Source organism: Rutidosis leptorrhynchoides, chromosome 1 (assembly GCF_046630445.1).
Source record: "Rutidosis leptorrhynchoides isolate AG116_Rl617_1_P2 chromosome 1, CSIRO_AGI_Rlap_v1, whole genome shotgun sequence".
Lineage (NCBI taxonomy): Eukaryota > Viridiplantae > Streptophyta > Magnoliopsida > Asterales > Asteraceae > Rutidosis > Rutidosis leptorrhynchoides.
Window position 1 is genome coordinate 618,464,948 of NC_092333.1, and position 72,089 is coordinate 618,537,036.

Genomic DNA, 72,089 nt, shown 5'->3' on the forward strand with positions numbered 1-72,089 from the left:
AACAAAACACCACCCATTTAACCATCTCCATTTATCTATCTCTCTATCTTATGAGATGCTAGAAAATGTCGCCACCACTCATGATCACGACAACCAAAACTTACTTGATTATCACCATCTCCTTCACCCTTCTCCCTCTCCTCCTCTCTCTCATATATCTTTCTCATTGAACTCAATACAAAACACCATTTATTTGTGCTGCCATTCTCTGAACTTATCACCATCGAGAACCACCCAAATTACCATAAACCCCGGTTCATCAACCCTACACAAACTATACAGTTACTATGGCATCTATTTTCCTTTCCTGTTTCACAACGAACACCACGGCTGCAGCTTGAATCTCCCTGTTGCAAACTATCGTGATAACCCCCAAAACTGACTGCTGTATGAGCTATTAATATCAGTTTCTTTTTATTTGGCAATCACAACTACAAATCATTTTTTCTCTCTCGTTGTTTCTATTACTTTGAGAACCTCTAAAACAACACAGCTGCTATATATTCGAAATTTGCAATCATCCAACAACTTTATCACTCAATGATGTTACGTCATGTTTTCTTTATTTTAACCGACAAATGCAAACCCCACTTGAAAGAAATGAGTTGGTGATCTCTTTCAATTAATTTATCCATCTTCACTAAATTCTTTAGTGCTCCCCATTTGTGCAAATTGTCGATTATATTTATTGTTATAAAGCAAATTCCACTTGCAAATAAACAAAAAGAGGTTGACTAATATGAGTTATAAATTGGTACCTTTGTGGTTATGGTAGGGTATTAGCACTAGTATTGAGCTATACGTGGATGGTGAGTGATGATTGGAATCACTCGGTAATTTTTTTTTTTCACTTTCTTTGGTCGACGTTCACAAACAAATCCCACCTCCCACTAAACCTTGTCCCATTTAAATTAAACAGGAGGCAAATGATTAAAAATATGGAAGTGGGACAGTGTTATGTTATTAATAAGATTCGTAATTCACGGTTATGTTTATTAACTGCATAATGATGATGAAGTGTATGCATGATGATAACGAAGTCACGAGGAAGATGGAAAGTGATAATGACATCGAGCTAGGATGTGTAACGATGACAATAGGGTTATTGTGAGCTGGAAAAAGATCTTTATATACTACGTATTGATTAAACTGCGTGTCTAAAACAACTATCATTTGGGCCGTATTTTGTTTTGGGTGGAGATCCATTCCAATCTCCTGTTGGGCCGAGATCAATCTTAAAAATGCAGTTGGGCCGAAAGTTAGATTAAGGCTGTTGTTGGGCCGGAAAAGTGTGGATATAGGATTTTATATCGGGGTTAAAACAGAAAGACTTAAGCAGAGTAAATGGTTTAGGTGTATGTTGGGGTAGCGGGAGGTCGTGGGTTCGAGTCCCGGCTTGGGCGATTTGTTATCTTTTTTGAGCCTTTAAGGTAGTAATCATTATTATTATTATTATTATTATTATTATTATTATTATTATTATTATTATTATTATTATTATTATTATTATTATTATTATTATTATTATTACTATTATTATTATTATTATCATTATTATTATTATTATTCTTATTATTATTATAATTATTATTATTATTATTATTATTATTATTATTATTATTATTAACATAATTTTAAGACTATTATTATTAATATTATTATTAACATTAGTAATAGTATTATAATTAAGAATATTATTAGTAGTATCATTTTTATTAAAACTATCACTTTTATTAAAACCATCATTTTATATAAAAATTATCACTTATAGTATTATTAATATTATAAATATCATTCTTATTAAGTAATATCATTTTTATCATATTTAGGTAAAGTATCATTATTATTAGAATTCTCATAATTATTAAAATTACCATTTTTATTAACATTATTTTATTATCATTATTATTATTTTTAACATTATTATTATTACTATTATTATTATTATTATTATTATTATAAGATAACACAACTTTTTATTTATTATTATTAATATTATTGTATCAAATAACAATTAGTTACGTAAAACTATAATTAATACATATAACATACTAAAATAACAAGTATATTACTAATATTAATATATAAACTTATTTGATTATTATTATATGTTTTAATATATATGAATAATATAGGTTCGTGAATCCGAGGCCAACCCTATACTTGTTCAGTGTCGTCATATGTATTTTTACTACAAGATACATTAGGTGAGTTCGTTTGCTCCCTTTTACTCTTTACATTTTTGGGACTGAGAATACATGCGCTATTTTTACAACTGCTTTATTAAATGCTTTTGAAATATGTTTTGAACTGCAAATACATGAAATGATTTTATAAATGTTTGACGAGATAGACACAAGCAAAACATTCCTCGAATGAATTATTATGCAGATAGAAGTTCTGCGAATTATTATTGAATTATGTGGACATGATAATTGCCACCATTGAATTATGTGGACATGACAATTGCCACCATTGAATTATGTGGACATGATAATTACCACCAGTTGATCTGAATGTTATATATCGAGAGAATGATTTTATACACAGGTTATGTGTATGTTATTTTTGTGCACAAGATATGTGTAAGGTTACTATGATTTATGAAAATGGTTTCGTACACGAGAAAGATGTACTGTATTTAAAAGATATAGCATGCACATTACAGGTGAGTATAGGATTCGGGCCCATTTGTACCATGCAGCATTTAAATTTTGTGGTCTATCAAAATAATGAATTTTATTGTTTTATGATAAACTTATGAACTCACTAACATTTTGGTTGACACTTGAAAGCATGTTTATTCTCAGGTATAAAAGAAACATTCCGCTGTGCATTTGCTCATTTTAAAGACAGTATTTGGAGTCGATCATCGCAATGGAACCAGTTGTTGGTGACTTCGTCCAGATGGATTAGGACGGGTCATTTCACTATGATCAGTACCAAAATTTCAACTCAAAAGTAAAGCGTATTCCAATATTGCCAGTTCAGCTGGAGTGCCTAAAAATAGAAGTTTTACCGTTTGTATCTTTAACTACCTCGAAACCTGTACATTCAAATATACACTGTAATAGAATGTTTGATAAGTTTTCGGGTAAATTCAGAGATTTGGTGTTTTTCGCTTTACCAGACACCCATATTTTGTCCACCATATGATTGATTGTTAACGTCCCGGTTTTATCAGTGCATATGCAAGTTGAAGAACCCATCGTTTCAGAAGCGGATAGATGTCGTACAAGTGCGTTATCGTCGATTAATTTTTCATCGCAAAAGCAAGACTTAATGTGACAGCTAACGGTAGTCCTTCAGGCACTGCAACAACGATAATCGTTATCGCAGTCGCAAAAAAGTCTAACATGCTCAATGCATCAACAGAGCTCCACTTCAAAAGCTCATGTCTCGTACCTTTTTAAACGAGAAACCGAATAGTCAACACAAGAAAAGTCAACACAGCAAAAACTAACCCGATTTTACCAATTATAGTATGGACTGTTTACTTTCACTTGCAATGGCGTCTCGTTTTCTCCTTCACTTAATGTTTCCTTTAATTTTTCCCATTTGGTTCTCATACCAACCGCTGCAAAAAGCATTTTATTCGGCGCGTCTCGCACTTTACGTCCACCGAGAAGAAACGGTTTTTCTTCGTTTATATGCACAACTTTTGGTTCACCTGTTAAGCTAGATTCATCGATTAACAAACTGTATAACGATATAAATATCCTGTCAGCAGGAACTTGATCACCGATTGATAAATGTACAGGGTCTCCTACAACTAATTAATAAACCGAGACCATTTTTCGAGACTCGTCTCTTGTTACATGGCAAAATCTTTTTCTTCTCTTTGTCTAAATCTTTAAGTTGTAAAATAGTTTGTAGACACATCTTCTAATACATCCCTACTTTGTATGAACGTAACACACCTGAAACATACACGAAAAGAAATGGGTTTGGGATGGATAAATTTTGACATACCAACACGACCCAACCCAAATTGTCACACTTTTTTATACGTGATTTAAAATACCTTTCGTGGTTTTCAATTTTTGTCATGTAACATACCTTAGAAGCAACGGGGCTTAAGAGATGCAAAAGTAATCCCATTTAGCCAGAAATCCATTAGAATAGCTTATGTCACCGATATGAAATATTACATCTTTGCTTCCATTCAGTACTTCTTTTGCAATCAACTCCATGACATAGAGAGATCCATGCTACAATAATAACCAGTAAAAAAATTATTATCAAATCACGATGACATAAAAAATGTAGCTACAATATATATAGGTAGACTACCTGTATATAGTTCTCCTTGAAAGCATCATGAGGAGCCTTTCCCATGTCACCATATGTAGGTGGAGTTTGGAGGTTAGTTCTATCGCTCCATCCAAACGAATCACTAAAAATATGGGGAAAACGATGAAAAAAGATTGAAGAAAGATTGCTTTAAAGACAAAAAGGTGTGTGAGTGTGTGACGTTCCAAATATGTATGGATATTGTGTAGTAGGATGGAGCCCTATCATAACTGATGAATAAATGTAGCCTGGATCATGCCAACCCAAAACTTTTGCTGGACTTGGTAAATTTGTACCTTGTGTTTCAAATAAATATTTCAGTGCTATTAGTTTATATTGAAATTGGTTTCACTATGAATTGGAAATTAAAAACGTTGATCAATGGGAAGGAATAGACTATAAACATACCCGGATGAATTCAATAGGAACACCTTGATATCAAGTCTTTCATTCTCTTGTCCCACTAGAAACATAATGTCCTGTTAAGTTTTAAATAGAAGTATTACTGTTAGTTAATTTTGGTACCATTAATGCATTAATATAATATGTATGCAACTGATATTAAGTTGTATAGTCACAATCTTACCACATCTTTTTTTGGATTATCCAGATTAATATTCGGATGTACCTAACATGTTCCCAACGTCTGCATAACAAACCAAAACCACAATCATATGTAAATTTGTTAAAAGTTGCAAGGACAAACTGATTATTCATTACCTATAGTTGCAATGGCTTCAACTGCACTAGCAGCTCCCATAAGATGACCTATCATAGATTTTGTAAAGTTAATCCTCAACTACAGCAAAAAAAATTAAAAAGAAAAACAAAGATTACAAAACCAAATGATTATTGCAAGTAAGTGTATTGTTCACGTCACCATCTCCTCCTGATTCTGGTCAAAATGACGAACAATAGTGTAACACCCGCGTTTTGGGCCTAGTTGAAATAGACTATTTTGCCCTTAAGTGTTATTAAAAGTGATTTTTATAATTGTATGTTTTTTAAGTATCTGATTGTTTGGTTAAGACCAGTTTGTGGCAAGGGTCACAGAACATGTTCGTTTATTGAATTTGGACTCCGTTAGGGCCTCCTAACGAGGTACGAAAGAATTCAGATAACTGATAAATACCCGTGTGTGATGGGGTATTGTGTATTAACTTAAATATATAAGCTTGAGACCTGCCTTTTCTCTCATTTTCTTGAACCTTCCAAACAAACACCCCGTACCTAATTTCTCACTACTTGAAACCCTAATTTAATCTAAGCTAGAATTGGATCAAGAAGCATTAAGGAGTGATTATTATCATCCTTGTGATCAATAATCCAGGTTAGCTTGCTTGAATTGTTGCTTGAATTCTTGATTAAATGGGTTTTTGTATTCTTGAGCAAAAGTGAGTTTTGATGCTTGAATCTTGATGAATTGTGTTTGTTAGTGTTAATTGTTATTAGATATATGTTTTATAGTTGTTATATGATGTTTTTGAAGTGGTTTCATGATCAGATTGAGCAAAAATCATGTTTTGGGGTCAAAAAACGCGAAAACAGTGAGCTGTAGGTGTTCATCAGCACCCACACTTTTAATAGGTCACTCGTACGAGTGACCACACTTTTGAGGGTCAACCACACGTGTGAGGACTCACTCGCACGAGTGAGGCCTCATTCACACGTGTGAGCACAGGGTCAGATTTGTGGAAACTTGTTTTGGTCATAACTTTCAAACCGTAACTCCATTTTTGATGAATCAAGTATCATTGGAATCGTAATGAAAAATCCTTTCCAATGGTAAACTATTTAGAAGCTATATCAAAATGTATTTGGGTCATAAATAGAGGTATTAGCGTGTGTGTCTAGTGTGCATGCATTAATATGTTATTATGGGTTGAATTCTTGATATAGGCTTATGAATGAATGAATATATGATGAATATAGGTTGGAAAATATATTTACATGTTGCTAATGATGTTCCTTATCACTCGCACAAGTGAGCCTTCACTCGCACGAGTGAGCTTTCACTCGTACGATTGAGGCGGTCAACCGCATGGTGAACTACACGAGTGAGTGGTTACTTGAACTGTTATATTTGCTAATTGGATCGTATGGTTGTGAGTCATATGTCACTCGTGTGGTCAACCGTATGGATCTACTGTTGTGTAATTAGATATTTGGCCAAGGACCAAACGTACGAGTGAGGTGTCAACCGCACGGTTTGTGACGACCCGAGAATTTCCGACCAAATTTAAACTCAATCTTTATATGATTCCGACACGATAAGCAAAGTCTATAATGTTGAGTCTCGAAAAATTTTGGAACTATGTTCATATATTCAAATAACTTTTGACCATTCCCGACGATTCACGAACCAATATGTAAATAATTATGTATATATATATATATATATATATATATATATATATATATATATATATATATATATACATATAAAAGATTTCTATTAATAACTAATATATTGTAATGTATATAAAATGTATAAATATTAAATATTCAGTTATGATATTATACAATATAAATAGTACATAATTAACAATATAGTAGATTCAATCATATAAATAGTTATTGTAATAAAATCATTATTACTTACAATATTGATATTAATATTAGTGTTACTAATAATCTATAGATGTAAATTTGTTATATATAAATGGTAGTTGTATTATTATTACTGATAATATAAACATTAATAATATTAGCATTATTATGATTAGTATTATCATTATTATTATCAATAATAATGTTATTGTCATTGTCATTGTCATTGTCATTGTCATTGTCATTGTCATTGTCATTGTCATTATTATTATTATTATTATTATTATATCATTATTAAAAATTATTATTCATAATTATCAATATACTTGATATTAATATTAGTATTATTATTTTTAGTATTATTATTATTAGATATTAATATTAAGAATTATTATTATTATAAATTATTATTATTATCATTATTATAGTTATCATAAAATAATACAATTTATTAAAATCATTTTTTATGATAATATTAGTATTATTATTAATTCTATTATTAAAATTATTAGAAATTTAATTATTAATTATTAATATATATGACCTCATATGAATCAAATAAGAATCTGAATTAGTTTCACTTACCTATCATACTGTAGATGATTGATTCCTATTTCTAAATCCAGTACCAATCACGAATTAAATCACCATAACATCCAAGAATTCAGTTGAGAGTACCTATCTATTTTATTTTTTTTATTTCATCTAATACACAGTGCTAGTACTTCTTGTCTGATTTGATTACGCAACCTAATCCAGCTAATGCAAACAAATTAGGAACAATTATAATTAGTACAATCCACTAAATGACTTAGAGTAATTCATTTATCACTGTAAATTCAAAAATTAAACAGAAAAACCACACAAACTTCCAACACCCTTAAAACAATACGGCTACAATGGATTATGTATAACCACCATCTACTTCATCTCTCCTCTACTTAGACTGAGAACAATCACCACCAAAGAATCACCTTAAACCTCCAATGTTTTTATGTTACTATACCGGCTGTTTCCTGTTTCTAACTGACACCTTTAAACCACCACTACAGCCTGCACCCAAGTCTACATTTAGTTCGGTTAAACTCACGCAAGAACACCATGTCCTTGTTCGTTACTGCAGCTATATGAAAAACATCATCATAGTTGCTGTTTGTTCAAATCCAGACCACCACCAATTCACTTCTATGATCACCAAACCACCACCCAAACCCTCGTTTATATTACTGCTGCAACTACGTATCTTTTCTTCTTTCCTTCTCCTGTTCCAATTCCAATTACAGTATCAAATACATGAGATGATGCCATGTACTGTGATATTATAATGATGATACAACAATGATGATTAACAATCGATGATATTAATTGATGAGAATTTGAAATCAATATTTATGATGATAATGGATGCAACAATCGGTTCTTTTTGTTTCTCTTTTTATTCCACACCAAACACCATTATTTATTTAGCTGCTGGTCGATGGGATCCAGCTGGATACAAGCAACTAGATTTTCTTTTTGGTTGTTTTATTCCTAGCCGAACCCTACCACACCTCCATTCATCGTTCAAGTTAAACATATTTTTGGGCCGACATCCACTTGATAGAATAACTACTCCACTTATACAAAAAAAAAAAAAGGATCGATCAGGTAACTAGCTGGAAAGTTATTTTTTTTCTTTCTCGGGCCATATAGGAATACACTTGATGGGCCAAACGAGTACCCCTTGGGCCGTAAATGTATTTAAATATTGGGCAGTTTGTTTAAGCTGCTCTCCTTCTATCTGCTCGAGTTGAGTGCTGCTATTGCAGCTAGCTTTGCTTCAATGGTGTATCGTGACCAGGGATGTAGGATACGATGATGAACCGTAGGAAATGACAATGACAATAATTAATTTATGATGATATAGATGATGATTTACGGTTACGATTATTATGAAGATGACGATAGGTATTATGATATGAGGTAAATCGATGATGATTCGTTATAATGATGATTATGAGTTGGAAAGTGACGATGGTGTTATGATGTATAATGATACGGGTTGATGACGAAACAGGAATGAATGATCATGGTGATGTTAAAATAATAATGATGATGATATGTGTACAATCATGGTAAAGGTTATGATGTCGAAATGATACGGTTATGATGATGATTATGGGAAGATGAGATGATGATCCGAGATTGATGATAGTTAGATGGTGATGAATAGATTAGTTTAAGAGAGGAAGAAGATGATGAATATGGGAGAACATAACACGGGTTATATATATTTCGGGGATAAATTTAATCAGAAAAACGAAATTGGCAGAATGGTTTAGGAGGTTAGTGGGTGAGCGAGAGGTCTCGGGTTCGAGTCCCGTCCCAGGCAGTTTATCTCTTTTTAGTGTTTCTAAGGTATAATCTGTTGCTGCTGCTGCTGCTGTTGTTAGGTTAATATAAATATGATGAGTAACATTATTATTAGGTTAATATAAATATGATGAGTAACATTATTATCATTCTTGTTATTAAGTAATATCATTAGGTATTATTAGTGTTATTATTATTATTATTAACATTGATATGAGTAGAATTATTATTATTATTGTTAATATGAAAATAATACAAACTATTATAATTAATAATAGTATTAGTATCATTTTTGAATTAGTATTATTATTAACAAAAGTATTCTTAGTAAGATTACCACTAGTAATAACATATATATATTATTAATATAAAAAGGATATGACTAATAAATTTATACATATATGTTTGTTCGATTACAACTATGTATATTAATAAATATACAAATGTATCATCAACATCTTGGCATGATGATATCCTTGGTTTCACTTAGGTGGGGCCAGGGCAAGGGGGAGAGTAGACTCAAGTTCGAGTCCCACTCTTTAAAAATACCCGTGGTAGGCTTACTTACCATAAGTCGGGTTGCCCCGTGGGAAGGTTTTACCGACCTATTCAGGACCCAGATCCGACCCGCCTGCCCCTCGGGATGGTTTAAAGTTCAGATCCTTGTAATATAGTTCGGGTTTCCTGCCCGAACGCGTGTGTGTGTGCAAATGATGAGTGTCGTTGAAATAAATGATACGCTGATGCAAGCTTGCCGTTAAAAAAAAAATAAAAATAAATATACAAATGTTATAGGTTTGTGAATCCGAGGCCAACCCTATATTTGTTCAATGACGTCATATGTATTTTTAACCACAAAATACAGTATGATGAGTTTCATTTACCTTTTTACCCTTTATATTTTTGGGCTGAGAATACATGCGAAATTTTTATATAAATGTTTTACGAAATAGACACAAGTAATCGAAACTATATTATATGGTTGAATGATCGAAGCCGAATATGCCCCTTTTGCTTGGTAACCTAAGAATTAGGGAACATCACTAATTTTGAGAATTAGTGCACCCCTAATTGACGCGAATCCTAAAGATAGATCTATTGGGTCTAACGAACCCCATCCAAAGTACCAGATGCTTTAGTACTTCGAATTCGTTTTTATCATGTCCGAAGGATTTCCCGGAATGATAGGGGATATTCTTATATGCATCTTGTTAATGTCGATTACCAGGTGTTCAATCCATATGAATGATTTTTGTCTCTATGCATGTGACGTATATTTATGAGAAATGGAAATGAAAATCTTGTGGTCTATTAAAATGATGAAATGATCGATTATGATAAACTAATGAACTCACCAACCTTTTAGTTGACACTTTAAAGCATGTTTATTCTCAGGTGTTAAAGAAATCTTCCGCTGTGCATTTGCTCAATTTAAAGATATTACTTGGAGTCATTCATGGAATATTTCAAAAGACGTTGCATTCAAATCATTGAGTACAAGATTATTATTAAGTCATTTATAGGTTGGGACATATTATGAAATGGTATGCATGCCTGTCAACTTTGAATGTAATGAAAGTTTATCTTTTAAAAACGAATGAAATGTTTGTAAAATGTATCATATAGAGGTCAGTACCTCGCGATGTAACCATATGTTATTGTATTCGTCCTTATGGATTAGGACGGGTCGCTTCACGGTTGAGGTTTCTCAGACGTGCGGATGAGTGTCACTTGTACGGTTGACAGGTCAGATTGATTAAGTGTTGGTATCGGTGTTGTTGTTTTGTTGTCGGGTTGTTATCAAGACATGATTACTGACTGTGTTATGTCTATTCTCAGGTGATAAAGACGAAGAAAAGGCTCAGTAAGATTAGAATTCTGAGTTCCTTCTGTTGCTGGTAATCGGTTAGTGAGATTATCTCCGGGTGTAGTATAGAGTAGCAAGTTGTGCTACTATGTTATACTGTTATAGTTGCTATGCTTAGTAGATATGTTGTAATAATGATCACTGTAGAGTTGCCATGCTAGTCATAGTGACATTTGTCCGTAGTGATAGTTGCTTAACAGTTGTGTGCACAAGTTGTAGTTGCCAGTTGGAACCTATAGTTGTTAGGTTCAGCTCAGAGAGGTCAACCTAGCTGTGGTTGGGTTTAGTTGGCTACTGTTTGTTGAGTATAGTGCTGAACGACGCATCACCTGCGTGTGGATGACTATACTGGGGATTCAGTAGTAAAGACTATCGGTAGACGCTAGACTGATCAGCTAGTGGTCATGTGCCCGTACAAGCCGTCTGTCCTCTAGTTGGAGCATAGTTGCTAGTTGCTAGATGCCAGTTGCCAGTTGATAGTTGCTAGTTGTTAGTTGCCAGATGATTAGTTGTTAGTTGCCGGTTGCCTGTTATTGATTGTTGTAGCTGCTGTAGTTGTACAAGTTGGTACTGTATGCTAGATCTGTTAGATGATTCCATTCACTTAGCCTTGTGCTAACCCCCTCACCTCCTCCCTTGCAGGTTTTGGATGTTAGCGGGTTTCGGGATAGAAGTGGTTGTTTGAAGATATGTTTGACAAGACGAACTCTGATGTCTTAACTTTTATAAATATGTAACTAGTCGTTTGATGTAACACCAGTGGTTTGTAAAGAAGTAATTAACTAAGGGTATTTATGTAAATTAAGTCTTCCGCTGTGATATTTAAAAAAAAATCAGGGTGTTAAAAATAGCTGCGTAATACTTGATGTCTTCTGTTGTTGCATGAGCGTTTAAGTAGTTTAGTTCACATCTTCCTCGCTACCCCGAATGCGATAACGCCTTTTCCATGCATAATATGATACCAAGACCTAATAATTGTACATACATATGACTCGTTTGATAAATGGTCAACTACATTTAAGTAATAATTATAGTTAAAGATATTTGTTTCTTCTACCTTCAGGATGAGGCTTTGTCATATGATAAGCATCAGAACTAAAGCTTCCACCTAAGACTTCTGCGTAAATATTAGCACCCCATTTCTAGTCACCAAGTCGAAAATGGAAAATGATTCGCAAAAAACCATGGCTTCATATATTAAGTAAGTAGTACACTGGTACTTCTATCAGAATTATTAAAGTATCAATAACATACTTTATCATGACAAAACTCAATCCCCTTCTCCCATAACAAATTCGTCACGCCCCTGTTCAATATGAGATTATGAGATGAACAGTAAAAAGAATGATATGTAAGTGAAGTTCACTAACTTAAAGGCTCAGACATTCACTCCACACAGTTACACAAATGAACATATAATTCCATGACTTCATGTTTCTACTAACATTAAATTCAAAATGATTAGCATAATAGTATGCATCAACTCTATTGAATTCAATAACCACAAAAGCTTATCAAGTTCCCTCTGACTTCATATCATATAAAAGAAATACTGTATCATATATCATACCTCAATATTTAACATAAGCAAAAGAGGAGTTCCCATTCTTGTATTCCTGTTAAAGAGTAAAAGAAATTCATATTTTTTCAAAATCAATTTACAGCTGCAAAAAAATATTTATGTAAAGTATAATACGTTGAACCGAATAAATAACTCGAATTTGACTCCTACCCCTGATACACAAATAAAAACCTAATACGATTAAACATCAAATTGAGTCCATAAAACGAATTACAACCATAATGAACGATTTGAAACATACAAAATTTGGTATCATAACGAATAAAAAGTAACCTAAAATTGAGATTCTTAGAAACTGATTAAAGCAAAACAAAGTAATCAATTAACATGATTTATGCAAACCCAGCTAATACCTAAACTAACTTATATTATAAAAATTATAACTTAAAAATTACATAAGTAACTAACATAAAAAGGATTCTTGATCATTCAGAGAAGGAAAAAAAAAAAAAGTGACGCAAATTTCACCTATCAATTAATTTAATTGATGAAAACCCACTTCAAATCTGAATTGATTCTATAATAAAAATCGAATATTTAATAACAAAATCAGAAAATTTACCAAACAACTAACCTGGAATTGGATTCGTGAACAATGATGGGTTGATTTTCTGGATTAGGGGAACAGATCAAATTAGGGTCAAAACAATTGCACGAAGTACGCTCAAATTGATGTATGATGAAATTAATACGAGAAATAGATCTTCATACCTTATCAGTCGAAAGACTCTAGTATTGGTGGGCACAGAATCAGACAAATGACTACTCGATTCCACGAACGGAAATTGTCAAAATCCAGAACCAACAACAGGAGAAGTTTGAAAATTTTCACATTCATAAGTAAGTGAACTAATAACATTGTGCGAATTACCTACATATTCAAACACATACACACATATAAAACAAACAATAAACCGAACAATCATATAACTTACCAGTCTCATGTGGAACAGGGGAGTTACTTACACAGCGAGTAGCTGTGGATGGGTGCCACTAACAAAAAAGAGAAATTTAGGATTTTGTTTTCTGCGAGTTCAGGGAAAACCCTAAGTTGCCGCCAGATCTTGATGCGATTCTAACACGATTCAAAGAAAAAGAGATGAGTTGTGTTGCTTTTCGATGATGATGTTGATAAGTGTCGATGATTTGGAGAGAATTTAGGTTTTTGTTTTCTCCGAGTATCATGAATGAATTTAACTTCCATAACCCACCCTTTGTTAATCCTGTTCCGTGTATTTTATTTTATAATTAAAAGGGCATTTTAGACAGTTTAAATAATCAAAAGTGATTTATTAGCTAATATAAATATAAATAGGGGGTCATTTTGAACCATCAGATCAAGGGGTATGTGAGAGTCTTTTTTTGATCTAAGGGTTAGAAAGGGGTTTTTAGAAATGATTATTAGCTAATAAAAACCCTCTTTTAAGGTACAGAATAATAATAATAATAATAATAATAATAATTATTATTATTATTATTATTATTATTATTATTATTATTATTATTATTATTATTATATTATAAACTTAAAAGTTTTAAAACTTACAAAAAATTAGTGGGAAGCCTAGAGACAATCTGAGCCCCACACCTCTAGCGATAGCAAAACCTATCCTAGTAAAAATATGAGCAGCAGCACCGGCACCAATATCTTGCGCCATCGAACTCTTCTGAACCCGCTTTAGCAAAGAAACAGCCTCCTTCTCTAATTCCCCAAGGGAAGAAAATGAGAAAGGAATGAAACCATAACCAATCGCCTGACAGCTAGATTCGTACTTGACCCGCTTCCGACGAGCCGCATCAACCACAGCACGTCCAGGGACAAAGTCAGAAAGCCCAGGCTGTGTCAAAGGAGAAGACCCTGTCAAGTCAACACAAACATCGCGACCACGCTCCCAGGAATAAATTAACACATCTGCAGGTCTGAGGGCCCTGTCGTTCCCTCCAGACAACCCAATGTCAACCTCCTTTCTCGCTGAAATCTCAGATCGATAACAAACATCAACAAGGGAATCCCGAACAACATTATGTCGATGCTTAATACCCACCAAACCAGCACAAGACACCGCGTGATCCCCGAAAATATCCCCAGTAAAAACCCTAGAACAGGCAGAGCATGCCGTCGAGATAGAGAATAATGGAACACCCAACCGGTAGCACAACACACATCGGTAAGTCTTTGCGTTCATCGTCTGACCCAACCCCAAAAAAGGGACTGCCCTTAGCCAAGCAGAGGTGTGATCACCCTGCTATGATTTTCATAAGGCCGATTGTCGGGGAGATAACGAAAAAGTGGATTCTGCAGAAGCGGTAACCTTTGTGAAATAAACAACTGCCAATTTCTTCATGAGTATTGGGGCAGCGACCTCACTCGGATTACCTAAAATATCAAACCCAACTGTTTTATTAAACAGACCCAATGCATCTTCAAAAGCACGACCAAGACCAACAATACCCGCATGACGTAGGAGCTTGGTCTGCAACCCAGCAGACTGTAATCGAGAAGCCACAAAAGCCACGAACATCTCCCGCAGAGCCGGTCCTAAGTTTTCCAGTGCCCCGAGCGAGGTGGTAAAAAAAGGCCCCTATGAATACAGATCAATGAAAATTAACGATGCCATGTATAACGTATTGAAAGTCCTTTAGATTCTAAAATTCCTTTTACTATTACCATTTTGCTAGATCAATTTAATATTTTATTACTTTATGGTTCAGTTGAATTAAAATTGTAGGGATATAGGTTATAATATAGTTTATGAGTAACATTTAATGAATTGGATATTAATTCTTAACAAGACTCTAGTTTTATACTCCTATTAATGAACTTAGGATAGCTTTACATGGAGAGAGTATACTTAAGAATTTGTGATACTTTAGATTTACACCTACGATGATACTTACCTACAGTTCGTATTGCATAAACATTTCCATTATCAGCATCCTTGTACCATTAGAACTTTTTGATGTAATTTACAATCAATCATGTTGCAGTTCTCAAAATATTTTGAAGGTTTTTATCAACCCACATCGGTAGTGAATGGAAAGTAGATACGCTTTAAATACAAATTGCCTGGGTTAATATTAAAAAAAATAACATGTTGGTCCTAATTTCATTCAGCCTTGTTTCTCTTCTCTCTCACTTTGTGTTTATGAACCGGCCTGGTTTTGCAAGTAGTTTTGGGCCCCTAAAATACATGGGCCCTGTACAAATGTACACATTGTACTACCCATTGGGCCGGCTCTGATCTCCCGCAGAATAAACACTAAGCCCTCCAAATGCAAATGGCAAGGTAGCAAGCTGCCACTGCCAATCACCAAACCCAGGCCCGGAAGCAGTAACAATACGCTTCAAGGAAGATCGAAGGGCTCCATCGAAAGCGCGTTGAGCCGCCTCAAATATACTAGGAGGACAAATACGCAAGGAAAAGTAGAGTTTAGAAACTCCCATACATGCCCTAAGCAACAACAACTCACACTGAGGATCATCAAGCTTAGCAACCTTATCCATAAGCGCAATGGACTTGGTCACCCTTTGCATCACCAGTGCAATATTAGGAGGAAAGACGCCTACTGCGAGGGTCCTCCGTAGGCCAGAAAATATTATTATTATTATTATTATTATACGGAGTAATATTTAATTTAATAATTATTCAATAAATATGTGTCGTTATTAAGCTAGTACTATCGCTAAATCGATCCCTGGAGTATTTAAGATTTGCGTGTAACACCCTGATTGAATAATAAGTTGGTGTACAGAAATGACATTCATACATGCTCATATTTACCGAGGCATAATGATGAAGCTTCCCTCACATGCAATACATGTGTCAAAATTTGATATACGGAGTAATTTTTTTTAACAATCGTTAGTGAAATATATCAACACCCTAATTAGTGAAAACTACATGAACCATCAAGCTAAAATAAAGTTAATGACATGTATATAATATGATGCATACTTTTTTTTTGAACGGCTATTTCGACATCAAATACTTTCTTTTGTCACCCACACACGTGTTAGGAGAAAACTGGTGTGCTTTGGATTAAACCCCGAGTAACTTAGGGCATACACATTTATTCATCACAAAAGAATTCTGGAGAAAACCTCCACTGCGTCAACTAGGACTAAAATTTAATCCATAACTTATACCACTCAGTCATGGGCGGACCTATGTAGGGGCAGAGGGGGGCGTTCACCCCAGTGAATTTGCAATTTTTAGTGCAAATTTTTTTAGTTTTTCGATTTTGTCTCCGGTGGAAATTTTTTTTTTGCCCCAAATGCTTCATATTTTGCTCAAAAACCTTCGTATTTTGCCCAAAAATCTTCAAATTTTGCTCAAAAAACTCTAGATTTTACCCCAAAACCTCCATGTTTTGCAAATCCAACCAAGAACATACTCAAATATTTATAGAGTTAAGTTATTGTCAATCGTCATCATACAAATAAACTTGAAGCTAGTGATGATTATGCATTTATAAATTTTAAACGGACTATATCTTATTGCATACAGGTACAACTTTTCATCAGTCACTAACTACCGATATTTTAAAAAATATTAAAAAGTAATATTCGTTACAACACGGTCAAGTCGTGAGAAGGAAAATACTCGTTCCATTTATTATCTAAGAAAAGGAGGATAGAAAAGTGAAATATGGTCTTCCAAAAGGGAAGAATTGAAGGTCAAAACTGGCTTGAAGTCAATGATGAAAGTCAAACGATAGTTCTCAGTTTCCACCTTCCAGGGAAAAAATGTAAACACATCATTTCGTTAGAATTATTCTTTAATTCTTAAATGTGGTGCATCGAGTTGCATGTCAATTGTACAACACTTTTTTTTTTTTTTTTTTTGGTAACGGTGGAACCCCAACTACGAAACAGGCACATTGGCCCCAACGCAGCGAGTAAACCACCGGGTAAACTACAAGCCGACCCTCACGGTTACCAGGTAAAGCAACCTCAGGTGAGCTCCCTTTTTGAACGAGATGGCAGTGCCAAGAATCGAACCCGGGTGGCTCCCTTCATTGGAAGTGTCGGTGGCCATCCAGGCTATGCCTGGATGGTTTACAACACTTTTTATTAGAAAAGTATACAATAAAACCTTAATTTTATGCTAGTTTTATACAGTATTTTATACTTTATTTTATACTAGCGTAGATGTAGATTAAAATATTTAATACCTCTACAAAAGTTGCAACCTGCAAGTCTTCATTTAGCTTAAACCTTTAAGGTTTGTGGTGAACTGGGTATTTTAATTGTCAAAAACTTTTGTCAATTACATTTATTTATTTATGGATGTATGTATAATTGTATATTCTTATTGAATCTGAATGAGTAACAATTTCACAACTTTCCAGCGAGTTATTTCTTCTCTTAATAATTACGGAACATAATATAAATAACACCACTAGCCGCCGAACCCATACGGCCATACCCCATTCTAGTGGGTCCCTTTGGTGAGCGTCTTCAATAGCAGCAGCCCCTTTTACCATTTCTCCAAACAAATCATTGATCACTTAAAAGTGTACAATATTTGAAAGTCACAACATAGAACCTCAACATGTTACAAATCTTTCTCGGTTATCCTCTTAGAAATGGCACGTAATAGAATTCTTAGAAAAGAAAACAATGTGGTGTTGTTTGTTTTTTCTATGATGTTTTATGTCTGAAGTCACATCTCCAAAAGAAGACGTGGCTCGAGGTTCTCAAACTAAAAATATAAGACTACTTGTTTTTAATATCTTCAGTTTTACTACACAAATCGTAATTCTCATCCTTTCAAACCTTTTGTTTGCATCTACAGTATTATTTTAGTAAATATTATGTGTCCTTTTGTTGCATCAAATTCAGCCTTTTCAATAATGATACACATTCCTAATGTACGATTGGTAAGCAGCTACCATGGGTGACCTACTACATGCTCTATGCTTATGTTCAGCATTTTTGACTTTGGCCCATGGTCTTACGGTATTACCAGACAGTTACCACTTGATCAAGCATGTTTCTTACAATCATTATCAGATCTTAGGATTGCTATTGGTAAAAGGACTTACATTTGTATGGCTTCGTAGTAATCCATATGGTGGATCAAACTAAGGACTAGCCACAGTGCTTTACTATAATCTTTGTTTTAGATTTTAGAAGTCTGGTCCCTTTTGATTTATCTGTGTGAAGGAAGGATCATAACTTGCTATCAAGATAGGTATTACATGGTCTGTAGATAGCAATTTCAACAATTCAACCCATTTACATACGAATGGGTTGATTTAGGTTAAACGGGTCATATCTAAAATTTACTAAAAGAAACAGTTAGAGAAGAAACATGCCCATACAGGTCTGTTCGTTCTAAACACACAGTGAACGACTACATTGAATACAGAGTGGGCACTTTAGGAATACAATTCAAATGACAAACAAACGCAAAACCTAAATCAGCAGAGTTTCAACAAAACGCGAACCGCAAACCCTCCAAAACCCACCCAACCCCACCACAAAACCTAAATCCGACCAAAGTACCAGTAGAGTTCCGATGGAACTCGCCGCCTACAACTACCCAAGAATAATAAAGGTGGTGCGATGGAACGGTCAAAGTGAGATCAGCAGCACACCCCGTCAACACTATCGAACTGAACCCTAAACCAACCCCCAAAACTCAAACAGATCCCGGATCCCGAGCATCTAGGGCACGGAATCGCCGCCTGGTTGCCGTTAGAGCGACCAGAGAAAACATCGGGCCGATCGACGCCGGAGAAACAAGGGCATGAGCCATTGAACCTTATTACGGCGGAAAGAAAGTATATCCGAACCACCAGCGAGATGCCGGTGGTTGGAGAGGATAGCAACAAAAGATCTACAAATCATCGACGGTTGTAGCAAGAAGGAAATAAGATGGCGGCTCAAAGAGAGAAAAGTGGTAACAAAAGAGTTGCTACTTGCAAATGAATAAGAAGAAAATAAATGTTAGAAGAGATCAGAAAGATACCGGACGGAGGAATTCAAAAGAATGAAAGATTGGCACGAGTTTCTAAGTCAGAGCTTTTGTTTACTTTTCTCATGAAGTAGCTTCTGTTAATCTTACGTGAGGGTAAACATGTGAGAGACTTGCATTACTATTTTAATTTTGCTATTCTCTTTCTCATTTAACTACCCTAACATTTTCAAATCCGTAGGGCTTGTTTGTTTTTCTCACGGCTGCATTACACCATGTGATCTCCACAACGCCCGGAGTTAAGTGAATCCATCGCACGGATTAACACAATCATACTATGTGGTCTCCACAACGCCCGGAATTAAATGTATCCAACGCACGGATAACACTAACCACATCACCAACAACTTATATACACACATATATAATCATTCCAATCACCTTGGAACGTGCGCACGTGTCATGTAAGCACGATCTCCGTAATCGCATTCGAGCTAGTAATCACCTATATAACACATAGGCATACAAAACACATAAAAACCCATTCTCTACAAGAGAATCCGACACACTCATCACTTAGCTTAGGGATTTCACATTACTCACCAAATACCCGCCCAGTTGGACACTTAAATAAGCACACCCAATTACCACTTCGAGAGGTAATTCTAACCCACACTAATAAGTACAATCTTACACATATTGTACTTAACCCACAATAGACCAAATCTAGGTCCCGACCCATACTTGTTAACTAGATAGTGATTATTCACTAACCACCTCTGAACACCAATTCATACAAGTGCAATTTGACCCAAATTGCACTTCCCAAAACAAGTCAAGTCTAGTCCATAATCACCATTAACTAGTGAGTATAGTTAAAGAAACCAATTAACACAAGTCTAAGTACCTAAGTACTTTAATTACCAAAAACAAGTCACAATACCCAAATTGACCCTTTGAAAGCCAATATCCAAATTTTGACTCAAAGCATGTTCTTATGAACATCTTACACATCAACACACAAGTTTACAAGTGAATAACAGCTAAAATTCAAGACCAATTTTTCCAAATTCGTCATCAAACCCTAACCCATAACATTAGGGTTTACATACCCAGACTTGTACCAAAACCCCAAATTTCAAAGAAAATGGGGTTTATAATACACCACCAACCCAAACCATAGCCCTAAATCAAAATCAAACATTAAAGACTCGAATTAGAGATTACCTTAGGTGCTAAAACCAAACTTAACCTACACAAGAAATAGGCTCCGATTTGGGCAAGAATCAGCATCTTCTTTCTCCTCTAGAGCTTCCACTCTCTAGAATCTCTCACTAAAACCTTGAGGTGTTTGTTGAAGAATGAAGATGAAAACTAAAGTTCCAGATCTGTTTTGAGGATTAAAACCCGTCCATGCATATTTACACTATACACCCACAAGTTACAACATTTACAAAACAACCCAAAATCATGTTACTATAAACTTCTTTTATGGTATTTTAAAAGTGTTACATGTTATAGTGTGAGACTAAGCTTAGGGTTGTTTGAGAGTTTATTTTGTGATACATTCACTAATGTTTCTATATTTGAGTGTTCTTCGAGACTTTCAGATATGTCAAGGCTAGAGTCACAGTTGTGTGCAAAAGACAGGAAAATAGCAACTATATATATATATATATATATATATATATATATATATGGAAGTTCATTTTAGGCTTCATAAAAGCTCAAAATTCTAGACCTCTAGAAGATTAAATGAATGGTCGAGATTAGCTCTCATGTGAATGGAATTCCATATATTTAATCACACCTCGTTTAAAACGTATTCACAAATGGTCTCAAGTTTGCTAGTGTTCTCAAATGAACCCAACCCTATATATATTTGCTTATGTCTTTGATGAAATACCACTTTTGATGGATATTCCTTGCATTATGTTTTGATTAGGAAGCAAAAGCGAAAGGGCACAAACTGAGAAGTTACAACAAGAAATAGACGAGTTTCAAAAGATGGTCATGGGAAATCAGGTGTCATATACTCGTCAAATTACTCTTCTTATTTTGTCTTTGATAACGTGTAATTTTGTAAACAATTATAAGAAGTATGAATGTCGCCATGATTGTTGCTTAAAGCCTAAATTGAACTTCGGGCAGATTTAAAACCCATGAAAATTTAATTCTACCATTTTCATGGCGTCTCACACTTTTTTTAACCTACTTATTGACTGGAGGTCCATTCAGAAGCAATCTCTCTATCAGTAGAACATAGAGAGGAAGGACTTTCTCTACTCTTGAGGTGTATCACTCTGGGTGGAGAAATGTCTTACACCTCAAGAGTAGAGAAAGTCTTCTCTTTATTCTAGGATAGGCCAAGAATAGTCTACATCTTACCTCCCCCATATCCCACACATGTGGGATTGATTTTTGTTGTTGTTGTGCTCACTGTTGCAAAACACCCCGTCTCGAGCCGTTGCGACGCCCGTTGGGACGGTTTGGTCACTAGCCCGTCCCGTCTCGAAGAAAACCGTCTAATATGATAGTCAGGGGTCAAAATTCGGGTCAAAGTTGAAAAAAATCAGGTCAAAGGCTCTCAAAATTCGGAAAAGCCAGAAAGTCAGTAAAATCAGTCAAATTTGTCGTATTTTAGTTTAAGTTTTTTGTATTATATTAACGGTGATAGCGAATAAGGGTACAAATTAGTCAATTAAAGTTTTTAGCTTTAAAATATATACACACATATATACATTTATATTTAAAAGTCAACTTTGGTCAACGTCCGTCTCGACCTTTTTAGGACCCGACCGTCTCGACCCCGTCTCACGTCTTTTGCAACCTTGGACTTGTACTTATAATGTTGACATGTTGTGTCACGAAAGCAAGTGAGAACACAACATATACATGAGATGATGAAAAAAGAAAAGTACATTAAATAGCAAGTACGAATATGATTCACCTTTTCTGAAAAAGGCATTCTTCTTTCTTTACTTGGTTGCTTCTTATGATATGGACTATAATGTAGATCATGCGTGTATTAATGATTGTTTCAGGAGAGGCTAAATCAATTTACGAATGGAAATCATGAACTTACTTAAGGTAATTGATAAATATTTTTGACAGTTGCAAAGACGTATAGAAATCAAGTAGTCTTTTTCTTACATGCATTCTTCCTGCCAATAGAAAGACAGACGGCAACGCCAGACCTGGAACGGAAAAACGACTGACAAGGTTATTCATAAAAAAATTGTACATTGTAATTATTTATAATAATTTAATTCAGCTCAGATATAACCAATCATAAACTATTCTAGGTGGATGCATAAGAAGCAAAAAATCAAGAATAGGTAAATGAAGAATCTGGTTGGAAACGTGTTCATGGGGATGTTTTCCGCCCATCTCGCAATATTGTCTTGCTATTCGCACTTATTGGTATTGGTGCCTAATTGACGATATTCATACTTCTTGTCATCTTGCTTGGAAACATTGCAAATCCATTTCTTTGGTGAGTGATATGAATCGTTTAAGAAAGAAGTGAGATCCTTAAATCATCTTCATATACTACATACTATTTGTTGCAACTAAGTAATCCTTTCCATTAACGGCGGCATAACCCATTTACTTGATGGGTTGGCTTGCAATATATATTTTACTCCACCTGTTTGAATGCATTAAGTATAGTTTACTCTAATTGAAACATGGTATATCAGTTAATCGTTATGGGTTATGACTAAGTTGACTAATTTTGTCAAAGAGACCATTCATACAGTTTTGCGTGTAGGTGGAGTATACTTTTGTTTCAGGAAACCTCCGAAGTATTTATCGTTACAACGTTTGTAGTTCCTTATGCTCTCATCTCTTTTGTGTCTGGATATGTGAATGGTCGAATGTATTCACGTAATGGTGATAGGAGCTTTTTTTATATACTTATCTGTTTATCATTCTATTTATATTTTGCTAATTTTTTTCAATATATCATGCGGAACAGTTGGATAAAGACAATGATCCTATGCTGAACAGTTGGATAAAGACAATGATCCTAATAGCTTCATTTTTCCTATTTTTATGTTGCTTTAGGATTCCGTTTCTTTGGCAACCGTATTCAAAACACCGTAAAAATGGGAAAAGTGAAGTTGTTAGGATCATTGTCATTATCCAACTGTTCCTAATATATATAACAAATTCTAGCAAAACATAAATACAATGTTAAACAAATAAGTATAAAAAAAGCAACTACCACCATTACGTGAACACATTCGTCCATTCACATATTCGAAAACAAAAGAGGTGCGAGCGTAAGAAACTACAAACATTGTAACAATGAATACTTCGGATGCTCCCTAAAACAAAAGTATACTCCACTTATACAAAAAAACTGTTTGAATGAACTCTCTAACAAAATTATTCAACTTCTAATCATAATAATTAACTGGCGTATCCTGTTTCAATTAAAGTAAACAATATCTAATGCATTTGGTGGAGTAAAAATATATAGTGCAAACCACCCATCAAGTAATTGGGTTATGCCACCGTAATAGAAAGGATTACTTAATTGAAACAAATAGTATGTGGTATACGAAGACTGTTTAAGGATCTTACTTTCCTGAAACGATTCTTATCACTCTACAAAGAAACCGAATTCTAGTGTATCCACGCAAGATAACAAGAAGTATGAATATCGCCAATTGGGCAACAGTACCAATAAGTGCGGATAGCAAGACCATATTGCTAGGTGGGCGGAAAACATCCCGTGAACACGTTTCCAACCACATTCTTCACTTACCAATTCTTGATTTTTTTGCTTTGTATGCATCCACCTAGAATAGTTTATGGTTGGTTATATCTATTTTGAATCAAATTATTATAAATAAATACAACATACAATTTTTATTTTATAAAAATCCTTGTCAGTCATTTTTCCGTTCCAAGTCCCACGTTGTCGTCCTTCTTTCTGTTGGCAGGAAGAATACAAGTAAGAAACAGACAACTTAATTTCTATATGTCTTTGCACATGTCAAAAATAGTCATCAATTACCTTAAGTTCATGATTTTCGCTTAAAGCCTAAATTAAATTTCAGGCATGATCTGAAACCCACAGAAATTTGATTCTACCATTTTCATGACGTCTCTTTTTATTTTGTTGTTGATTTGTTATTTTATATGCGTGTGTATATATATTACTTTTTGGTCGAAGGTCCTTTTGGAAACAATCTTTTTATCCGTCGAACAGAGAAAGGGAGGACCTTCTTTACTCTTGGAGTGTTTCACTAGGGATGGAGAATTGACTTCTCTTTATTCTAGGATAGAGGAAGGATTGTCTACGTCGCACCTCCCCAATACACTACTCATCTGGGATTGGGTTTGCTGTTGTTGTTGATCTCGATTCTTTCTTTTTTTTTTTCACCGTAACTTGGTTTAGCCTCTCCTGAAATAACATTAATACTTTGCATGATCTACACTATCATACAGTCATTATAAGAAGCAACCGCGTAAAGAAAAGAAGAATGGCCCGCTCAGAAAAAGTGTATCATATTCATACCTGAAACTTAATGTACTCCTTTTCTTTTTTCTTCATCTCATGTGTATAAACTTAATGTACTCCTTTTCTTTTTTCTTCATCTCATGTGTATGTTAGATTCACACTTGCTATAGTGACACATGTCAACATTTAAGTGTTTACAAATAAACATTATCAAAGACAAAAATAGAGTAACTACTAACTACAAAGCAGATGACAAGAATATGACACCTGATTTCCTATGACCATCTTTTGAAACTCGTCTCTTTCTTGTTGTAACTTATCCATTTGAGCCTTCAAACCTGCTTTCGCTTTTGTTTCTTAATCAGAACATAATGCAAGAAACTTCCATCAAAAGTGATTTTTCATCAAAGACATAAGCAAAGATATATATATATATATATATATATATATATATATATATATATATATATATATATATATATATATATATATATATATATATATATATATATATATATATGTATATATATGTATATATATGTATATATATATATATATATATATATATAGGGATTGTTTGATTTGTTAATAATTACACCAGGTTATCGACTGCGCGTAATCCAAGGTTTTAATACTTTGTTAACAATTACACCAATTATCAATGTATGTAATCCACCTCTGTTTTAATGAGATATGAATATTAATTTACCCACTTGATCAGAATGAATAATCAATTACCCAACCCGAATAATTAATTAAATGATCGTAAAAGATGTCGCATAAACGTCACTAAATAGGACATACATAATCATTTTAATAATTATTAGATTAACTAATTTGAAGATAGGTTCGACAGGTTCCAATGAGTTGTCGCTCAATTAGACAATACCCCTTATCTATTAATAGTCATAGTCCAATGTCCACAAATGTCGATCTTTTGTCCAAACCTTAATTATGGTACAAAATCTAATAACCCCGTCTTAATATTTTAGTCTAACATCACGATTACTTCGGCTCAAATAAGCATAATAATAACTTAGTTACGAGACATTAATTTAAAAAGGAAAAACATAGCTTACAGTGATTATTTATCGCGTAGCGTTACCCGGACAGAGTTCCGACTTAAAACCCGTAAAACATTTCTTACAATAACCCAATTATTATTAAACTTAAATTAAAATTAAAATTATAAATATATATATTTATGTTACAGAGTAAGAAAGAAAATATATGGTCTCTAAAACTCTCGAGCAAACTGCCTTTTTATAGAATGTTGGCCTGCTACAGTAATCCATGCGATCGCATGGGTTTTATGCCTATTTCCCATGCGATCGCATGGCTACCAGATCCAGCTCACATATTTTTGTCTTTTAATTTGCCGACGGTTTTAATAAATATATATAATATATATAATTTTAAGAATTATTTATATATTATATTATATTTATGTGCATAGTTGACTTGTAATTTTAGGTCCGTTGCGTCGCGCGTTTCTTCTTGGCTCAGGTCCCGGTTCCGGATTTTCGAACGTCCTTTCGTACGATTTAATATCGCGTACTTTGCGTTTTGTAACTTGTACTCTTGTCATTTTTAGACGTTTCTCATCAATAAATTGAATCACTTGGATTGTACTTTGTACTTTTTAGCTTTTTGGTCATTTACGTCTTCAAATCGTCGAATCTGCCTTTTGTCTTCACCTTTTATTATTTAAACGAATATCACTTGTAAATAGAACAATTGCAACTAAAATCTTGTCTTTCTTGAGGGATAATGCTATGAAATATGTGTTCGTTTTTAGCATTATCAATATTCCCACACTTGAGCGTTGCTTGTCCTCAAGCAATATAGTTTTGAAATAAAAACATACTTGAATCACTTCTTTATTCTTCACACTTTGTACATCAGTGATTTCAATACAGCGGTTATGAACAATGATAGTAACGATGTGGTTTACAGTCTCACATGACTATAAAAATTTAGATCCGTTAGGAAATTGGATCTTTATGAAAACATTTGATCTTTTGAAAATTCAATCTAGTTTTTATCCTAGAAAATTTTTCCGGAATAACCCTTCACCGGTGTTGCAAAATGTTTTTGTGGGTTTTGTGGGTTTCATATTTGAAAATTTTAGCTCAAAACTTGCGGTTTTGTGTCACCCACTTGCTAACCTTGTATTGGGAAAGCAACACGTCCAGTATACTTGCTCCGTATATTACCTTTCGGTAAACTACCGTCCGGTTGTAAAGGAAAGCGTTGAACAGGCAACTGTTAAGGCAATGTCTAATGACATGCATTTGATTATGGTCCAAAAACGTGTCAGATGCTATTACTATCCTTTGTAGGAGCAATAGTAAAGATCACCCTATAATTTTTTGGTCTGGCACAAGGTCCTGTCTTCGACCATGCTATGCAACCACCGTTCTTACGGTTGACACCCGATTTGGTTCAGGTGACCTAATGAATTCCAGGTGAATTCCTAGGATTTTACGTTCAATGGTAATGAACGCATTAAAAATAGGTTTTCAGAAAACAAATCGGTTTGTATTTTGATCAAAATATTTTCTAGTTCAAGCTCGAGTTTAGATATCATTGAATTCCATGAGTTTGTAATTCTCAATCTTTAAGGTCAATCTCAAGGATTGAGTAATATCAGGCTTAAAAGCTGATTTTTAATCTTTTAGGAGATTATCCTTTCTGAGGGTCTGATTCATTAGTCTTATCAAGCTAATTTGCACGGCGCCCTCCCTATTTTACGAGACAGATCCTCTCATGGTTAGGATAAGTCTGACCACTTGGCGACCCTGTTTGATGCTGAGGTCCGTGGATTTCCTGCTGATTTTAGAGATGACTTTTCTAGATTTTTCGTCAACCTACAGCTGGTCTGGACGACAACTTCTTGACCTAAATCAAGAAGCGCGTGTCTTTTTCGGAAGACTTTACTTCCTTTTAATTATGGAATTGATTCATCGTGTAGATCCAAGTAACATCACCATCAGCCCGTAGTATGATATTGTCCGCTTTGGACACAAGCCGATCACCGACGGGCTACCCGCACACGAGTACAACCCCGGATCGCACTTCTACCTCACGGATTTGCTTCTTGGGTAAACACCCTCAAAACGCGTCATACCAGAAGAGGTATCCACACCCTTATAAGGAGTGCTTTGTTTTCCTCTCCCACCGATGTGGGACGAGTCTGTTACAACTCTCCCCCCTTCGGGACACTGCGTCCCCGCAGTACACATCGATGCGGGCCCCAGCTCTGATACCATAAGTAACATCACCATCAGCCCGTAGTATGATATTGTCCGCTTTGGACACAAGCCGATCACCGACGGGCTACCCGCACACGAGTACAACCCCGGATCGCACTTCTACCTCACGGATTTGCTTCTCGAGTAAACACCCTCAAAACGCGTCATACCAGAAGAGGTATCCACACCCTTATAAGGAGTGCTTTGTTTTCCTCTCCCACCGATGTGGGACGAGTCTGTTACAATCCATCTATTCTTTCAAAAGTATTACAATAAATCGGGTAAAACTGATTAGTATCGTCCAAAGCAAAAGTACCTGCAATAATCTTGTAAAAAATATGTGATAAATGTTTTAAAGAACTTGGTGAATTCTTCCCACACTTAGCTTTTATTTATTTTTCTTTGCCTTTTTATTCTCCTTTATTCCATTTTAAATGAATTCTAACATTTTGGGTTTTTTCTCCATTTATGTCATTTCCGAGGTAACAATAATTTCGGTATTATCACCTAGTTTTATTGTTCATAAATATGTATAAACATAATTTTGAATTCATTTAGTTGAAACTTTTTCAAATTTTCACAAAATTTGGCAATTAAACTAAGTGTAAATCCGAGAGAATTTATAACTCTTCCCCACACTTGAGATCTTGCAATGCCCTCATTTGCATGAAATCAGACTATTATAAATTCATGAGGGTGATTAGTGTAGAAAAGTGATTAAAAATACCGAGTTTGCAATTACTAAGGTCGTCGAATGATAGATGGTGCGCCTTACCGTTCTTCCTTTTGTTGTAATTTCACATATGTTTTGCGTCTTATCGTCAAAATTAGTAGCTTTTGCTGAACTTTAATGTCAGTCTTTGAAAATGCGCTGTTTTACCATGTTTTGTACATAAGATAAACTACAAACATATATATATATATATATATATATATATATATATATATATATATATATATATATATTTATTAAAATCTTTATTTATTAAAACAATTTAAATGAATAATTTTTTAAAATTTTGTTTCCTTTTACTTTAGGTAGTTTCGGTATGTTTACCTATTCCGTCCCTCAACAAAATTTAAAATTTGTTGTTTTGAAGCGATTGTTTTTAAAAACAAAGATTTTTGGTTTTTTTTTTTTTTTTTGACATACTTTAAATTAATAAGATTAAAAATAATGATAACAAAATTTCTCGTCCCGCCCTCGGGTAAAGTAATTTCGGTTCAACGACCTAACCTTCAACTCACGACGAACTTTAGAAATCATTTTTTTAAACTTAATGAAATAAAGTAAATTTTGTTTTTAAATTCACACAAAACTAAAAATTAAAAAGCATATTAATTTAATATAAAACCTAAAAAACGAAGAAAAAAAAATCAGAATGGGGGGGGAGAAAACTAGTTCTTTAGTGTCTGCTAGCGGAAAAGACCAATCGGATTCTATTCTCGAAACTACACGAGAACAGAACAACTAACTCTAGACAGCATTTGTTTTTCTTAGCACATTTGAATCTCCCCACACTTAGGTAGCCGTGGTGTTGAAATTGTGATTAACTTCATCGTCAATTTCTCTTGGACCATAATCAACTTGCATATCTGTGACTTTTTCTTTAAGCCAGTGACCAGCTTCTTCCGTAATATCCACAAATTCAACTAGTTTCGCCTTTTCTTTAGGCGACAGATTGGATACTAACCGGTTACATAACTTAAAGTTCCCCTTACTTCTAGCATCATAAACCCATTTAAAAAGTTTCTTCATTGAACTGTTAATAACGGGGTCATTTAATTTCGTATCAACTATGGGGTTCTTTGTTATCAGGTCATCATTAGGTGTTGCTTCATTTTCCCCACACTTAGGCGTTTTATTATTATTAAGCACTACCATTGGAGTTGGTAAAACAACATGGTTCTTACCAATCGTTTTTGCTGGTTCAACAGTTTTGGTTGGTGGAGATTTAGACTTTCGAATCATAGAGGTGATCGATTTTTCATCATTACTAAGTGTCATTCTACCCTTTCTTACATCAAATAACGCCCCGGTGGACGCTAAGAATGGTCAACCTAAAATTAGAGGAATGTTTGGGTCCTCTTCTATGTCAATGACAATGAATTCGACTAGAAAGGTTAAATTACCTACTTGAATGGATAGGTTGTCAGCAATTACAACTGGGTGCTTAATGGTTTGATCAAGGAGTCGAACACTCATATCCGTTGGAGTTAACTTACCTACTCCTAATCTCTTATATAATGAAAGAGGCATAACACTCACACTCGCACCTAAATCTGCTAGTGCATCATACATGACACAATCGCTAAGTAGACAAGGAACAATAAATTCACCCGGATCACCTACCCTAGGTGGAGGTTTTGGTGGAACTGTCTTCACCGAGTTTATTTTTACTATTTTTATTTCTTGTACTTTCTTATTCTTCTTCTTCTTTCCAGAGGTATAACAAACTTTATTACCTATCACTTGCTCATACTCAACTCCTTTTCTTGGAAACAGGATGGGTGGTTTTTATGGTGCCACCACTGGCTTTACATACTCGGGTGGTGGTGGTGTTGTAACTTCTTCATTGTTACTCACATCTAAAACCTTTCCATCTTCTGGAGCTTGTTTTTCAGAATTTGTTGACACCATATTAACATTTTCATTCCGAGGATTTACTTCAGTATTACTCGGTAGCTTTTCTTGTTCCCTTTCACTCATCAATCTAACAAGAGTACCTACTTGTTTTTCTAGATTCAAAATGGAAGCTTGTTGAGTTCTAAATGATTGATCAAACCTCTCATTCATTTGGGTTTGAGTTTCAATAAATTGTGTTTGAGATTCAACTAGCTTAAATACCACTTCTTCCAGATTTGACTTTTTCTCTTCGGTTTGTTGTGGTGGTTTATACAAACCAGGTCTTTGTTGATTGAAAGTGTTGTTTTGAGTTGGTTGGTTATTCGGACCTTGTTGGTTGTATGAGTTATTATTGGGTCCATTTGGATTGTAAAGAATGTTTTGATTTCGATTAAAGTTTGACCTTGGCGGTTGATAATTATTTTGATAATTATTTCCCGGCCTTTGGTTTATGTAGGAAACATTTTCTCGTTGTTCCATCGTTTGTTCAATGTGATAATCTTTCGTTAAGTGTGGTCCACCGCATTGATCACAACTGATTTGTATTGCGTGAATATCTTTAGTCATTTTTTCCATTCGTCTCTCGAAAGCATCTATTTTTGTGGAAACAGAATCAAAGTTATGGCTAGAATCGGCTCTAGCCGCTTTAGATGAATGAAAAATGTCTTTTTCCTGATGCCACTCATGAGAGTGGGATGCTGTATTATCAATTATCTTGTGAGCTTCAGTTGCGGTTTTCTTCATAATGGAACCACCAGCTGCTGTGTCGATGTCTTTTCGTGTGGCGATGTCGACGCCTTTATAGAAGATTTGCACTATTTGAAAAGTATCTAAACCGTGTTTAGGACATCCTCTCAACATCCTTCTGAATCTTGTCCATGCCTCATATAGCGTTTCATTTGGCTTTTGCATGAACGTGGCAATTTCTCCTTGAAGTGTCACGGCTTTAGATGCTGGAAAGAATCTTTGAAGAAATTTCTCAACTAAAATATCCCATGTGTCAATCGTTCCTTCAGGTAACGATTCTAACCAATCTTTGGCTTCTCCTTTTAAAGTCCAGGGGAACAACATAAGATAAATAGTTTCATCCTCAACTTCTCGGATTTTAAATAGATTACAAATCCTATTAAAAGTTCGAAGATGTTCGTTCGGATCTTCTTTTGTTGTACCACCTAATTGGCATTGATTGGTAATCATGTGTAGGATTTTTCCTTTGATTTCAAAATCTGATGCTCTAACATCTGGTTGATTAATCGCGTGACCTTGGCCCGTGCGTATGGCTCTCATTCGGTCTTCCATGCTTTGAGGTTCCGTTATTTCCATTTTTGAATTTGTTGAATCTGAATCACTAGAGGATTCTGACTTAATGGTTTCTTCTTCGACAATCTCTGGATGAGTGATTTGTGGTTCAGGAGGAATGATTAGTGTTTCAGGATCTTGGAATTGTCCTTGAATATCCTCCGGGTTCTCAATTGTGAGGTCTGGTTCAAAAAATGGATTATCGGATATTTGAATTGGAGTACTTGGTCGACTTGATGATGATTCTAAAGAAAAATCAACGGCGACAATATTGGCTAGATGTCTTGATCGAGTTACAGGTGGTGAACGTATGAAAGGTGGTGAACGTTTTGCTCGGTGCATTCACTGAATATCTTATTAGTTATAAAAATAAAAATTATATAAGTTATCAAAATAATAGACTTTTCTGCTTTTGTCCACGTTTCGAATAGCCAATAGATGTAGCAGGGAGCCAGAACCCTTTAAATCGGAAGCTCACAACTCAGCCACTAACAAATCCAACTATTACTACGAAGCAGAAAATTTGGATGTCTATCAATTTAACCGCTTAAAATAATTTTCCGTTTTGAAATTTTAGAGAAGAAATAGAAAATTCTATGTCCTAAAAACTAGAGCGTCGAGAATTAAGAAAGAAAAAGAGCGCGTCGAAAAACGTCGAAAAATAAAAGGTTGAAAAATAATAAAAAAAAACGTAGCGCGTCGAAAATTAAAAGTCTAAAACTAAGAATTAAAAGTTACGTCTAAAGGTATTAAAGCTTAAAAGAAATACTATATCCCAAACGGCAATAACTTAAAAAGGTACTAAAATCTTAAAGCGGCGTCGCAAAATTCTAAAACACCTAAATCTTAGTCTAAAGAAAAAGCACTTAAGGGATTTTACGGCAAAGCCTAAAAATCTAGAAATAAAAAATAACTAAGGCAAAAACTATAACTTAGAACTAAATACGAGCGAAAAAAATACAAAAATTACGCTAAAACAAATAAAAAGATACAAAATATAAAATAAGCTTAAAGTTATAAAAATACAATTTTATAAAAATATTATTTTTGTATTATTTATTTTATAAAAGTATCAATTTATAATTAATAAAACTAAATTAAACTAAATATTACAAATTAAATACAACTAAAACTAAATATTATTAAATTAAAAACCCTAATTGTAATTAATTAATAATTATTATTATTTAAACGTAACCCTAATTCGTACAACTAAGGTTTCAGACCTGTCAGACAGGCTTATGCGATCGCATGGGGATATAGTTATGATATCATGCGGTCGCATGAACAAGGAGTCCAACAATATTTTGGGATTTTAATCGGCTCGGCCCAAATTTCTATTTATTAATTATTTGATTTCAGTTTTCTCTCTCTCTTTTTTTTTTTGAAATATGAAATAATATATTTTTACAAAAATAATATATTTTTACTAAAATATAGTTTTACTAAAATATAGCGTAAATATATAGCGTTTCGCCGAGTCCCCGGCAGCGGTGCCAAAAACTTGATGATGTAGCGTGGGGTACGAAATACTATTATATTTTACTACAAAATACGACGAAATATTACACAAGTTTTATTAATTTAACGGATGGGTATACCTAAACCCTGCTACAACACTATAGGCAGTGTACCTAATCGTAGAGTAGTGTAGTTTTTAGTAAGTCCGGTTCGTTCCACAGGGAGCTGGTGATTACGTACTATATTTTTAAGCGACTATATTTATATAAAATATATAATTATATATAGTAATATTATTATTATAAAAAGGGGGGTTTTATCGTTTAGTGACTGGTTTGTCGATTTTATATTTTAAACGTAAAGATAAATGACGATAATTAAAGTGCGTAAAATAAATAACAATATTTAAATGACGTTAAATAAAATTGCGAGTAAATAAAATGACAGTAAATAAAATAACAGTAAATAAAAATACGATGAGATATAAAATAGAACAATTATGCTTATTTAAACTTCCGTAACCATGATGTTTGACGTTTTGATTTTAATTTATTACTTTGGGTTAATTGTCCTTTGTCCTGGATTTATTTGAAACCTATCTGGTTTTCGTCCATAATAGTTCATCGGTCATAATTATAAAATGCTCGTCAAATTAACCTTATTCCCGAAGTCAAATATTCCAACTAATTAGGGATTCGAACTGTAACAAGGTTTTAATACTTTGTTAATAATTACACCAGGTTATCGACTGCGCATAATCCAAGGTTTTAATACTTTGTTAACAATTACACCAATTATCCTTGTATGTAATCCACCCCTGTTTTAATGAGATATGAATATTAATTTACCCACTTGATCAGAATGAATAATCAATTACCCAACCCGAATAATTAATTAAATGATCGTAAAAGATGTCGCATAAACGTCACTAAATATGACATACATAATCATTTTAATAATTATTAGATTAACTAATTTGAAGATAGGTTCGACAGGTTCCAATGAGTTGTCGCTCAATTAGACAATACCCCTTATCTATTAATAGTCATAGTCCAATGTCCACAAGTGTCGATCTTTTGTCCAAACCTTAATTATGGTACAAAATCTAATAACCCCATCTTAATATTTTAGTCTAACATCACGATTACTTCGGCTCAAATAAGCATAATAATAACTTAGTTACGAGACATTAATTTAAAAAGGAAAAACATAGCTTACAGTGATTATTTATCGCGTAGCGTTACTCGGACAGAGTTCCGACTTAAAACACGTAAAACATTTCTTACAATAACCCAATTATTATTAAACTTAAATTAAAATTAAAATTATAAATATATATATTTATGTTACAGAGTAAGAAAGAAAATATATGGTCTCTAAAACTCTCGAGCAAACTGCCTTTTTATAGAATGTTGGCCTGCTACAGTAATCCATGCGATCGCATGGATTTTATGCCTATTTGCCATGCGATCCCATGGCCGCCAGATCCAGCTCACACATTTTTGTCTTTTAATTTGCCGACGGTTTTAATAAATATATATAATATATATATAATTTTAAGAATTATTTATATATTATATTATATTTATGTGCATAGTTGACTTGTAATTTTAGGTCCGTTGCGTCGCGCGTTTCTTCTTGGCTCAGGTCCCGGTTCCGGATTTTCGAACGTAATTTCGTACGATTTAATATCGCGTACTTTGCGTTTTGTAACTTGTACTCTTGTCATTTTTAGACGTTTCTCATCAATAAATTGAACCACTTGGATTGTACTTTGTACTTTTTAGCTTTTTGGTCGTTTGCGTCTTCAAATTGTCGAATCTGCCTTTTGTCTTCACCTTTTATTATTTAAACGAATATCAATTGTAAATAGAACAATTGCAACTAAAATCTTGTCTTTCTTGAGGGATAATGCTATGAAATATGTGTTCGTTTTTAGCATTATCAATATTCCCACACTTGAGCGTTGCTTGTCCTCAAGCAATATAGTTTTGAAAAAAAAAAACATACTTGAATCATTTCTTTATTCTTCACACTTTGTACATCAGTGATTTCAATACGGCAGTTATGAACAATGATAGTAACGATGTGGTTTACAGTCTCACATGACTATAAAAATTTAGATCCGTTAGGAAATTGGATCTTTATGAAAACATTTGATCTTTTGAAAATTCAATCTAGTTTTTATCCTAGAAAAGTTTTCCGGAATAACCCTTCACCGGTGTTGCAAAATGTTTTTGTGGGTTTCATATTTGAAAATTTTAGCTCAAAACTTGCGGTTTTGTGTCACCCACTTACTAACCTTGTATTAGGAAAGCACCACGTCCAGTATACTTGCTCCGTATATTACCTTTCGGTAAACTACCGTCCGGTTGTAAAGGAAAGCGTTGAACAGGCAACTGTTAAGGCAATGTCTAATGACATGCATTTGATTATGGTCCAAAAACGTGTCAGATGCTATTACTATCATTTGTAGGAGTAATATTAAAGATCATCCTATAATTTTTCGGTCTGGCACAAGGTCCTATCTTCGACCATGCTATGCAACCACCGTTCTTACGGTTGACACCCGATTTGGTTCAGGTGACCTAATGAATTCCAGGTGAATTCCTAGGATTTTACGTTCAATGGTAATGAACGCATTAAAAATAGGTTTTAAGAAAATAAATCGGTTTGTATTTTGATCAAAATATTTTCTCGTTCAAGCTCGAGTTTAGATATCATTGAATTCCATGACTTTGTAATTCTCAATCTTTAAGGTCAATCTCAAGGATTGAGTAATATCAGGCTTAAAAGCTGATTTTTAATCTTTTAGGAGATTATCCTTTCTGAGGGTCTGATTCATTAGTCTTATCAAGTTAATTTTGTAACAACCCGACTTCATAAACCCAAAAACGCGTACCAAAATTTTTTTTTAAGGCAGTGCATCTGGACGGCGTCCAGAATCCTGGACGGCGTCCAGCTCAGAAGGGTGGGACGGCGTCCAGAGTTTTGGGACGGCGTCCAGCTCAACCAACTGGGACGGCGTCCAAGGAATTGGGACGGCGTCCCAATGGCCTTCCAGCCACTGATCACGGGTCCAACTCACACGAGCGGAAAACCCGCTTCCCGACACTTTCAAACGAAAACCTTTTTACCACAAGTCAATATAAATGAAACTAAGAGATTTTCATCATCAAATCAAGTTTTACATCAACGGGCCCACATCGCCCGTTTTACGAGTTTCGTTCAAAAATAAAAGTTTCGACCAAACATAAGTCTAAGTTCCAAACGACACTAGAGCATGGTGTTTGGGGTTAAACTACCCAATCTCGGTCGAACTCCAAAAGCTAACACCCAAAAGCATCCCCTAACAAAACAAGCGGGAGATCACTAATCCAATTGAACGCTCTTACCCTTGTCAACGCCCGAGCCTATAAAAAAAGTAAACAACGAGAGGGTAAGCAAAGCTTAGTGAATGCAATAATTATACATACATATATATAACCCATCTATTTGCAATCACAATTACCGAATACCTTGTACGAACTTGAAACTCAAATTAGCATAACATCATACCCGAAATACTTAACAAGTCGCACATTATCACAAAACCGCATTAGCATATACTCAACACAATATATTTAAACAATATGCCAAACAATCAACAATCTTAATATGGTTAACCATAACGCTATGGTGCTACCGGCTCGTGGTTCACACCATACGCAATTGAGTCATACTCTTTTATAGTGCTACCGGCTAGTGGTTCACACTCGATGCTACCGGCTCGTGGTTCACATCTTAGTTTATAGTGCTACCGGCTCGTGGTTCACACTCGATCACACACATGTTATGGCACTACTGGATCGATGGTTCATACCATAACAACCACAAATAAATACGTCATATACACATACGTATAATTACTCCACTCACCTTAGAGTCTTCGTGAAAGATAACCGAACTTGCCACTTCAATGTAACGTACCTATTACATTTTAGCACATAATCAATTCACAACTCAAGTCGGTCAAGCAACTCACTCAAAAATCTAGAGTCTTTTGTCCCAAAGTGTAATCCCGACCCATTTTGCACCCTTAACCCTAATAATGGGTTAACTTCACCAAAAACCCTAACTTTAGCCAAATAAGGTCTTAACACACTTTTAACCACAAAGTTAACTCGTTTTCATACATGCAAGACAACCTAGGTCATCAAAGACCCATTCGACCCATTTCTAGGTCAACACACCCATTTGGGTCACCCACAACCCAAATCACACCCACTAACATTAACTATAAGTGTATTAGTATTTACTTAGGTCTTTAAGACCCATTTACACCATTTACCCTTTCAAAACCCTAGGTTAGTCACCATTTGGGTCTTCATGACCCAAACTTACCCAAAACCCCCAAATCACTCATACATGGGTTTTATGTACAACATTAACCCAAACCCTAACCCTTAAACATATTAAACTAAGGTAATCAAGTTTAGGGCTTACCACAACAATCAAAACGAAGCTAACGAGGAGATGAACAACTTTAACTCCCGAGTTCTAACCCGAAATGAGCTTCTTCTTCCCCGATTTAAGCTTTCTCACACTTAACCACCCTCTCTCAACCACCCTCTCTCTCTCTAGAATGAATGGATGATGTTTGGTGGTTGAGAAATGAAGTAATGAGCTCACCAAACTGATCCTAAGGCCTTTAATTCGTCCACCAAGTGAAATTACCAATTTACCCATCTAAAATATTTAAAAGCAAAAAGACCTGTCTGCCAGCCATTCTGGACGGCGTCCAAAATGTTGGACGGCGTCCAGGTCTTCAAACTGGGACGGCGTCCCAAAGTGTTGGACGGCGTCCAGGTATTCAAACTAGGACGGCGTCCCAAAGTGTTGGACGGCGTCCAAACCCAAAAGAAAACAGGATCTTACAACTCTCCCCCACTTGAACCGGATTGCGACCTCGCAATCCACGCCGCATGACAAGCAGGAAGATAAACCAAGACAAACTCTTCGGGCTCCCAAGTAAACTCGGAACCTTTACTTCGCCGCCATTGAACCTTGAAAGTTCTCACCTCTTTATTCCTCAACATTTTCACCTTCTCGTCAAGGATAGCAATCGGTTCCTCGACATATTCTAACTTGTTGTTTAGCTCGATCTCGTCTAAAGGCATCCATGAGGAATCATCCGCAAGACACTTACGGAGGTGGGAAACATGAAATGTATTATGGATCCCCGCAAGCTCTTCGGGTAATTCCAATCGATATGCAACTTCACCAACACGAGCTGAAACCTTGAACGGCCCAATAAACCGAGGAGCTAACTTTCCCCGTTTTCGAAATCGAATAATACCCTTCCATGGCGAAACCTTAAGCATCACTATATCGCCTTCTTGGAACTCAATCAATCGCCTACGTCTATCGGCATACGACTTTTGCCTATCTTGAGCCTTCTTCAAATGTTCCCGAATCAAATCGATCTTGCTATTTGTCTCTAAAACCAAATCGGTACTCCCGATCTCTCTTTGACCCACTTCTCCCCAACAAACGGGAGTTCGACACCTACGCCCATAAAGCATTTCGTAAGGTGGCATCCCGATACTAGTATGATAACTATTATTGTACGAGAATTCCACCAAAGGCAAATGCTCATCCCAACTACCACCAAAGTCAATGATGCACGCCTGTAACATATCTTCCAAAGTTTGATTCGTACGTTCGATTTGACCGTCCGTTTGAGGATGATACGCCGTGCTCAACTTCAATTGTGTACCCATATCTTCATGAAACTTTTCCCAAAACCGAGATGTAAAACGGGTATCTCGATCCGAAATAATAGATATAGGAACCCCATGTCGCGAGACCACTTCCTTGATAAACAACTTAGCCAAGGTCTCCGACGATATCGCTTCTTTAATGGGAAGAAACAAAGCGCTCTTTGTCAATCGGTCAACTATAACCCAAATCGAATCGAATTGGGTTCTCGCCGTTTTAGGTAACTTTGTAATGAAATCCATGGTAATTTGCTCCCATTTCAATTTCGGGATTTCTAACGGTTGCAACTTACCATACGGCTTTTGGTGTTCGGATTTTACTTGCAAACACGTGACGCGTTGCTCAACATACTTCACAACATCATGCTTCATGCCCGGCCACCAATAATCTTTCTTCAAGTCAAGATACATTTTCGTTGCGCCCGGATGAATGGAATATTTTGACTTATGTGCTTCATCAAGTAGCACTCGTCGGTAATCACCCATCTTAGGCACCCACACCCTTCCTTGAAAAGACAACAAACCACGCGAACCCATAGTAATAAACTCCGATTGGCCCACGATTCGCTCCGTATGCTTGTTGTGAACATAAGCCTCTATTTGAATCTCACCAAGCTTTTCAAGAAAATCGTTGGAAATAATCAAACGTAACGACCCCACTTTTATCGACGGATGTTGACTCTTTCGACTCAACGCATCCGCGACCACATTTGCCTTACCCGGATGATAAAGTATTTCACAATCGTAGTCTTTCACCACATCCACCCACCTACGTTGGCTTAATTCAAATCTCGTTGATTAAAGAGATGTTTCAAACTCTTATGATCCGAATAAATCGTACACTTGACACCATACAAGTAATGGCGCCAAATTTTCAACGCATGCACTACCGCCGCCAACTCAAGATCATGAGTCGGATACCTCGTTTCATGTTCCTTTAATTGTCGAGAGGCATAAGCGATGACTTTACCTCTTTGCATTAGAACACACCCGAGACCATTTAAGGAAGCATCACAATAAACCACCATGTCTTCAACACCTTCCGGTAACACTAACACCGGAGCTTGACACAATTTCTCTTTTAACAATTGAAAAGCAATTTCTTGCTCGTTCTCCCAACCAAACCTCACATTCTTCCTTGTCAATTTCGTCAACGAAGAAGCGATCTTAGAAAAATCTTGGATAAACCGACGATAATAACCGGCCAATCCGAGAAAACTTCGGATTTCCGTAGGCGTAGTCGGTCGTCCCCAACTCTTCACCGTTTCGATCTTCCCCGGATCTACTTGAATACCGTTTTCGTTCACGATATGACCAAGGAATTGAACTTCCCTTAGCCAAAATTCACATTTGGAGAACTTTGCATACAACTTCTCCTTTCGTAGCGTCTTCAATACTTCACGCAAATGATGTTCATGTTCGTTCATACTTTTCGAGTAGACTAGTATGTCGTCAATGAACACTATTACCGACTTGTCCAACATAGGTTGGCACACTCGGTTCATAAGATCCATGAATGCCACCGGTGCATTCGTAAGACCAAAGGGCATAACTACAAACTCATAATGCCCGTAACGCGTTCGAAAAGCCGTTTTCTCTATGTCTTCCTCACGGACCCGCATTTGGTGATAGCCGGACCGTAGGTCGATCTTAGAGAAATACGTTGCACCTTGAAGTTGATCAAACAAATCGTCAATCCTAGGTAATGGATAACGATTCTTGATCGTCACTTTATTCAACTCACGGTAATCAATGCACATACGCATACTACCATCTTTCTTCTTCACAAATAACACCGGAGCGCCCCATGGCGAAGCACTCGGTCGAATAAAACCCTTCTCGAGCAACTCTTGGTTTGATTTAACAACTCTTGCATTTCCGTTGGTGCTAAACGATAAGGAGTTTTAGCAATGGGAGTAGCTCCCGGAACCAACTCAATACGAAACTCAACTTGTCTTTCCGCCGAAACACCCGGTAATTCGTCCGAAAAAACGTCTTCGAATTCACTAACAACCGGAATTTCACGAATAGGTGGTGGCTCATTGCGAGTATCAACAACGTGAGCAAGGAAAGCCATGCCACCGGTAACAACAAAACGACGTGCCCGTGCAAAAGTGCATATCGGCACCGATCTCCTTCGCTTATCACCCTGAATAATTAACTCTCCCCCACTTAGGGTCTTCACACGAATAAACTTATCATGGCATGCAATATCGGCTCTATATCGGTCGAGCCAATCCATACCAACGACAATATCAAAGTCGCCCAAGGTCATTGGAATAAGATCAATTTTAAAGGTTTCGGCACCAAAAACAACATCACAATTTTCACACACATCAACCACTAGCACCGTCTTGCCGTCCGCTATTTCGACTTCTATCGGACGACTTAACTTAGCTAACGGTCTATTAAGTTTAGACACAAATTTAGGAGACACAAACGACAAATTTGCACCGCTATCGAAAAGAATCCTTGCCGGATTAGAATTAACCATGTAAGTACCTGAGACAACTTCGTGCGATTGTTTGGCTTCATCATTGGTCATCAAATAGTTGCGACCCCTAGCCGTGCCCGCCGCTTTCTCTAACCGTTTAACATTATCATTATTCAAATCGGGACATTCCGGCCTCTTATGCCCCGCTTTACCACAATTAAAGCAAGTGATTTTGGTCGACGCCTTGGTGCAATCACGGGCCATGTGTCCTCTTTGATTACAATTATAACACGTGGGCCCGAAACCCCCGGAAGCACCCTTCTTCACACTATTAAAGCTTTCGGAGCCTTTCTTGGACTTCTTATTTGAAAAGTTCGAATGACTTGAACCCTCAAACTTCCTCTTTGAAAAAGTAAAATCGCTCTTTCTTGGCACCTCCGGCTCAAAACCCCGAGCAAATTCAAATAACTCGTCAAAAGACTTAGCCATACCCCGACTAATCTTACCCTTGTACTCATCATTTAAAGTGCGGTAGAAATCCTTCATTAGCTTGTGATCATCACCAACATACTCCGGGCAAAAACGAGTCTTTGCCAAGAAGGTAGACTTAAGAGTAACTAAGTCCATTGAACCTTGTTACAAATGGTGCAACTCGTCCCGGATTCTATCGAGATCGGAAGAAGTTCGGTATTCCTTGAAAAACTCCTTCTTAAATTCTTCCCACGTCAAGTCCATACATTGTTCCTCACCATACAAGTTGATTTTATCATCCCACCATAACTTAGCCTCTTCTCGTAGCATGCTAGAGCCATACCTCGCCTTCTTCTCGGGAGGACATTCCGAGGTACGGAAAGCTCCCTCAATATCGGAGATCCAACATGTACTTTTTAAAGGATCCCGCACCCCATTAAACATCAGGGGTTGAGCATCCTTGAAATTCTCGTAGTGGAAGTCCCGCCTTCCTTCACCTCCTTCACCGCGAGGGTAGACATTCCTAGCATCGAGGGCCTCTTCGATAGTGGCCTTCATTCGTTCATTTATCAAATCGGTCACCTGCCTATCGACCGAATCTTGAAAGACCTTTCGGACGGCCGTAAGAAAATCCGCTTTTAACTTTTTAAAGGCGGCCTCAACCTTGGCCGAAAACTCGGCGTCCTCGCTTGTACTTCCGTTATCATGATCGGGACCGTTTCTCGTCTTCATTCTATAAAACGAAATAGGTTAAACCACAAAAACGAAAGGACAATTTACATATGTATATACATATATGCCACACTACTCCATCTCGCTCAACAATCGTCGTACATTGCTTGTTTAACACGACTTGCGCCCGTAATAATGGTAGCTAGTCATTACTACGCGAGCACGTCGCATTAACTCGCTAGTACAACGCCTATCTCGCTTGATGCTTGCTAAACACAACATAAACAATTAGCACAAGGTTAATTCTCATAAACCAAAGCACTAACAATTCCCGATTAGACCCAAAGTCCTACAAGTCCCGCATAAACGCGCACATAAAAAGTCTAAGTCTAGGCGCCTATCTCAAGTCACCTAAATCCCTTAGACCATGCTCTGATACCACTTGTAACAACCCGACTTCATAAACCCAAAAACGCGTACCAAAAAAAAAATTTAAGGCAGTGCATCTGGACGGCGTCCAGAATCCTGGACGGCGTCCAGCACAGAAGGGTGGGACTGCGTCCAGAGTTTTGGGACGGCGTCCAGCTCAACCAACTGGGACGGCGTCCAAGGAATTGGGACGGCGTCCCAATGGCCTTCCAGCCACTGATCACGGGTCCAACTCACACGAGCGAAAAACCCGCTTCCCGACACTTTCAAACGAAAACCTTTTTACCACAAGTCAATATAAATGAAACTAAGAGATTTTCATCATCAAATCAAGTTTTACATCAACGGGCCCACATCGCCCGTTTTACGAGTTTCGTTCAAAAATAAAAGTTTCGACCAAACATAAGTTTAAGTTCCAAACGACACTAGAGCATGGTGTTTGGAGTTAAACTACCCAATCTCGGTCGAACTCCAAAAGCTAACACCCAAAAGCATCCCCTAACAAAACAAGCGGGAGATCACTAATCCAATTGAACGCTCTTACCCTTGTCAACACCCGAGCCTATAAAAAAAGTAAACAACGAGAGGGTAAGCAAAGCTTAGTGAATGCAATAATTATACATACATATATATATAACCCATCTATTTGCAATCACAATTACCGAATACCTTGTACGAACTTGAAACTCAAATTAGCATAACATCATACCCGAAATACTTAACAAGTCGCACATTATCACAAAACCGCATTAGCATATACTCAACACAATATATTTAAACAATATGCCAAACAATCAACAATCTCAATATGGTTAACCATAACGCTATGGTGCTACCGGCTCGTGGTTCACACCATACGCAATTGAGTCATACTCTTTTATAGTGCTACCGGCTCGTGGTTCACACTCGATGCTACCGGCTCGTGGTTCACATCTTAGTTTATAGTGCTACCGGCTCGTGGTTCACACTCGATCACATACATGTTATGGCACTACCGGCTCGATGGTTCATACCATAACACCCACAAATAAATACGTCATATACACATACGTATAATTACTCCACTCACCTTAGAGTCTTCGTGAAAGATAACCGAACTTGCCACTTCAATGTAACGTACCTATTACATTTTAGCACATAATCAATTCACAACTCAAGTCGGTCAAGCAACTCACTCAAAAATCTAGAGTCTTTTGTCCCAAAGTGTAATCCCGACCCATTTTGCACCCTTAACCCTAATAATGGGTTAACTTCACCAAAAACCCTAACTTTAGCCAAATAAGGTCTTAACACACTTTTAACCACAAAGTTAACTCGTTTTCATACATGCAAGAAAACCTAGGTCATCAAAGACCCATTCGACCCATTTCTAGGTCAACACGCCCATTTGGGTAACCCACAACCCAAATCACACCCACTAACATTAACTATAAGTGTATTAGTATTTACTTAGGTCTTTAAGACCCATTTACACCATTTACCCTTTCAAAACCCTAGGTTAGTCACCATTTGGGTCTTCATGACCCAAACTTACCCAAAACCCCCAAATCACTCATACATGGGTTTTATGTACAACATTAACCCAAACCCTAACCCTTAAACATATTAAACTAAGGTAATCAAGTTTAGGGCTTACCACAACAATCAAAACGAAGCTAACGAGGAGATGAACAACTTTAACTCCCGAGTTCTAACCCGAAATGAGCTTCTTCTTCCCCGATTTAAGCTTTCTCACACTTAACCACCCCCTCTCTCTCTAGAATGAATGGATGATGTTTGGTGGTTGAGAAATGAAGTAATGACCTCACCAAAATGATCCTAAGGCCTTTAATTCGTCCACCAAGTGAAATTACCAATTTACCCATCTAAAATATTTAAAAGCAAAAAGACCTGTCTGCCAGCCATTCTGGACGGCTTCCAAAATGTTGGACGGCGTCCAGGTCTTCAAACTGGGACGGCGTCCCAAAGTGTTGGACGGCGTCCAGGTATTCAAACTAGGACGGCGTCCCAAAGTGTTGGACGGCGTCCAAACCCAAAAGAAAACAGGATCTTACAACTTTGCACGGCGCCCTCCCTATTTTACGAGACAGATCCTCTCATGGTTAGGATAAGTCTGACCACTATTATATTTTACTATTATATTGATGATGTAGCGTGGGGTACGAAATACTATTATATTTTACTACAAAATACGACGAAATATTACACAAGTTTTATAAATTTAACGGATGGGTATACCTAAACCTTGCTACAACACTATAGGCAGTGCACCTAATCGTAGAGTAGTGTAGTTTTTAGTAAGTCCGGTTCGTTCCACAGGAAGCTGGTGATTACGTACTATATTTTTAAGCGACTATATTTATATAAAATATATAATTATATATAGTAATATTATTATTATAAAAAGGGGGGTTTTATCGTTTAATGACTGGTTTGTCGATTTTATATTTTAAACGTAAAGATAAATGACGATAATTAAAGTGCGTAAAATAAATAACAATATTTAAATGACGTTAAATAAAATTGCGAGTAAATAAAATGACAGTAAATAAAATAACAGTAAATAAAAATACGATGAGATATAAAATAGAACAATTATGCTTATTTAAACTTCCGTAACCATGATGTTTGACGTTTTGATTTTAATTTATTACTTTGGGTTAATTGTCCTTTGTCCTGGATTTATTTGAAACCTATATGGTTTTCGTCCATAATAGTTCATTGGTCATAATTATAAAATGCTCGTCAAATTAACCTTATTCCCGAAGTCAAATATTCCAACTAATTAGGGATTCGAACTGTAACAAGGTTTTAATACTTTGTTAATAATTACACCAGGTTATCTGCTGCGCGTAATCCAAGGTTTTAATACTTTGTTAACAATTACACCAATTATCCTTGTATGTAATCCACCCCTGTTTTAATGAGATATGAATATTAATTTACCCACTTGATCAGAATGAATAATCAATTACCCAACCCGAATAATTAATTAAATGATCGTAAAAGATATCGCATAAACGTCACTAAATAGGACATACATAATCATTTTAATAATTATTAGATTAACTAATTTGAAGATAGGTTCGACAGGTTCCACTGAGTTATCGCTCAATTAGACAATACCCCTTATCTATTAATAGTCATAGTCCAATGTCCACAAGTGTCGATCTTTTGTCCAAACCTTAATTATGGTACAAAATCTAATAACCCCATCTTAATATTTTAGTCTAACATCACGATTACTTCGGCTCAAATAAGCATAATAATAACTTAGTTACGAGACATTAATTTAAAAAGGAAAAACATAGCTTACAGTGATTATTTATCGCGTAGCGTTACCCGGACAGAGTTCCGACTTAAAACCCGTAAAACATTTCTTACAATAACCCAATTATTATTAAACTTAAATTAAAATTAAAATTATAAATATATATATTTATGTTACAGAGTAAGAAAGAAAATATATGGTCTCTAAAACTCTCGAGCAAACTGCCTTTTTATAGAATGTTGGCCTGCTACAGTAACCCATGCGATCGCATGGGTTTTATGCCTATTTCTCATGCGATCGCATGGCCGCCTGATCCAGCTCACATATTTTTGTCTTTTAATTTGCCGACGGTTTTAATAAATATATATAATTTTAAGAATTATTTATATATTATATTATATTTATGTGCATAGTTGACTTGTAATTTTAGGTCCGTTGCGTCGCGCGTTTCTTCTTGGCTCAGGTCCCGGTTCCGGATTTTCGAACGTAATTTCGTACGATTTAATATCGCGTACTTTGCGTTTTGTAACTTGTACTCTTGTCATTTTTAGACGTTTCTCATCAATAAATTGAACCACTTGGATTGTACTTTGTACTTTTTAGCTTTTTGGTCGTTTGCGTCTTCAAATCGTCGAATCTGCCTTTTGTCTTCACCTTTTATTATTTAAACGAATATCACTTGTAAATAGAACAATTGCAACTAAAATCTTGTCTTTCTTGAGGGATAATGATATAAAATATGTGTTCGTTTTTAGCATTATCAGCCGTTCGAAGCCGGAAGGCTCCACACGTATCTACAATACAACGTGATACGTTTGTACGTCAGTTTGGCCTTTCCGACCATTCGTTCCCACACAGCTTCAGATTGAAATTCCTTGAACAAATTTGTGACCTCGTCAAAGTAAGAAACGGCGGCCGCTTCGCAATCTACCCTATCGCGTATAAAGTTTACAACGTGTTCTACATCGAAGCCGGTAACATCTAGAGCTTCGAACGATTGAGTGTACTGATGTGGTAGCGTGGGGGTACGTGATAGTACTATATTTTACTACGAAATACGTTACAAATTAAACAAGTTTTAATTATTTATTTACAAATGGGATATACCTAAACCTTGCTACAACACTATAGGCAGTGTACCTAATCGTAGAGTAGTATAGTTTTTAGTAAGTCCGGTTCGTTCCACAGGGAGCGGGCTTATTGCACACTATATTTTTAAACAACTATATTTGTACAAAATATATACAATTATATATAATAATATATAAAAGGGGGTTTACCGTTTAATGACCGGTTTGTCGATTTATATTTTAAGCGAAGCGTATAGTAAATGACGATATTTAAATAACAATATAAAATAAATAACAATAATTAAAATGACAATAAATAAAAGTACGAGGAAAAATGAAATAAAATATATTATGCTTATTTAAACTTCCGTAACCATGATGTTTGACGTGTTGATTTTAATTTATTTTCCTGGGTTAATTGTCCTTTGTCCTGGATGTATTTGAAACCTATCTGGTTTTTGTCCACAATAGTTCATCGATCATAATTATAAAATGCTCGGCAAATTTAACCTTATGCCCGAAGTCAAATATTTCAACTAACTGGGGATTCGACCTGTAACAAGGTCTTAATACTTTGCTTAATGAATACACCAGGTTATCGACTGCGTGTAACCCAAGGTTTTAATACTTTGTTATCAATTATGCCAAGTGTCCTTGTACATAATTTCACCCCAGTTTTAATAATTCCATAGACTATTAATCCATTCCCGTGTCCGGTTAAATGAACGATTATTCGTACATATAAATATCCCGCTCATCGTGTCCGATCGAGTGTATATGGTTATTTATAGGTACGTTCAATTGTAAATCTTTATATTAAAATTAACAAACTATCATTTAGTTAAACAAATATAAAGCCCATTAATAGCCCATAGTCTAATTTCCACAAGTGTCGTTCTTTTGTCCAAACCCCAATTATGGTACAAAGCCCAATTACCCCGTCTTTAATATTTAGTCCAACATCATGATTACTTTGGCTCAAATAAGCATAATAATAACTTAAGTACGAGACATTAATTTAAAAAGGAGAACATAACTTACATTGAGTATTTATCGCGTAGTGTTACACGGACAGAATTTCGACTTCAAAACCCGTAAAATAACCTTTACATTAACCCAAACTAATCTAATATAAAACTAACCTATACTATATATATATATATATATATATATATATATATATATATATATATATATATATATATATATATTATATATTTATTTATTATTTATTACAGAGTATTATTATTATTATTTATTATTATTATTATGTTATTAAACTCGGCAGAATTCGCGACCTTTTATAGGGATTCTGAAATTTCTGTGCTCCGCGAGTCGCGGCACTTTGTGCCTGAGAACTCCGCGAGTCGCGGGGAAATGGAATACAGCTCACACCCCTTTGGATCTTCTTTGCCGACGTTTTATATATATAAATATAAAATATAAATAATTAATATAATTATTTATATATTATATTATATTCTTGTGCATAGTAGACTTGTAATTTTTAGTCCATTGCGTCGGGCGTTGATAGTTGACTCATGTCCTGGTTCCGGATTTTTGAACGTCCTTGCGTACAATTTAATATCTTGTACTTTGCGTTTTGTAACTTGTACTCTTATCTTTTTTTAGACGTTCTTCATCAATAATTTGAACCACTTGGATTGTATCTTGTACATTTGAGCTTTTTGGTCATTTGCGTCTTCAAATCGTCGTTTTCGCCTTTTGTCTTCGCACTTATTTAATATAAACGATTACAACTTAAAATAGGACAATTACAAGTAAATAATTTACATATTGGGAGGATATTGCTACTAAATATATGTTCATTTGGAGCACTATCAAATATCCCCACACTTGAACGTTGCTTGTCCTCAAGCAATACATAACTTGAAATTATAATACATCACACGAATCACTTCTTTATTCTTCACACTTTGTACATCAGTGATTTTGATATGGCGGTATAAATAATGATAGTAACGATAGAACCATGGTTAAAGGTGGGTGTGTCATCCACAGTTGCCTCGGGTTTAGGTCAACGACACTTGCAATCAAATAGCCGATTTACTTTCGGTTTCCAAAGCAAAGTGCACATTTGAAAGGCGGTTTACAGTCCCACATGACTATGAAAATTTAGATCCGTTAGAAAATTGGATCTTTATGAAAACATTTGATCTTTTGAAAATTCAATCTAGCTTTTACCCTAGACAAGTTTTCCGGAATAACCCTTCACCGGTGTTTGCAAAATATTTTTATGGGTTGTGTGGGTTTCAGATTTGAAAATTTTAGCTCAACACTTGTGGTTTTGTGTTACCCACTTGCTAACCTTGTATTAGGAAAGCAACACATCCAGTTCACTTGTCCCGTATATTACCTTTCGGCAAACTACCGTCCTGGTTGTAAAGGAAAGCGATGAACAAGAAACTGTTAAGGCAATGTCTAATGACATGCATTTAATTATGGTCTATAACGTGTCGGACGCAATTACTATCCTTTGTAAGAGCAATAGTAAAGATCATCCTATAATTTTTTTTCGGTCTGGCACAAGGTCCTGTCTTCGACCATGCTATGCAACCACCGTTCTTACGGTTGACACCCGATTTGGTTCAGGTGACCTAATGAATTCCAGGTGAATTCCTAGGATTTTACGTTCAATGGTAATGAACGCATTGAAAATGTGTTTTCAGAAAACAAATCGGTTTATAATTTGATCAAAATATTTTCTCGTTCAAGCTCGAGTTTAGATATCATTGAATTCCATGAGTTTGAATTCTCAATCTTTAAGGTCAATCTCAAGGATTGAGTAATATCAGGCTTAAAAGCTGATTTTTGATCTTTTAAGGAGATTATCCTTTCTGGAGATCTGATTCATTAGTCTTATCAAGCTAATTTGCACGGCGCCCTCCCCATTTTACAAGACAGATCCTCTCATGGTTAGGATAAGTCTGACCACTTGGCGACCCTGTTTGATGCTGAGGTCCGTGGATTTCCTGCTGATTTTAGAGATGACTTTTCTAGATTTTTCGTCAACCTACAGCTGGTCTGGACGACAACTTCTTGACCTAAATCAAGAAGCGCGTTTCTTTTTCGGAAGACTTTACTTCCTTTAAATGATGGAATTGATTCATCGTGTAGATCCATCTTTCATTACAGTAAATCGGGTAAAACAGTTAATTTAGTCCAAAACAAAAGCACCTGCAATAAACTTTACAGAAACATGTGATAGATAGTTTTTAATTGAATAACTTGGTACATTCTCCCCACACTTAGTTTCTTTCTTTGCCTTTTTATTCTCCTTTATTCCATTTTAAATTAATTCAAGCGTTTTAGGGTGTTTCTTAATTTATGTCCTTTCCGAGGTAACGATAATTTCGGTATTAACACCTAGTTTTCATCGTTCATAAATATGTATAAACATGATTTTGACTTCATTTATTTGAAAATTTTTCAAATTTTCACAAAATTTGGCAAATAAACTAAGTGCAAACCCGAGAGAATTTATAACCCTTCCCCACACTTGAGATCATGCAATGCCCTCATTTGTATGAAATCAGACTATAATTATAAATTCATGAGGGTGATTAGTGTAGAAAAGTAATTAAAAATACTCAGTTTGTAATTACAAAGCTCGTCGAATGATAGATGGCGCGCCTCATCGTTCATTCCTTCTTGTTTTATCACACATATTTTTCTTCAAAAACGGTTGCTTTTCTGAACTGTTTGCTAATCTTTAAAAATGCGTCTTTTACCCTAATTTATTATGCATGTTTATTAACGAGTTATGCACTAATCCGAACCCCTAATTTAACGTTAAGTGGGGTTAGACTTCCCCACACTTAGCTGACGACATGTGAAGTCGGTAGAATAAGTTCCACGAATTAAAATAGTGAGCCAGTTATTTACATCTCGGGTGGTGTATAATATATCAATGGGTTTAAAGTTTAGACTCACCCGATCGTCACTACTTAATTCTTTTTTAAGTGTAGCTTTTAGTAAATGGATATGTCTCTTTTCTGGTTCTTGGTCAAATGGATCGATATTCACCGACATACTTATTTCTATAGGGTGGACAATTCCTAATATTTCCTTCCTTTTATTCTCAGGTTCAAAGTTTTCACCTCTATTACCCAATTGGATGAAATTCGAGGTGTCATTATCAATTACAGCTCGTAGTTCATTTCCGGTGGATGACTCATCTATTGAGAATATTGGGTTGGAAGGTTGTGGAATGGTGAAGTTCGGTTTGGCCTCGGGGGTAAAATTTTCAACGTTATCGTATTCCCAAGAGTACCAATTTGTCACCCTTACTTCTTCTTTATCCATTGATGGATCGATGATTTCGTCGGTAGAGGCTATTGTGTCGATATGTTGTGAAATTGGTAAGACTGAATAAAAAGTATCATCGGGATAGTTGGTGATTTCGGAGCTCTCGAATTCATCAAAATTCGATGATATGAGATTTTCTTGCACACGACTCCTCAGATCAACAGGTGTGTAGTCTGATAGAGTTTCAGCTTGCCGGTTTACAAACTCTCTCATTTGTTCATTTTGAGCATTGAGTTCTTCGAGTTTGATTTTCATATTGTCTAATAAATTTTCAGACACGTAATTTTCCTCGTCTACTGGTTGTTGAGTTTGGAAATATTCTTGGGAATAATCCCAATTTGAATTGTATTCTTCATAATCATTCCATTCAGGTTCCGTGGGTGCGTAATTTTTCATAGGAACGTAATAATAACATTCTGATGTTGAGTGATAATCTCCACAGATTTCACAACCAGTTATTGTTTCGTCATTCGTGATCCAAGATTGACCGAACGAATTATCATCAACACCCGTTTGAGAGTATTGATTTAATTGATTTTGGATACCAAAAAGAGTTTCCATAGCCTTGTTTTCAAAATTTTCCATTTTATTGCGATGGTCAAATTTTAGCTACAATGTGGTGCATTTACTAATTATCCTATTAGTTATAAAAAATAGAAAAACTTATATAAGTTGTCCAATTAATAGACTTTTCTGCTTTTGCCCACGTTTCGAATAGCCAAAAGATGCAGCAGGGAGCCAGAACCCTTTAAATCGGAAGTTCACAACTCAGCCACTAACAAATCCAACTATTACTACGAAGCAGAAAATTGTCAACGTCCATTAATTTAACCACTTAAATAATTTTTCTTTCCGTTTGAGATATTAGATAAGAAATAGAGAAAATTTCTAAGTCCTAAAAACTAAAGCGTCGAGAAATAAGAAAGAAAAAGAATGCGCGTCGAAAAATGTCGAAAAATAAAAATAAAAATAAGAAAATAGCGCTTCGTAACTTAAAAGTCTAAAAATTATATCTAAAAAGTTGCGCCTAAAGGTCTAAAGGTAAATGCAATTTTATTCAGAAAACAGCAATTACTTAAAGGCACTAAAATCTATTTAAAACTAAAGCGAAAAATGACGTCGCAAAATTCTAAAGCACCTAAATCTTAGTCTAAAGAAAAAGCACTTAAGGGATTTTACGGCAAAGCCTAAAAATCTAAAAATAAAAATAAGCTACGGCAAAAACTATGTCTTAAAACTAAATACGAGCGAAAAACATACAAATATTACGCTAAAAACAAATAAAAAGGGACAAAATATAAAAATATACAAAAAGTTGTAAAAAAATATAATTTTTATAAAAATATTATTTTTTTATAATAGTATTAATTTTTATATATAAATAAAACTAATTAAAACTTAATATTATAAATTAATTAAAAACTTAAACTAAATAATATTATATATAAAACCTAATTAGGTTTAATAATAATAATAATAAATAATTAAAACCTAAATCGTATTAATTGCTGGACCAGGTTCGTGTCAGACGGCTCCGCGAGTCGCGGTTCCCGAAGCTGCAAACCCCGCGAGTCGCGGGGTTCCAAAATTCAACTCTGGTACAGTTTGAAATTCGACATTTTTTTTTTTTTATTTTTTTTTTAGGATTTTCTGTTTTATATCAAAATATTTGTATAATAAAAACTTATATTTAAAAACTTAAATAAAAATAGAACTACTTTATAATTTTAAAAATATCTTAAAAATAGATTTATATATATTAAAATTTTTTTTTTTTTTAGGATTTTATATTGTTTTTCTAAAAATAATATATATTTATACAATAATGAATTAAAAATATAGAGTTTTGCCGATTCCCCGGCAGCGGCGCCAAAAACTTGATGTGGTAGCGTGGGGGTACGTGATAGTACTATATTTTACTACGAAATACGTTACAAATTAAACAAGTTTTAATTATTTATTTACAAATGGGATATACCTAAACTTTGCTACAACACTATAGGCAGTGTACCTAATCGTAGAGTAGTATAGTTTTTAGTAAGTCTGGTTCGTTCCACAGGGAGCGGGCTTATTGCACACTATATTTTTAAACAACTATATTTGTACAAAATATATACAATTATATATAATAATATATAAAAGGGGGTTTACCGTTTAATGACCGGTTTGTCGATTTATATTTTAAGCGAAGCGTATAGTAAATGACGATATTTAAATAACAATATAAAATAAATAACAATAATTAAAATTACAATAAATAAAAGTACGAGGAAAAATGAAATAAAATATATTATGCTTATTTAAACTTCCGTAACCATGATGTTTGACGTGTTGATTTTAATTTATTTTCCTGGGTTAATTGTCCTTTGTCCTGGATGTATTTGAAACCTATCTGGTTTTTGTCCACAATAGTTCATCGATCATAATTATAAAATGCTCGGCAAATTTAACCTTATGCCCGAAGTCAAATATTTCAACTAACTGGGGATTCGAACTGTAACAAGGTCTTAATACTTTGCTTAATGAATACACCAGGTTATCGACTGCGTGTAACCCAAGGTTTTAATACTTTGTTATCAATTATGCCAAGTGTCCTTGTACATAATTTCACTCCTGTTTTAATAATTCCATAGACTATTAATCCATTCCCGTGTCCGGTTAAATGAACGATTATTCGTACATATAAATATCCCGCTCATCGTGTCCGATCGAGTGTATATGGTTATTTATAGGTACGTTCAATTGTAAATCTTTATATTAAAATTAACAAACTATCATTTAGTTAAACAAATATAAAGCCCATTAATAGCCCATAGTCTAATTTCCACAAGTGTCGTTCTTTTGTCCAAACCCCAATTATGGTACAAAGCCCAATTACCCCGTCTTTAATATTTAGTACAACATCATGATTACTTTGGCTCAAATAAGCATAATAATAACTTAAGTACGAGACATTAATTTAAAAAGGAGAACATAACTTACATTGAGTATTTATCGCGTAGTGTTACACGGACAGAATTTCGACTTCAAAACCCGTAAAATAACCTTTACATTAACCCAAACTAATCTAATATAAAACTAACCTATACTATATATATATATATATATATATATATTATATTTATTTATTATTTATTACAGAGTATTATTATTATTATTTATTATTATTATTATGTTATTAAACTCGGCAGAATTCGCGACCTTTTATAGGGATTCTGAAATTTCTGTGCTCCGCGAGTCGCGGCACTTTGTGCCTGAGAACTCCGCGAGTCGCGGGGAAATGGAATACAGCTCACACCCCTTTGGATCTTCTTTGCCGACGTTTTATATATATAAATATAAAATATAAATAATTAATATAATTATTTATATATTATATTATATTCTTGTGCATAGTAGACTTGTAATTTTTAGTCCATTGCGTCGGGCGTTGATAGTTGACTCATGTCCTGGTTCCGGATTTTCGAACGTCCTTGCGTACAATTTAATATCTTGTACTTTGCGTTTTGTAACTTGTACTCTTATCTTTTTTTAGACGTTCTTCATCAATAATTTGAACCACTTGGATTGTATCTTGTACATTTGAGCTTTTTGGTCATTTGCGTCTTCAAATCGTCGTTTTCGCCTTTTGTCTTCGCACTTATTTAATATAAACGATTACAACTTAAAATAGGACAATTACAACTAAATAATTTACATATTGGGAGGATATTGCTACTAAATATATGTTCATTTGGAGCACTATCATGTACCCGTCGTACCAATATTGGCGGTTATCGGAAAACTCACCGTTGTGATGGACGTCGAGGTTGATCAAGCAACGATTGGCCATATTTTTTTTAGTTGTGAGGTGTGTAAAATAATGAAGAAAAGAGAGAAATGTGTGTGTAAAATATGAGTTTGTAGGTGTTTTTATATAGGGATAGAGAAATGTCTTTTAAAAAAAAAAAGGTCTCAAACGTTCAAAAATTTGAAAAACGGGTCCCACACATCCCCTTCACCCAACGTCGAGCAGACGACGTCGGGACCTCTGACGTCGGACCGACGCCGGGTCGGTGTCGTCCGACCGTCGTCTACAAAAAAGGTGGTGGCGACGCCGGTTTAATCCTTCCCACACCTCATGCTCTTAACATCGAAGCGTGTTGGGTGGAGGCACGGGAAGAAAAGAGGCTTGTGTCGACGTGGAGGATGGTGAATAAGCCAGGTTTTTGAATTCATGTACTGTATTTGATTGAAACAGATATAAATTGCAACGGTTCTTTTTATTTTTCAGTATATATACACACATATTTTCATCAACAAATGCAAACAAAACATTCATATACATTTTACACACATACATTTATCAAACACAAAGCATGAATTCCAACAAAGTTTCCATGGAAGTACACTAACGGGGTAGAGCTGCGCATGACTGGAAGTCATACGTTGAAGGAGAAAAAAAATCATTTGAAGATGTTGACGTTTCTGATGTTTCTGATTGGACAAAGTTGACAAAGTTTATCCAAAAAGTAACACCATACGTATTTACGCAAATTGTGTATTTCGACGAAGAGTATCAAAAGTTGGCATTTCCGTTTACGGATGAGCAATGAGATGCGCAAAAAGAGCGAGCCATGACACGTCCATGTCGAATTGAGTTGTATCTTGTAAACATGGGCATTTCCCCGATTAATCGGGCACCATCCATTTCGAGTAGCCTTGAATCAGGTTACGTGAGTCATGATTTGTTCGAGTAGCTTATTTGTTTTTAATTTAATGTATTTTTCATTTTTAGGAATTATTTAGGACTATGTAATCGTATTTTTTTAATTTGAATTTTAGTGTGTTTTATTAAATTTATTTGTTTTTTTATAATTTACAAAATAATAATATAAGTAATTAAAATCAATAACAAATGAAAGAAAAATGAAAAAGAAATAAAAAATACTCCCTCCCTACCCAGCAACACGCCACTCAGCAAGCCACTCATTATTCAACAGTTTGTCAGCACGCCCATCAAGCACTCCACCCCCACCCAGCAACACGCCAACACGCCCGTCATTGTTAAAAATGGTCTAAGGAGTACTATTGTTGAAGAATCGCGAATTTACAGAACTTTTTAAGAACTAGTAAATGAGCCCCCGCGCTTCGCAGCGGAAGGCCTGAACGGACACTAAGGGAAAACATAATATATAAAAAAACAATGTGTATGAATAATAATCCGAGATATTTAGCATCTTTTGAAAAGCGTCCATTTTGCGTATAGGTAGTTGCGTTGTGTTCGTAAAGTTATTTCGAGTTGAATTGTGATTTCGAAAAAAATTTGGCGAGCGAGAATATGTGGTCCGTTGAAGATTTGAGTGAGTTTTTTTTTAATTTTTTTTATTTAGAAATATGTAAGTTTCACTTTAGCCCTTGAAGTTTAGGGTGTTTGACATTTGTTAGTAAATGGTACTAGTAGGTACGACGATTTAAGCGGAACGTATAACTCCTCTAAGTATGGAAGTGGGCTACTATTCATCAATAGTAACCCACTTTTGCTCTCATGTAATACTAAGAGTGCTCCCAATGGTACGTCTAGGAGCCCGTCCAAGCTTTAGTCCACGAGGACACCGTTGGCACCACTTAGTCCAGCCTTTAGTCCAGGGTGTCGCCCAGCTCCCACGTTCTCCTGCTCGTCCATTTCAATCATATTGCTGGACGGATGGACGGATATATATGCATATATTACATGTACCATTAATATTAAAGCTTGTAACATCTTTAATTAAATAATTTAAGTAGGTCCAATTTATTTGAGGAGGTATGTCATTCTTGGGAGTGGCTAGTCCTGGGTTTAGTCCTGGAAAGGAAGTGATGATGTGTCGCTAAATGGTTGGCTAGTCCTGAAAGAAGTCATGTCTTCATTGGGAGCACTTTAAGAGTGAAAGTGAATTTTCATTTCCTTGTTAGAACAATTATATGTTAGGTAGTATTTATTTACTCTATTTAAACCGTAGTAGTATTACATGATTTATATTTAACGTAGGTTTTTGATAAGGCTAAAAAGGAACATATATTTCATAGCAATATCCCTCCTAAATAATAGGTTTTCATATGTAATTGTATTATATTTTCATTGTAATTGTTTAAATAAATAAGTGCGAAGACAAAAGGCGAAAACGAAGATTTGAAGACGCAAACGTCCAAAAAGCTCAAATGTACAAGATACAATCCAAGTGGTTCAAATTATTGATGAGAAACGTCTAAAAATGACAAGAGTACAAGTTACAAAACGCAAAGTACAAGATATTAAATTGTACGCAAGGACGTTCGAAAATTCGGAACCGAGACATGAACCAACTATCAACGCTCGACGCAACGGAGCTGAAAGTACAAGTCAACTATGCACAAGAATATAATATAATATTTAAATAATTCATAATAAGAATAATAATAAATAATAAAAAGTTGTTAATTGAGCATAGTTAAGGGGTCATAAGTGAAAATTTCAATTCAATATTTGCCTATAAAAGGCAATTCATTTGATCGATTTATGTACACCTTTCTTCATATTTCTTTCTCTCTTCTGTAATATGTAATATATATTTATATTATAATTTTAATATAAGTTAATTTTAATAATAAAGTTATGGTTTAGTTGGGTATTGTAAGAAATGTTTTACGGGTTTTAAGTCAAAATTCTGTCCGTGCAACGCTACGCGATTAATCACCACTGTAAGCTATGTTCTTCCTTTTTAATTTAATGTCTCGTAACTAAGTTATTATTATGCTTATTTGAGCCGAAGTAATCGTGATGTTAGGCTAAAATATTAAGATGGGGTTATTGAACTTTGGACCATAATTAAGGTTTGGGCAAAAGACCGACACTTGTAGAAATTGGACTATTAACTATTAATAGATGGGGGTATTGTCTAATTGAGTGACAACTCATTGGAGTCTGTCGAACCTATCTTCAAATTAATTAACCTAATAATTAATAATGATTATGGTTGTCCTATTTAGTGACGTTCATATGGAATCTATTATAATCATTTAATTAATTATTCGGGTTGGGTAATTAATTATTCAAACTGATCAAGTGAGTAAATTAATATTTATATCTAATCAAAACAGGGGTGGATTACATACAGTGATAACTGGTGTAATTGTTGACAGAAGTGATAACTGCGTCACAGTTTAAATCCTTAATTAGTTGGAATATTTGACTTCGGGTATAAGGGTAATTTGACGAGGACACTCGCACTTTATATTTATGACCGATGGACTATTATGGACAAAAACCAGATAGGTATCAAATAAACCAGGACAAAGGACAATTAACCCGAGTAACAATTAATTAAAATCAAAACGTCAAACATCATGATTACGAAAGTTTAAATAAGCATAATCCTTTTATTTCATATTCTATCGCAATTTTATTTATTGTTATTTTATTTATCGTCATTTATTTATTTTACGCACTTTAATTATTGTCATTTATCTTTACGCTTAAAAATATAAAATCGACAAACCGGTCATTAAACGGTAAAAACCCCCCTTTTATAATAATATTACTACTTATATATATATATTTATATAAATATAGTTTTATAAAAATATAGTACGTAATCACTAGCTCCCTGTGGAACGAACCGGACTTACTAAAAACTACACTACTCTACGATTAGGTACACTGCCTATAGTGTTGTAGCAAGGTTTAGGTATATCCCATCCGTAAATTAATAAAACTTGTGTCATATTTTGTAGTATTTCCTAGTAAAAATAATACTATTTCGTACCCTCACGCTACATCAACAAGTTTTTAGCGCCGCTGCCGGGGAGCGCTAAAACGCTATATTTTAATTTATATCTGTAAAAATATAGTTATAAAAAAAAGTAATTTCGGGGACACTTTTTGTGTTTTCACGGGGTATTTAAGTTTTTTTTTGATTGATTAAAGATATATTAATTTAAATATAATAATTTAATAAATATAATAATATAATAATATTGAAATAAAATATAATAATATAATAATATTTTAGAATCAAATTTGATACGTAAAAGTTTTAAAAGTTTTAAAAAGTCGTATTTATTAAATATTTCAGGGGTATATTATGTAACTTATAATTAATAATTTCTATAATGTCGCTTTCATGTGAATAGTAAATTAATTAATTTCTTTCCTTTACTATTTTGAATCGTAAAAGTTTTAAAAGTTTTAAAAAGTCGTATTTATTAAATATTTCAGGGGTATATTATGTAACTTGCAATTAATAATTTCTATCATGTCGCTTTCATGTGAATAGTAAATTAATTAATTTCTTTTCATTTACTATTCATGAATAGTAAATGAGTTAAAAAAAAGTTTTGAAAAAAAATAATAATAATAAAAAAATTATTAATTCCTTTAAAAAAAGTGTAAAAAAATCATTTTTTTTAAAGAAAAAAAATTCGTTTTAAAAAAAAAATTGTAAAAAAAATCGTTTTTTTTAGAAAATTTTTTAAAAAAAAAAAGTTTTAAAAAAAAAATTTTTAAATTTTTTTTTTAAAATCCTTAAAAAACGAAATATAAAAAAAAAATTAAAAAAAAAGTTTTTTTTTTATTACCTTTAGATTTTTAGACTCTACTTACAATTTTTAGTATTAAGTTTAGTTTTGCCATAATTATTTTTATTTCTAGAATTTTTAGGTTTGCCGTAAAATCCCTTCAGTGCTTATTCCTTAGACTAAGATTTATGTGCTTTAGAATTTTGCGACGCCGTTTTTCGCGCTACTTTCTTATTTTTATTTTTCGACACCTATTTTTCGACCTTTTATTTTTCGACCTTTTTCGACGCACAATCTTTTTCTTTCTTATTTCTCGCTATTCTAGTTTTAGGACATAGATTTTTATTCTACTTCTTATCTAAATTTCTTAAAATTACGAAAATTTATTTTAAGTGGTTAAATTGATAGACATCAAAATTTTCTGGTTCGTAGTAATAGTTGGATTTGTACGTGGACCGGGTTATTGGAGCCAAACAGTACTCAATTATATTGAGACCAAACGAATCCTGCCCCTCTGCTGCATCTTTTGGCTATTCGAAACGTGGGCAAAATCAGAAAAGTCTATTAATTGGATAACTTATATAATTTTTCTTTCCTTTTAAAAACTGATAGGATATTCAGTGAATGCACCGAGTAAAACGTTCACCACCTTTCATACGTTCACCACCTATAACTCGATCAAGACATCTAGCCAATATTGTCGCCGTTGATTTTTCTTTAGAATCATCATCTAGTCGACCAAGAACTCCAACTCAAATTTCCGATAATCCATCTTTTGAACCCGACCTCACAATTGAGAATCCGGAGAATATTCAAGGACAATTCCAAGATCCTGAACCACTAATCATTCCTCCTGAACCACAAACCGTTAAATCAGAATCTTCTAGTGATTCGTATTCAACAAATTCAATTATGGAAGTAACGGAACCTCTAAGTATGGAAGATCGAATGAGAGCCACACGCACGGGCCAAGGTCACGCCATTATTCAGCTAGATGTTAGAGCATCAGATTTTGAAATCAAAGGACAAATCCTACACATGATCACCAATCAGTGCCAATTTGGTGGTACAACAAAAGAAGATCCAAACGAACATCTTCGAACTTTTAATCGGATTTGTAATCTCTTTAAAATCCGAGAAGTTGAGGATGAAACTATTTATCTTATGTTGTTCCCATGGACTTTAAAGGGAGAAGCCAAAGATTGGTTAGAATCATTACCCGAAGGAACGATTGACACATGGGATGTTTTAGTTGAGAAATTTCTTCAAAGATTCTTTCCGGCATCTAAAGCCGTGAGACTTCAAGGAGAAATTGCCACGTTCGTGCAAAAACCAAATGAAACATTATATGAGGCGTGGACAAGATTTGGAAAGTTGTTGAGAGGATGTCCTCAACACGGTTTAGACACTTATCAAATAGTACAAATATTCTACCAAGGTGTCAACGTTGCTACACGAAAAGACATCGACATAACAGCTGGTGGTTCCATTATGAAGAAAACCGCAACTGAAGCTTACAAAATTATTGATAACACAGCCTCCCACTCTCATGAGTGGCACCAAGAGAAAGATATATATCGTTCATCTAAAGCGGCTAGAGCCGATTCTAGCCATAACTTTGATTCCGTTTCCGCAAAAATAGATGCTTTCGAGAGACGAATGGAAAAGATGAATAAAGATATTCACGCAATACGAATCAGTTGTGAGCAATGCGGTGGACCACACTTAATGAAAGACCGTCACCTTGAACAAACGATGGAACAACGTGAGAATGTTGTCTACATGAACCAAAGGCTGGAAAATAGTTATCAGAATAATTATCAACCGCCAAGGCCAAACTTCAATCGAAATCAAAACATTCTTTACAATCCAAAAGGACCCGACAATAACTCGTATAACCAACAAGGTCCGAATAACCAACCAACTCAAAACAACACTTTCAATCAACAAAGACCTGGCTTGTATAAACCACCACAACAAACCGAAGAGAAAAAGTCAAATCTGGAAGAAGTGGTATTTAAGCTAGTTGAATCTCAAACACAATTTATTAAAACTCAAACTCAAACGAATGAGAGGTTTGATCAATCATTTAGAACTCAACAAGCTTCTATTTTGAATCTAGAAAAACAAGTAGGTACTCTTGTTAGATTGATGAGTGAAAGGAAACAAGGAAAGCTATCGAGTAATACTGAAGTAAATCCTCGGAATGAAAATGTTAATATGGTTTCAACAAATTCTGAAAAACCAGCATCAGAAGATGGGGAGGTTTTAGATGTAAGTAACAATGAAGAAGTTACACCACCACCACCACCCGAGTATGTAAAGCCAGTGGTGGCACCATACAGACCACCCATCCCGTTTCCAAGAAAAGGAGTTGAGTATGAGCAAGTAATAGGTAATAAAGTTTGTGATACCTCTGGAAAGAAGAAGAAGAAGAAGAATAAAAAAGTGCAAGAAACAAAAACAGTAGAAGTAAACCCGGTGAAGACAGTTCCACCAAATCCTCCACCTAGGGTAGGTGATCCGGGTGAATTTATTGTTCCTTGTCTACTTAGTGACTGTGTCATGTATGATGCACTAGCAGATTTAGGTTCAAGTGTGAGTGTTATGCCTCTTTCATTATATAAGAGATTAGGTGTAGGTGAGTTAACTCCAACGGATATGAGTGTTCGACTCCTTGATCAAACCATTAAGCACCCAGTTAGAATTGCTGACAACCTACCCGTTCAAGTAGGTAATTTAACCTTTCTAGTCGAATTCATTGTCATTGACATAGAAGAGGACTCAAATGTTCCTCTAATTTTAGGTCGACCATTCTTAGCGTCCACCGGAGCGTTATTTGATGTAAGAAAGGGTAGAATGACACTTAGTAATGATGGGAAATCGATCACCTTTATGATTCGAAAGTCTAAATATCCACAAACCAAAACCGTTGAACCGACAAAAATGATTGGTAAGAACCATGTTGTTTTACCAACTCCAACGGTAATGCTTAACAATAATAGAACGCCTAAGTGTGGGGAAAATGAAGTAACACCTAATGATGACTTGATAATAAAGAACCCCATAGTTGATACGAAATTAAATGAGCCCGTTATTAACAGTTCAATGAAGAAACTTTTTAAACGGGTTATTGATGCTAAAAGTAATGGGAACTTTAAGTTATATAACCGGTTAGTATCCAATCTGTCGCCTAAAGAAAAGGCGAAGCTAGTTGAATTTGTGGATATTACGGAAAAAGCTGGTCACTGGCTTAAAGCAAAAGTAACATATATGCAAGTTGATTATGGTCCAAGAGAAATTGACGATGAAGTTATTCACAATTTCGACACCACAGCTACCTAAGTGTGGGGAGATTCAAGTGTTCTAAAAAGAAAATGCTCTCTAGAGTTAGTTGTTCTGTTCTCGTGTAGTTCCGAGAATGGAATCCGATTGGTCTTTTCCGCTAGCAGACACTAAAGAACTAGTTTTCTCCCCCCATTCTGATTTTTTTTTTATTTTGTAGGTTTTATATGAAATTAATATGCCTTTTAAATTTAAGTTTTGTGTGAATTTAAAAACAAAATTTACTTTATTTCATTAAGTAAAAAAATGATTTCTAAAATTCATCGTGAGTTGAAGATTAGGTAGTTGAACCGAAATTACTTTACCCGAGGGCGGGGCGAAAAATTTTGTCATCATTATTTTTAATTTTATTTGATTTTATAAATTTTTGAACGTGGGGTAATATACCCAACTTTAAAAATATGTATATATGTTTGTATTTTATCATGTAAACAACAGGGTAAAACAACGCACTTTCAAAGACTAACATTTAGTTCAGCAAAAGCTACTGATTTTGACGACAAGATGCAAAACAACAAATGTGATATAATAAATGAAGGAATGAACGATGAGGCGCGCCATCTATCATTCGACGAGCTTTGTAATTACAAACTGGGTATTTTTAATCACTTTCCTACACTAATCACCCTCATGAATTTATAATTATAGTCTGATTTCATGCAAATGAGGGCATTGCATGATCTCAAGTGTGGGGAAGGGTTATAAATTCTCTCGGGTTTATACTTGGCTTATTTTCTAAATATTATGAAAATTTTAAAATTTTTTAACTAAATGAATTCAAAATCATGTTTATACATATTTATGAACGATAAAACTAGGTGTTAATGCCGAAATTATTGTTACCTCGAAAAGGACATAAATTGAGAAACAACTAAAACGCTTGAATTTATTTATTAAGATATAAAAAGACGCATGAAAAAAGCCAAGTGTGGGGAGAATGTACCAAGTTATTCAATTAAAAACTATCTATCACATGTTTTTGTAAAGTTATTGCAGGTGCTTTTACTTTGGACTAAATTAACTGGTTTACCCAATTTACTGTAAGAAAGATGGATCTACACGATGAATCAATTCCATCATTAAAAGGAAGTAAAGTCTTCCGAAAAAGACACGCGCTTCTTGATTTAGGTCATGAAGTTGTCGTCCATACCAGCTGTAGGTTGACGAAAAATCTAGAAAAGTCATCTCTAAAATCAGCAGGAAATCCACGGACCTCAGCATCAAACAGGGTCGCCAAGTGGTCAGATTTATCCTAACCATGAGAAGGATTTATCTCGTAAAATGGGGAGGGCGCCGTGCAAATTAGCTTGATAAGACTAATGAATCAGATCCCCAGAAAGGATAATCTCCTTAAAGATTAAAAATTAGCTTTTAAGCCTGATATTACTCAATCCTTGAGATTGATCTTAAAGATTGAGAATTACAAACTCATAGAATTCAATGATATCTAAACTCGAGCTTGAACGAGAAAATATTTTGATCAAATTACAAACCGATTTATTTTCTGAAAACCCATTTTTAATGCGTTCATTACCATTGAACGTAAAATCCTGAGAATTCATTGGAATTCATTAGGTCACCTGAACCAAATCGGGTGTCAACCGTAAGAACGGTGGTTGCATAGCATGGTCGGAGACAGGACCTTGTGCCAAACCGACAAATTATAAGGGTGAGCTTTACTATTGCTCCTACAAAGGATAGTAAAAGCATCCGACACGTTTTTGGACCATAATTAAAAGCATGTCACGGGACATTGCCTTAACAGTTTCTTGTTCATCGCTTTCCTTTACAACCGGACGGTAGTTTGTCGAAAGGTAATATACGGGACAAGTAAACTGGACGTGTTGCTTTCCTAATACAAGATTAGCAAGTGGGTAACACAAAACCACAAGTGTTGAGCTAAAATTTTCAAATCTGAAACCCACACAACCCATAAAAATATTTTGCAAACACCGGTGAAGGGTTATTCCGGAAAACTTGTCTAGGGTAAAAGCTAGATTGAATTTTCAAAAGATCAAATATTTTCATAAAGATCCAATTTCCTAACGGATCTAAATTTTCATAGTCATGTGGAACTGTAAACCGCCTTTCATATGTGCACTTTGCTTTGGAAACCGAAAGTAAATCGGCTATTTGATTGCAAGTGTCGTTGACCTAAACCCGAGGCAACTGTGGATGACACACCCACCTTTAACCACGGTTCTATCGTTACTATTATTGTTTATACCACCATATCAAAATCACTAATGTACAAAGTGTGATGAATAAAAAAGTGATTCATGTATGTTTTTATTTCAAGTTCTGTATTGCTTGAGGACAAGCAACGCTCAAGTGTGGGGATATTTGATAAGGCTAAAAAGGAACATATATTTCATAGCAATATCCCTCCTAAATAATAGGTTTTCATATGTAATTGTATTATATTTTCATTGTAATTGTTTAAATAAATAAGTGCGAAGACAAAAGGCGAAAACGAAGATTTGAAGACGCAAACGTCCAAAAAGCTCAAATGTACAAGATACAATCCAAGTGGTTCAAATTATTGATGAGAAACGTCTAAAAATGACAAGAGTACAAGTTACAAAACGCAAAGTACAAGATATTAAATTGTACGCAAGGACGTTCGAAAATTCGGAACCGAGACATGAACCAACTATCAACGCTCGACGCAACGGAGCTGAAAGTACAAGTCAACTATGCACAAGAATATAATGTAATATTTAAATAATTCATAATAAGAATAATAATAAATAATAAAAAGTTGTTAATTGAGCATAGTTAAGGGGTCATAAGTGAAAATTTCAATTCAATATTTGCCTATAAAAGGCAATTCATTTGATCGATTTATGTACACCTTTCTTCATATTTCTTTCTCTCTTCTGTAATATGTAATATATATTTATATTATAATTTTAATATAAGTTAATTTTAATAATAAAGTTATGGTTTAGTTGGGTATTGTAAGAAATGTTTTACGGGTTATAAGTCAAAATTCTGTCCGTGCAATGCTACGCGATTAATCACCACTGTAAGCTATGTTGTTCCTTTTTAATTTAATGTCTCGTAACTAAGTTATTATTATGCTTATTTGAGCCGAAGTAATCGTGATGTTAGGCTAAAATATTAAGATGGGGTTATTGAACTTTGGACCATAATTAAGGTTTGGGCAAAAGACCGACACTTGTGGAAATTGGACTATTGACTATTAATAGATGGGGGGTATTGTCTAATTGAGTGACAACTCATTGGAGTCTGTCGAACCTATCTTCAAATTAATTAACCTAATAATTAATAATGATTATGGTTGTCCTATTTAGTGACGTTCATATGGAATCTATTATAATCATTTAATTAATTATTCGGGTTGGGTAATTGATTATTCAAACTGATCAAGTGGGTAAATTAATATTCATATCTAATCAAAACAGGGGTGGATTACATACAGTGATAACTGGTGTAATTGTTGACAGAAGTGATAACTGCGTCACAGTTTAAATCCTTAATTAGTTGGAATATTTGACTTCGGGTATAAGGGTAATTTGACGAGGACACTCGCACTTTATATTTATGACCGATGGACTATTATGGACAAAAACCAGATAGGTATCAAATAAAGCAGGACAAAGGACAATTAACCCGAGTAACAATTAATTAAAATCAAAACGTCAAACATCATGATTACGAAAGTTTAAATAAGCATAATCCTTTTATTTCATATTCTATCGCAATTTTATTTATTGTTATTTTTTTTATCGTCATTTATTTATTTTACGCACTTTAATTATTGTCATTTATCTTTACGCTTAAAAATATAAAATCGACAAACCGGTCATTAAACGGTAAAAACCCCCCTTTTATAATAATATTACTACTTATATATATATATATATATATATATATATATATATATATATATATATATATATATATATATATATATATATATATATATATATATATATATATATTATATAAATATAGTTTTATAAAAATATAGTACGTAATCACTAGCTCCCTGTGGAACGAACCGGACTTACTAAAAACTACACTACTCTACGATTAGGTACACTGCCTATAGTGTTGTAGCAAGGTTTAGGTATATCCCATCCGTAAATTAATAAAACTTGTGTCATATTTTGTAGTATTTCCTAGTAAAAATAATACTATTTCGTACTCTCACGCTACATCATCAAGTTTTTTGAACTTTAAAACAATACATATAAAATAAAGTTTAAAGGTTAAAAAAAATAAAAAATAAAATAAAATAAAATAAAAAGTATTTTGTAGTTATGACTTTGGTCTAGTGTCCCACAAATAATTCTATGTTTATGGCTATGTTTGGCGACGAACTTATTAGAGCTTTTTGAAACTTTTAGCTTTTATGAAAAAACTCATATTTAATAAAAAGTTTCGTTTGGTTAGATGAACTTAAAGCTTTTATACATGGTGAAAAAGTTAAAAGCTAAAAGCTACTAGGACTGTGTTTGGATGAAACTAGCTTGTAGCTGGAAGCTGAAATTTGTAGCTGAAACTTATTTTTTAAGCTAGAAGCTGAAGCTTATATTTTGTAAGTGTTTGGTAAAGTAGCTCGAGTTGTAAGGTGGAGCTTATTTTTTAAGCTAGAAGCTGGAGCTTATGAATTGTAAGTGTTTGATAACTGGAACTTATTATTTTCTATGAGTGTTTGATAAACTAGCTAGAGCTTATTTTTCAATTCATAAGCTCTACTTTTTTTTATAAGCTACTAGAAGTAGGGTGTGTTTCGTAGAGAAGCTTATGGGAACTTATAAGAGCTTATAGGAGCTTGAGCTTATGATTTTAATAAGTTCTAAGTAATAAGCTTTGTTTGGTAGACATAAAAAGTAGAGCTTATGAAAATCATAAGTTCTAGAAAAATAAGCTACTTCTAGTAGCTTATGAAAAAAGTAGAGCTTATGAACTATAAAATAAGCTCCAGCTAGTTTACCAAACACTTATAAAAAATAATAAGCTCCAGCTACCAACTTAAAAAATAAGCTCCAGCTCCAGCTCTAGTCTATAAGCTCCAGCTCCAGCAATAAGCTCCAGCTCCAGCTAGTTTCATCCAAACACACCCGTAGCTTATTTTTCTAGAGCTTTTGATTTTCCTAAGCTCTACTTTTTATGTCTACCAAACAAAGCTTATTACTTGGAGCTTATTAAAATCATAAGCTCAAGTTCTTATAGCTTATAGGAGCTTGAGTTTATGATTTTAATAAGCTCCAAGTAATAAGCTTGTGTGTCAAACACACCCTAGGAGTAGCGTTTAGCTTTTTATAATTTTACTCTTTATTTAATAGATTCAGCTACTATGTCAAATACCAAAATAATTCTTAAAAACTACCAGCTATCAGCTAAAAGCTACCGACTAAAAAAAAAAAAAAAAACTATCGACTAAAAGCTACCAGCTAAAAACTAACAACTACAAGTTAGTTTTTTTGCCAGACATACGCTATGTACGATATTTTTTTGACATGTTATTTACCGTGCAGATTAATTTAATATTAGTGCAAACCCAGTCTTATGTCAACTTATTAGTTATTACACAAACCCCTAACTTCTCAATTTTATGTTAATGTAATTGTTAATCACCGCCAATCTATCTCTTTATAAATAGTAACCTGCAAATCTTAAATAGTGGTAAAATACAATCTTAAATAGTGGTAAAATATGACCGAGATCGTAACATATAAATTCTTTTATGTGCGTATTGGGCGACTTATTATGTTTTAATTGCAAATCCGAGGTTGATGTGGTTTTTTGTAATCTCCAATGAAAGTTGGTGAAGTTGTAAGTCTTTTACGGAGTATGTTAGAATATAGCGTCACATTAACATGCTTTTAATTGTCTTCGTATTTTGTTAATGCTCAAATATCTTATCAAACACTTCAAAGTGCACGAAACGATGTTGAGCGAACCTTCGTTTCATGTTTACACTATTAATTAAGAGAACCCCTTTACAAGTGTCTTTCACGTGATTGATTTGAGGTAATACACTTTGGAATACCACATTGTGTGGTGATTAATAGGGATGATGTCACACCCCCAAAATGGACCAGGGGTAATTGTGACCAATCATATCATAACACAGTTGTATAAACGAGAACGACTCTATATGAGACTTTTTAAATAAAACCTTTGTTAATAAAACAGCGGAAGTAGTAATAAATGTTTACATTATTATTAAAATGTAAAATAAATGTTTATGAACTAAAATATAATATGCGATGTGGACTCCATGCAAGCATCAAATCTATCATTACAAAGTTGCAAACAGCTAGCTCAATCATCACCTGAGACAAAACATGTTTAAAGTGTCAACCAAAAAGGTTGAGTGAAATTCACAGGTTTATAAATAATATCCAAAGTTTTAGACCACAAGATTTAGTTTAAAGTTGATCAATATAGATATATCAATCTAAAAGTGTTGCTGCAGTTTGTAATATCGCTACTAAACAAGTTTACCCTATGACACCGTGTACTGTCAGTGTCGTGGAATCATTATTATGTAACTAAAGACCAGCGGTCAAATAGTTAGAGACGTTACTCTCAATAGGCCTACTCACAATAATTAAGTTTGCATTTATACGTAGCAATTAACGATACTACGGTAGGGATTTAGCATGAATCAAAGCAAGACAGCATAGTTAACAGTTGAGTACTTGTGTCTAAGCGTAAAACAGTTTAAAAGCAAGCATGTATCTCACCCCAAAAGTTATAAAAACAGCTATGAAACAGTAAAAAGTGGGGCTATGAAGTTCACCTTAGTAGCAAGTAAGTTATTCCAAGCAAAGAAGAATGAACGGAGTAAGTGATCAGAGATCTTAACCTAGAGATATAATCTTTAATTAGTTAATGTCTAACAGACATAAAGTTTGTTTATTAATATAGCAACTACATTAACAGTGACGGTTTTCGAGAAAAGTTCCTATTTCTCAAAGGTTTCTATTTTTGGAAACCTACTATTTATGGAAAGCTTTCACTTATAGTAAAACTTCTAGTTTAAGAATGTTCGGGTTATAATCCTCAACAAAGACGTTGTACAATCTCGCCCAAACTTCATTGCTAACATGCAAGTCACTCGAATGATCTATTGTTACCGAGCAGCCCAGGATCTCTTGACCATAATCTAAGTCTTGGCATTCAAGATCCACAAGCGTCCCATAATGGTAACAAGGATCACCCTAGGCCACAAGTAGCTGTGAGGTTTGTATAAAGTGCATGTTATCTTTTAATTATAACATTCACGTTATAGGTGTATACACACAACGAATTATTAATGTACTTAATAATTATATATGTGATAATATAGCCTAAGTATTATTTAATATTTAGTTATACCTTAGTATGTATTATATATATTAAATATAATTACCTTTAAATAAATACCTAAATTACTTCAAAGATAATAGTGTTTTATTAATCAAACATTATCCAAAAATGTCTAAATACTTAATTAAATATCTAAAAATTATATACATAATTTTTATAGTCTTAGTTAATCATATAAATCAGTAAAAAAAATTAAGAAAACATTTTTATTATATTTTGTATTTATTTTTATTTTTACCCTTAATTTATTCACAAAAAAAGTTTAATTCTACATAATTACTAAATAAACCCAAACAATTATTTTTATAATTTTTATAAGTTTCTATCAGTCTAATAACCTGTAGAAAAAATATTTAAAAAAATATTTTTATTATTTTATATTTATTCTTAATTTACCTTCGAATTACATAATGATAGAGTTTAATTATATAATAATTACCAATTCGACCCAAGTAATTATTTTTATAATTTTTTCAGATCTATATAAGTTTTATAAACTCAGAAAAAATTATTTATATTTTATTTTTGGTTAAAAATATTTATTACAAATTTTACATTGTTTTTACGTTTAAATACTACATAATTCGTATTTAATTATAAATAATATTCCATAAATTATCAAAATTATTTTTATACATCATAATACTTATAATACTAATTATAACATATAAACATAATTTATATATATTAATTTCGAATTTATAAAGAATATACAAAAAAAAGTAATTCGATAAAAAAATATAGAAAATACCTCAGGTAGTTTCC

At 34.4% G+C, this 72,089-nt stretch overlaps 1 protein-coding gene, 1 long non-coding RNA gene and 1 pseudogene across 7 annotated transcripts; all 3 read right to left on the minus strand.

The window, feature by feature from the left end:
- Positions 1-2,950: 2,950 nt before the first annotated feature.
- LOC139848344 (putative calcium-transporting ATPase 11, plasma membrane-type) lies at positions 2,951-3,882 on the minus strand (annotated as a pseudogene).
- On the minus strand, positions 3,542-13,850 carry LOC139885541 (nucleotide pyrophosphatase/phosphodiesterase-like). Of its 5 annotated transcripts, XM_071869295.1 has the most exons (12): positions 13,611-13,850; positions 13,356-13,515; positions 12,633-12,678; positions 12,317-12,368; positions 12,120-12,179; positions 11,925-12,030; positions 5,014-5,061; positions 4,880-4,939; positions 4,702-4,772; positions 4,294-4,396; positions 4,060-4,211; positions 3,764-3,920 (listed from the first exon to the last, which is right to left on the minus strand). In XM_071869295.1, the coding sequence occupies exons 9-11, from the start codon at positions 4,764-4,766 to the stop codon at positions 4,077-4,079; spliced, it is 303 nt and encodes a 100-aa protein (XP_071725396.1). In that variant the 5' UTR covers positions 4,767-4,772; positions 4,880-4,939; positions 5,014-5,061; positions 11,925-12,030; positions 12,120-12,179; positions 12,317-12,368; positions 12,633-12,678; positions 13,356-13,515; positions 13,611-13,850; the 3' UTR covers positions 3,764-3,920; positions 4,060-4,076. The 5 variants fall into 5 exon arrangements, with proteins under 5 accessions (XP_071725398.1, XP_071725399.1, XP_071725397.1 ...); XM_071869297.1 differs by lacking the exon at positions 3,764-3,920 and adding an exon at positions 3,542-3,670 and having other exon boundaries at positions 12,633-13,515; XM_071869298.1 differs by lacking the exon at positions 3,764-3,920 and adding an exon at positions 3,569-3,678 and having other exon boundaries at positions 12,633-13,515.
- Positions 13,851-23,576: 9,726 nt separating this feature from the next.
- On the minus strand, positions 23,577-25,443 carry LOC139885542 (uncharacterized). Of its 2 annotated transcripts, XR_011771975.1 has the most exons (4): positions 25,308-25,443; positions 25,098-25,204; positions 24,594-24,983; positions 23,577-24,509 (listed from the first exon to the last, which is right to left on the minus strand). It is a non-coding gene; the product is annotated as an uncharacterized lncRNA (long non-coding RNA). The 2 variants fall into 2 exon arrangements; XR_011771974.1 differs by having other exon boundaries at positions 23,577-24,983.
- Positions 25,444-72,089: the final 46,646 nt, after the last annotated feature.

Excerpts from the sequence above, each read along its gene's own strand:
- LOC139885541 (XM_071869297.1), bottom strand. The coding sequence starts at position 4,766 with ATGTTTCTAGTGGGACAAGAGAATGAAAGACTTGATATCAAGGTGTTC. Across the intron at positions 4,397-4,701 it reads TTCCTATTGAATTCATCCGG|TGATTCGTTTGGATGGAGCG; the intron begins GTATGTTTATAG and ends CCATATTTTTAG. Across the intron at positions 4,212-4,293 it reads TCAAGGAGAACTATATACAG|CATGGATCTCTCTATGTCAT; the intron begins GTAGTCTACCTA and ends TTATTATTGTAG.